At 38.7% G+C, this 72089-nt stretch overlaps 3 long non-coding RNA genes across 5 annotated transcripts; 2 read left to right on the top strand and 1 right to left on the bottom strand.

The window, feature by feature from the left end:
• Window positions 1–16876: 16876 nt before the first annotated feature.
• On the bottom strand, window positions 16877–22391 carry LOC107215289. The gene is made up of 3 exons (XR_001525143.3): window positions 21884–22391; window positions 20872–20973; window positions 16877–20673 (listed from the first exon to the last, which is right to left on the bottom strand). It is a non-coding gene; the product is annotated as an uncharacterized LOC107215289 (long non-coding RNA).
• A 14514-nt stretch (window positions 22392–36905) lies between these two features.
• LOC117243965 lies at window positions 36906–59388 on the top strand. 3 transcript variants are annotated; one of them, XR_004496155.1, is made up of 2 exons: window positions 36906–37454; window positions 58917–59388. It is a non-coding gene; the product is annotated as an uncharacterized LOC117243965 (long non-coding RNA). The 3 variants fall into 3 exon arrangements; XR_004496154.1 differs by lacking the exon at window positions 36906–37454 and adding an exon at window positions 44131–44173; XR_004496156.1 differs by lacking the exon at window positions 36906–37454 and adding an exon at window positions 53955–54704.
• LOC107200180 lies at window positions 46801–52377 on the top strand. The gene is made up of 3 exons (XR_001519539.3): window positions 46801–46971; window positions 51505–51618; window positions 52017–52377. It is a non-coding gene; the product is annotated as an uncharacterized LOC107200180 (long non-coding RNA).
• Window positions 59389–72089: the final 12701 nt, after the last annotated feature.

Genomic DNA, 72089 nt, shown 5'->3' with positions numbered 1-72089 from the left:
GGAGCCTGTTGGACCATAAAAAATTACTCTGCCTTACTCTGCCTGACACAAAACCATGGGGTGCCCATCAGTTAGCTAACTACAAGCAATAAAATGTGCAGTCATTCCATGCCACATCATAAGGCATAACTATGTTTTACCTGATGTAGAAATGTGCTTGGAAAAACAACGTGGCCTGTGTTCCTCTCTGTTGTTCTGCTTTTTGGGGATTTTGTTTTCTATTTAGGTGCTGGCTCCTCTAACTTGGAGCTGGCCAAGAAAAGGCTCACTCTTCCCTCTCACATACATAAGACTAAAAACAATGTAAATTTGTCCTCTTCCTCTTGAAAATGTAATCATCCAGGCCCAAACCCTTGCCATGGGGGCTAATGCATAGCCAAGTAACCAAACAGCTCACAAAAAAAAATTTTTTATTATTAAAAGTCCCATTGTTTGGTTCTAATTTCAAAGGCCAATGTAGTATCTGGGAGCATCCCTTACTGAATCGCAGGTGGCAAAGTTTATAAGCCATGCTTCATAAAAGCTTTTGTTCCTGTAAACTGCGTTCTGCCAACAGGCCTATATAGCCTCTTTCTCGCACGTACCGACCTTTGTCCTGACAAACCACTGCACCTCCCAGCCATTTCTCATCATTCCAAAACAAACACAGTTGGACTTGAGGATCTGAAAGGTCTCTTGCAACCTTGATGATTCTATGATTCTAAACCCTACAGCTGAACTGGCTCCTGCTCCCACCCGATTAGACACTGAATGTCCTCTCCCTCCCAATTATTCCAAGTAGTGGCTTGTTGAGCTTCCTTCTTTATACTCTCTGAGGAATGAGGAAAGGGAGAATATTGCTTTTGATGGCAGATTACCAGATAAATTAAAAATAAAGTTGGGCAGGTTTGCTAATGGTTGTGATTTCAAAGATATTTTGTATGCCCTGGGACCCAGTAGAGAGTGTCTTTGTTTGTAAAGTGCTCATGATGTGCATGACCCTCATCCTGATGCTCATAACCTTCACCCTGGAGCATGTGACTCTCACCATTTTAAGACCTCTGTTGTCTGGACTTAAGAAGAGACTCTGGGGAGTAATTTTTCACTGCCACTTAAACATATCCCTGCTCCTGGAAAGGAAGGAGTAAGTTATTGTTTGCATTCTTCCATTTCCCTAATAGAAAAAAAATTAAAGTTATCAGAGCTGGTTAGCAAAAGTAGAATGGGGGACTATAATAGGAAGGACAATGTGCTGCCATCAGAATAGAATAGACAGTACATTCCTGTTGAATGCTGAACCTTAGAAAAGGAACTGCAGAAAAGAGTTTGCAAATATGCTGGCCTCTGAATGCTGCAAGGCTAGTGTTAGTGTCAGCTTTAGTGCCCTGGCCACCTTCCAGTCTGGATAATTACATGCAGCTTATTCAAACAAGCCTACAGTTTCACTTGCACATGGCATTCCTCTCTTCCTATCCTGAAATGCAGTACAGAGCTGCTGTGAGTTCATTTATAATAGAACACTTCAAGAGTAGGCAATCCTTCATTCTGTCACACTGTTTGCAAATTTTCTTAGAGCAATGTAGGTGTATATAAAATGAACAGCCAGTCACAGTTAGACCCTGGCATTAGTGAACGACTTCAGTGCCAGTGGCTGTAAGCAAGGTTACTTTTGTTCTTTATACTCTTTAGAAAGTCACTAATTTTGCTTGCTTTGTTCTGAATTCTCATTTGTAATCCTGTTTAGGGGTAAACCAATAATAATCTTGTTCACATGTCTGTGGGATTTTGTGCTGTAGCTTTAGGAGTTTTGAATTTCCTCTGTTATGTGGAGAACTAGAGAACAAGGCTTTCAGTTAGAGACTAAAGCAGCTACACATTCCTGTTCACACAACCAGAAGGAAGTAAAACTACTGTTTTAGGTAAAAGGTAACACAGTGTTTCACACTAAAGATGAATTTCTTTTTTGCATGGTAAGGCAGCTATAGTTTTCTTCTGGTAATTATGTTCACAGACCCCATCTGTGGGGTCTGAAAAACTGCCTGAAAACTCTATCTGAAAGCAAGTTCAGGTTATTTATTGCTCCATATAGTCCTCCACATTGTTCACTGCTGAACCTGATCTCAGACTTCCTGTGCACATACAGATGTATTCCTGCACTTGTGGGTATGGTATTTAGAACAGCCCTATAATCTCCTCTGGTTCCATCTCAGAGGTCACCTACAAGCCAAGCCTATAAAGCAGTTGATGAGTACAGGACTGCAGGTTCAAGTGGCCACTGACAAGTCTCAGTGTCTCCCCTTTGCTCACAGAGAATTCTGTAAAGTTCTGCCACCTCTCTCAGTACCTGTGCACTGTTTTGGTTTGATATGCACAAGGAAGAAACAACAACAAAAAAAAAGTGTAGAAATTAGAAAGTAGACAGCTAATAGAGGAATAGCAGAAAATAGAAAGCAAATAGCGAAACAGTGGTGGTTATAATCATTATTCTAGTCACTACAAATAGGAACGAGGATGGCATGGGCAGAGTGTGGCTGCAGAGAAGACTTTTAAGCAAAAATCAAGCTTTTCTAAGATGAAATGGAAGGGGATCACCTGTCTGTTAGGGTCGCCCTTGCTGGCTGTGCTGAGTATGCCAGGACCTATGCCTGGGACTGTTCTGACACTGGAGGGCAGCAAGGAAGTGTCCTGTATGGCACAGCGAATCCTGTAACTCCCCATTCAATCTCAGTAATCATGCCACTGCCCTCAGTGCTGGCTTGTGGATTCAATGGTGACAAAACCTATATTTTTCCATCGGTCAGGGTTGACCCTTTATTTTTCCATTCCTCTGATGATTTCCACCAGCAAGGATAATTCCCTTCTCATGGACTGAAGGTCTACCATGAAAACCATCACATTTCTTGTTGTACAGAACTGCTGTGCCTCAAGCCTTTGTGATCAGTACCTTTCTGATGAAGTTCTGGTTTCTCTGGAGCCTAGCGGGGGAATGGGCAATGAACAAAAATATCCACATAAATCATGGCAACTGGAAAATCAACATTAACATCCTGGCCAGTTTTTTGAATGTGCAGGGTGCCCCAAGGGGCAGTGGTACCAGAAGGCTGCCTCTGTAACATATTTCCATCTTCAATTTCTGTGTTACTGGATACTTTTGGATGTACAAAACGTTCTCCAATGTCATTTCCTCTTTTGCACAGTGCAAAGACTAAAATCTCCTTGAATGAGTTAGAATAACTTAATTTCTTGGTGACAAAATGTAGTTTTCTTCCTATATTTCATAAGGATTTAACTTATTAATGGGTCTGGGGATAAATATCTGTATCAATATGGTTGCATTGCACCATTTCTGTTAAAATTCAGTTTTGCTACAGTTTATTTTCATGTTTATCCAAGCACAAACAAAGTTCCTCTTGAGAAAAACTTTGAGTTATAGAAACAATTTGTTGTGTTTATTCTCTGCCAGCATAGTGGAGGGAAGCCTAGGATGTTTTGGTTTGTGTTCATGAAGCTGTGGGGATAAACAAAAGTTAGCATCACTGAAAGGCAGTTAAAAAGACAACACAGTTTATCTGTCTATGTGATAAACTCAGAATTTGTTTTAATTCTTCCTAACAGTCTGGTCCTACAGGCTCCCAAATGAAGCAAATGAAAATTACATCAGAAAATTCAGTATCTGGCCTCCAAAGAGAAATTATGTGTGTCCCTGGACTATGCTCATCATGTGGTATGACTAGAGCTTTGGTTGTTTCCTTTTATCCTGGAAATTGTAAGCAAAGTAGAGAGACACGAATTCAAGTTCTAGATATGGTCAGTAAAATTACATTCTTTCAAAGCACTTGCCTATTTTTCCATGCCAGTCTGGACTCAGATCTGAATAGGCAGGCATAAAAGTCTGCATTTCAAGCCAATTTTCATTACAATGAGCAGGATTCTTCAGCAGAGATTCACAGATACTGCCTCTGGTTTGTAGAGAACTGTGCTAATCGAGATTCAAAATCCACCTCTTGCAGCTGAAACAGAGACTTCTGAATCCAGAGCATTGCAGGTTAGCTGGCTTATTGTACACCTTCCTATGAAGTGTGGCAGAAAATAGGCTGTTTGAAACTAGAGTTTCAAATGGAGTCACCCAAGCCATTCCATGGAATAGCTCTTTGCTCCTCTCTTGCTGACACATCTACAAGTTCACTATAAATTGCTTCTGAACTACTTTATCAATGGGTAGTGTGAGTGGAAGTTAGAGGGATATAAAGCTATCACTTGGCTTTGTACCACTGTGTTAGATTAATGCTTTTAAAAAACTTATGTGGCTCTCAGAAAAGAAGCAGGATCTCTGTACCATTAAAAATAACCAAGAGAAACACGAAGAGGACCTTTTACAGCAGATTCTAGGAGAAAAAACTCAGTTGTTTGCCTTTTCCTTCATCAGCGTGGCAATAAAAGGTATTTAAAGGCCAGGATTCAGTGCTGTCCTCTTCCCAGGACCTGTTTAACTTTGATGTCTAATGCTTTATGAAGTTATGCAACACAGAAAAAGATATATTTATTCTAATGTTTCTATATATATTCTTTCTTCCTCTTAATCTCCTGCAGCTAATACTCCTGTCTTCAGTTGATTAAAACCCTTAAAAGGGAGACTAATTTTTTTAAGTTAACTTGTTCCCTGAGACACTTTTTTTAGTCACTGCCTGTGATTCATGGATCTTATATCTGAGCACTGAAGCTAGAGTATGTTGAGCAACACATGCTCTGGGTATACACATCATCTTCCCACTCAAATTAAACTTCAGCAAAGTAGGAAATGTTAACTTCATTGCTTCATATTTGAGTAATAACCCTCTTGACCTGCAGAAGTATGAAATCACTGTTCGGGTCACATCTCTAACACAGCTTCACAGAGGCACTGAAGTGGACAAATGTCAGCCAAGCTGGTGTTCTCCCTCAGTCAGGCTGAGCTGACATGGTACCATGACTGACCCATCCTATCTCCCAGAACAAGTTGTGTCCCTGCTGAAAATATGTCCTGAGACCTGTAAAGGAGGCTGTCTACAGGTTTTTTAACAGAAAAAAAAGGGTGAAATCGTGGCCTCAGGAAGAAACTACAAGCATGTCTCTGCAGACTGCAATTTTAAAATAAGATTTAAAAAATTGCAAAATAAAGCTTTGCTGCTTAAAAACACAGGAAAAAAATATCTTACAACATTTTTTTGAATTTTTTTTTGCTGCCAATGGTGCCGTATTCCAGCAGCCAGGGCAATGCATGTATGTGAGTTATTTTGTTTATCTGAGGTATACATTTACCAGGGGAGGCTTCCTCTTTGCTTAGTCATTATGATCATGAAGTTTACATTTCTCAGGCTCCAATTTACACACATCCAGAATTGTGCAATGACGTGATTACAATAACCTCCTTGGCACTACGCCATGGTGGGGCTGCCTGCATCAGATAGACCAGGGACTGGGGACTGTCCATGACCTCTTTCATCCATCCAACCCAGGCTCCTCATCCCTTTCATTGCCCTACCCCAGACTCTGCTGGATTGCACAGAATTGATTTTGAACTGCCTCTACACGTACAGACTTGGACTTAATTATTAAACACCTGGATGTCACAGACCCTCAGAGTGAATATTCCATTGTAATTTCTTATGGAAGAAGTCTAAACACTGTGGCTAGGCAGATGCCAGCTTTCTGTCTGCAGTGGTAAAAGGTTAATCATTACAATTATTTCTGGAAATTTTCTGGAAATCCAGATAGTAAGGCTCAAATTCAAACCCCATTGAAACCATTGAGTACTTTCAGACCCTCTTAAGCATACTTCAGTTTTCACCCACATCTGCAATGTCTTCAGCCCTTGAAAAAAAGTAGGAGTGAACTTGAATACTGTGACCCTGCTCCTACATGTAGGAGAAACACTACTGCACTGACAAAATCCATATATTTTAATGTTTAAAATCATACTTGTGGTCTGTTTTTGGAATAGGCTATATAGTCTCATTTTTTTTTTTTTTTTAATTTCTGATAGCATTTCTGACAGCAGCAAAAGAAATACAAATGTATTCCCCTCTTTTTGGCTTGTTTATGGGAGTGCCCTGTGGATAGAAGCAGAAGTAGATCTGAGCCAACAACATAGATGAGGCAAGCCAAACCCTCACCACTTGATAGCTGTTTAGCCAGATATATCTTTTCTAAGCAGGAATTGGTCTTTATTCATGAGGAAATTTAAGCATGCCAGTCCTGTAATTTTGCTCAAAAATCTGTTGGCAGAACAAAGGACAAGAAAGAACTGTAAACAGGGGTGTGGGACTAAAGATCCAGTTATAGCAATATACAGACCAGAAGATAAAATTAGATTTAATTATGGAGACATCTTGAGAAGTAGATATGTTTGCTTGAATTTCTATTTCATTTGTTGCTGTGGTTCTTTTAACTACAATGTGGTCTATTTTGAATTCATGTTTATCCCTGTTTTTCAGGTAAATCCCTAAAAGAGGATTTACCTCCTTAAAAGACAGTTTTGATACTGATGCCTCTCATTACACCTAAAGCTGAATAAAGCTTTGTGTCTAAGGTGATACAGAAGAGAGATCCTCTTGAAGTTCCAGTAAAAGTTCCAGAGTAATGTTTGTCCGCATGATGTCAAAAATAAAGTTTTCTTAGCTATGCACCCCTACATCTTTCTGTAGCTCTCATCAGGCCATAAATTTTTGCCTAATCAATGCAAAATTTGTTGGAGGTTTTTGCGTAAGTGGTTCATAACATAATACTATGAATATAATAAATGTTTCATTACTACAATACATTTTTATTAAAGAGTATATTAGCATTTCAGTCATTCTGGTGCTGTAAAAGTCTTTGGGGTACTAAATGTAAAAGTATTCAGTTCTTTTTTCTAAGATTGGGATTGATGAGTAGAGAGAAGGTTTTTGTACTCGGACTTGGGATGCTTATTTTACTTTATTTATATTATATATTTACAGATAGTAAGTATTTCTATACACTAACCTAACAAGCTACAAATGGTGACTTTGGGCTTTCTCCACAAAGCTTTTTAAGCATAACCTATTTAATTATCAAATGCCAACTAATTTATTTTTACTTTTAACTTAAAAACCAAACACTCATGTTCTGCACTGCATAAGTTTATCTTTAATCACCCAATACTACCTAAAACTATAAAGAAGAAGGAAGAAAAGCAGAGACAAGCTAACACCTAAGAACTTCTATCTTGTCTCTTATTTGCTACTATATCTCAGTCTCTAAACTCTGTATTTTTCACTCAGTGACTAAACATAATTTTACCTAATTCACACATTCACATTCCTAGCTTCTCTACTCAGTTTTAGAAGCCTTCCTCATGGTCTTAAGTTAAACCCAGTGTCTTGAGTGTCTGAGCCTGTCAGCACAGATAATGGGACATTTTCTGTGCCTGGGACCCCAACATGGTGCAATAATGTTTAAATCAAATGATGCAACTGAAAAGGGAGTTGAAAAATCCATATATCTTTAATTTGGCTAAGGAAACTAATCTAGCTGAGAATGATAAACTTAAAAAAGTAGCTCTTACCCAGGGCAATTCCCCAAAGGTTAAAATATTAATACACAGACTTACCATTTTCAACCTATTTACAGCAATTTACCCTGTGTCTCACTGATGTAGTCTTTGCCTTTTAATTAACCTTCCCAAAGACTGCACAGAAGTGTAGGAGGTGATGGAGACTGGGATATATCAGCACAGGTCAGGGAATGAGCTGGATGACAAATGCAGATGTATTTCACTTAGTGTTTTAAAGTAACAAATAGTTTAATTAATGTCAATACTTGGATCTCAAATGCACTGTACTTTAATATTCTCTAAGTGAGAAGAAGAGATTTCAAACACACATCCAAGTCTCATATACATATATATATTAACTGTATATATGTGTGTGTATATATATATATATATATAATGAATTTCATGCCTACAGAAATGCAAAAAAGTATGAATTTAATCTGCATGAGCACTGACCGGAATCCTTTATGGACACAGTGTATTACCTGTGTATCAACAGGTAAAATCATATTAAATGTACTCAGTGTCTGGCAGCCACACACACTTTAGGTACATATTGCATATGCTTAACCTTGAAACTGAGTATCAGTCACAGCTATCTGTTTCCTAGAAAAAGTAAGCTGTGCCCAGCCTTAAATGAGGTACATACAAACTCCACCCTCAGTCCCCACCCTGCCCAAAAAAACAAATTAAAAGAAAACTAAAATAACCAAACCAAAACAACAAAAAATCCCAAAAAGAAAACCCATCCAAATATTCAGTGTTGTTTTAAATCTCATGCTGTGTCTCCATCCAGGTACTTAGCTAGGGAGTGAAGGCAGATTCCATCTGGCTCAGGCTCCCTGGTCAATGCAGGACTGGACACCCTTGTTGTGACATGACCACTTTGAAGGTGATGGCCAAACTCTAGTATCCCTTCTTCTTATTTAAAGACAAAATACAATGGGTGGAGTCCTGTAAAAATTATTGGTAATTTTCCTTTTGACCTAGGTGGTGTTAGAATTTCCCTTGGGCTCTCATAGTATCAGTGGGAAGCACAATCTGGATGTGTTGTTTGGCTCTTTGGCATGCACATCTATATGGGTGGGCAGTCTCCTTTGACAGTACACAGGATCACAAGAAAACCCAGGTGGGAAGGGAGGTCAGGAGGTTTCCAGCTCCTGTTTATGCAGGAGCAGTTCTGAGCTCAGACTGGGCTGCTCAAGCCTGTGACCTGTCAGGATTTGGGACTTTTCAAGGATGAAACTAGCACAACCTCTCAGGGCAACCCACAGCCCTGCTCAGCTGTCCCATGGGAAAAAGGGTCTCCTCAACCCCAGTCAGAACCTGTCTTCTTTCAACTTCTGCCCATAGTTTCATTTCCTCCCACCACACACTGCTGTGAAGAGCCTGACTCCAACTCCTTGGAATCTTCAAGTGTGGAGGGCTGCTGGTGTTGGTGAGCCTACATCCAAACCATCATCCAGGCTGAATAAGCCCAGCTCCTGCAGGCTCTCCTCAAAGCTCAAATGCTCCAACCCCAAATAGTTTGAGGATCACCTTCTCAACTTCCTTTCCTGTCTTGGAGTCCAGCATAAGTAAAAGATTACATTTCTGTCTGATCCATTATGTCAAAATAACCTCTTGAGTTTCAACTTTATCTCCACACAAATGTGTTGAATGTATCAGGCTGACAGCCTACACAGTTGTATCATAACAATCAATAATTGTATTCTTAAACAGTCAGCATTTTTCTGCATGACTACTGCATAACAGTAAATTCTATGAAAAAGTCATGGTAGACTTTGTCTATGTAAATATTGAACAGAGATTTATAAACAACATGTATATACTTTCTACTTTGAAGTCATAAACTTGCTGCACTGGGAAATCTTGAAAGTTTTCCACTACTGTGTTTTGCACTGTGACTGTAAATTAGTTTATTGTCAGCACAAGAAGCTACTTCTGCTTCTAACAAAAAGACTTTTCTGAGCATACTTCTGTCTAAATATCATAAAATACACCAATTTTGAACTAGTACCATTCACTGCGGGTACTGGTACACAATCTCAGTTTAATACACGTACAGTTTCAGCCTCACAAACTGTAACTGAGACAGGCAGAATTATTCAGTTTTAACAATGACAAAGATAAAAGGCATTATTTCACTGAATGTATGACCAGAATAGCTGCAACTAAATCTCTGAGTAAAACAAGATTCCATTATAGAAAGGGGATCTTGAAGATTTTTTTTTCAATTAAAAAACCTGAATTTGGAATGAGCAAATCCTGTCCTATTCCATACCCGCAAAAGCGATTGTCTTTTGCTTCCTGATATTTTATTTGGATTACTCTCCCACAGAGGAACTCCAATTCACAGTTTATAACATGAATATGTAGTGACAAACTAGTTAGATTTGATGAAGAAGTGTGAACACTTTGTTATGATCTGCCTACTCACACTCAGCATTGTTTGAAGATTTGTAAATCCTCTGTTGCTGGGTGCTGGGAATGCTCCTTTTGTCTGTTCATTGCACTATGTGTTTACCCTGCAAGGCAGAAAGAACAATCCCAGGAATGGCAAAGTTAAAATGCTTTTTTTTTTTTTTTTTTTTAACTTTTCAACTCTATTTCTCAGAATGACAAAGATGCTGATATATGGACAGCTAGAGATGGCCTTTTTTTTCATCTGTCCATTTTGGTATATTGCCACATCTGATATGGATTTGTCTGTGGTTTGGTTTTTATTCAGCGAAAGGACATACTGACAAGAATTAAGTTAAGAGATCAGGAGACAAAATTCCCTGCACAGAATATGAAAAGGGCAAGGGTAGTTGCTTCTTTTTGACTGTTGTTAAACATGAATTGGGAGAATGTTAGGTGGTAGTTCCTAACACCTTAGCACCTTTTGCTCTTTTTGCCCTTGAAGCTGCTGGGAGATTTCTCACTGGCTTTTAACTGTTACCAACTTCAGATCCATCAATCAGCACAGATGGTGAGCTGTCAAAAATCCCATATATTCAGGATTGAGTCACACTCGTAGAAATGGAAAACTGCTTCTATCCATCCTTTCCATGTTTTCTTAATCTCCAGATGCATATTGTCAGTAGATACACCAATAGCCCTCAGTGTTAGCCACCTTTGTAAATTAACCCCATCAGTGGTGCAGCAGAGATGTCTGTGAATCAAGGATGAAATCCACAGATTACTCTAAAGACAGCAGACACCAGCTTTTCACAGGCTCTAGTATTTGCAGGAACAAGACAAAAATAGATGAGAGGACTGGGAGAGACAAAAATATCACTAGAAAGGGTCTGCTCTGGTCACAGAGGAGAAATTACATTGGTAAGATCCCTTAAACACCTGTTGCTCATAGACCACAAAATTGTCTTAACTTCTTTTCATAAGCTTTTGACTTCCAGTTCAAACCCCTGAAGTACCAGTTGTATTGGGAAGAGGCAAGTGAGATCTTGGGCATGGTGAATAGGCCTAAAATCTGCATCACTTATATGTTACAAAAAGAAGCTTCACTTACTGTCCCCAAGAAGAAACATGGAGAAAAAAAGTTCTTGGTATGTTGATTTATGAACTTGTTTAATACTAGACATGTGGAAAATCATCACCAGTAAATCACATCCCCACTACTATCCCCACAGATCCAAAATAAATTATATTTTGGATGGTACTGCTTTTGTCTGACAATTCTGCACCACTCACCTCCAGGACCAGAAGATTTGAAACACATGTGATTCATTTAGGTATTATATGCCCATACAGTTATTTTACACCACTGAATTATTTGCAGGTCCTATAGGTTGCTTGTAAAACGAATCTATGATTTCTCAGCCATGTGGATTACCAGCATGAATCTAGATGTTGGAAAAATGGAATTTACAGCCTCTTAGAGAACTCTCTCTTCTCTCCAACACCTTCCCTTAGTTCTGATTTCCCCTTTTTTTTGTACCCCAGTTTGGAATGTTTAGGCTTATTTTCAAAAATATTTATTTTTTGTAAAGGTGAGTGGGTCTCCTAAGACACAGATAAGTATATCAAATATTATTAAATGTGACAGAACCCAGAAACTAACATGATGCATATTAAATTTAGTATTATTTTTCCATGAGAAGTAGTGAAATTTATAATCAGTCATTATTCAGACAAATGCAAAAAAACATAAATGAAGAAATTGTGCAGCAGCTCTGCATTCTCCTTTTTCAAGCTTATGATTTTTTTATTCCCACATCATATGATATGAGGCTCAGATTGTTGAAAAGTTCTTTCAAAGTTTTCAATGAAAACAAGGTGGCCAGATATGTGCACTCCTTTAACAAATTACCAGTTTGAATGTAGTATTTTTAAAACCCCCAGTACTACCAGGAGTTCATTTTCCAGTTCTCATCTGCACTGCTCCTTTAAGAGTTCAACCTTTCTTACAAAACTTTAAAAAATCCCCAAAAATACAGATGATACCTCTTGATTTGGAGACACTCTTTGTTCACTATAACAACTAATGGATGAGAATTTCTGTCACTATCTTTGGCAGTGCCTGGTCATGCAGAGATTTTTCTGATGGGAGACATGTAATTAAGCAAAATTTTAATTGGTGTAGTAGAAACACTTTTTTAGTAAGTTCATTAAGAAATATAAGAGGTACATATGAATGCTATTAAAAATCTCTGCCAAATTTTGATTACTTGAGAAAAGAATGTTCAAGGCCATGGAAAAACAATATGAATGTGAATTCAACTACTACTAAATTATCTTCTCATTTGTTGTATATAGCTTCCATATCAGTAATTGTTCAGCCTGTAATCCCTAAAAAAGCCATCTGTGTTTGGCTTTATCTTAGCCAACACTATGTTGACCCTCCTAATCAAGTCTTCATTTCCTCTCAGCTCTATTGTTTTAGCCTCACATTTGTTAATTAAATTAATTAATTTACTTAAGTTAAAAGCTATTCCAGCCTTCAGGCTGCAAGTGGTTTCCTTTGAATTAATACATTGCATAAAGCATGAGTATCAGCAGACTTCCAGATATCACTTCACTGAAAATGGATTTGTTCCAAATTCAGAACTGTTGCTCACCTCTTTATTTCCTGACAAACCCCTCCTATGTCCTCAGTCCTGAAATATATCAATTTCCTTTCATCCTCTGCTAGGGCAGTTTATCCTTTACAAAATGTTAAACCAACCTGAGGAACCACTGAATAGTTGACACTGCACAGCCATCACAAGTCTTTCCATCCTCACTCTTTATGCTGGCTGAGAACCAGCATTTTCTGTTTTTTAAAACTTTATAACTAAGATGTGACAGAAGCAACCTATCCACTCTGACAGGTTTCTATGCTTTCTTTGCTGGAGTAGAACCACAGAGACACAACAGGGTTTTTAGCAGCAAGCTAATGCTTTCATACTTATTCATTTCAGCATCTAGCTCAAGCTTGACAATTCCATGGAGATAATCTCCTCCCTCTTCAAATCTGCCCTTTTCAGTTGCCTAGCTCCTAACTGAAGTTGCTTCCCTAGCTCTAATAAGTGGATTTATTCTCACATTTTTCTCCCTCCAGAAAACCCTTAGCACCCAAATGGCTAAAAGCCTATTTTCGTATCTCTCAAAAAGCAGTGCTCTCCCTGGTCTATGACTGTCTCAGGAGCGTACACATGCTCTTGAACAAAACAGCATCCCACTCCCTGAGTCACAAAACTTCCCTGAACTCAGTCATTCTTTCTAAGAACTATTCTGTACCCTTCTGCCTTCTGACCCTACACACAGTCTTTATTTGCGTACAACAATTGTATTAAGGATATGTAGTTTTCCAAGTTCTATTTTTATGAAGGCTGCAATGATTCATGGTCCACAGACCATGAACAATTCACATTTTAGTCAGCACATACAGTGCTGTGTAGAAAACTGTCTGTTAGATTGCCTTGTCTCAAGTATTATTGCCTGGGTTTATGTTATTCTAAAACATATCAAAGAAAAGATATTAAAACTCCTCAAAAAAAAGTGCTTTTGTAGGGTTGTTATTTGTCCCATAGTACTTGAAACTGAAAAGGATGTAATCCACACTGAGGAAATTGAGAACTCCTGGTTTGTACAAAACTGGATTGGATGCATTATATATAGTTACCTCCAACAGCAGCTACTGAAAAAGCCTGTCAAACTCTGCCGCTGATAAGAAGGAATCTTGCAATTTATTTGAACAAAACCTTCCTGGTTTTTTGAAGCTGCAGGTAAAAGGACATGGTCCTTATGGTGTGGATGTGTAAACCGATAGGAGAGCAAGAACAGTTAATGCCCAGAAAGCTTTCCCAAGCTGCATCACCATGCAGTCTTGATGTAGGCATGGACTGAACAGCTTTACAGAGCCTGCTGGAGTACAGAGTACTGTTCCTTCCTCTGAAGCTCGTTACAAAAGAAGAACCACAGGAAACTTCTGCACTTGTAGCCTCCTACTTTTTTCCTTTGTGGTCTGGCAAATTCAGATATTCAAATTCAAATCACTCATAAATGTTAAATGAGCTTTCCTGAGCTATTGCACTTTTCTTTTTCCTCCCAGTCTGTTTTTCAGATAGAGCATTTTACCGCTCTACTTTTTTAATATTAAATGATAAACCTACAAAGAAATGTAGCAGAGTTAAACATGAAAATAATGTGTATTAACCTAGATAAATAGAGGCTGATTCTCAACTTATCAACCAGTGTTTGAGCCTGTTTGTCAAACATTTACTTTCCCTGACAAGAACATATTGATGTGAATAGTATGGGATGCTGATCTGAAAATGTGTTCTTGCACAAATTTGCTCTTCATCATGTTTACCATATACTTGAAACTCAAGGCATTTATAATTCATCCTCCTTATTTATTTGACTGTGAGAAATTAAGGACATATTTTGACAACCATAACAGTTTTTATTTCATTTCATGAATATTCATAATGAGTCACTGGAATTTTTTGCACAGTACAGTACTGAATGATAAATAATACATCTACTTCAGTCTGAACTTTCCCAGAATGAGCCCATGAAATTCAGTTTCCACAGCTTTTATTTTCTTAATAGATCACTTTTGTTGGAAAAACATAAGAAAGTGGTGGAAATTGGCAATAAAAATCCTACGGAATTAAAATGAACATTCATAACATCTTCTTTACTATATCTGTTCCACAGAAGATACACTTTTTTTTCCTTTTCTTTCATACTTTTTTTCTCCTTTTTTAACATCATATCATACTAAAAAGATGCAGATGTAGAATTTAATGCCATATGACACAAAGAGTCATAGCACCATTGTTAGAGAACCTGTGTTATTGTAACAGGTATATTCATATGGAGTCTGGGGGTAAGTGAAGTTGTAGTTGTAAATAGGTAACAAAATTTTCACATAGATTATGTGGTAGTAACAGAATGGAATCTTTTAATAGAACACAGAAAATAGAAGAAAATGTCTGAGAAAAATGTAAGAACAAAAATTAAAGTAATTAGTCTCCAATCATTGTACAAGCACTACCTTTATTTTACTTTGCTCTTCAAGTCTTTTCATTCTTAGGTATGTATATTTTTTTATTAGCCAACCCTAGAAACTTCACAGCTGCTACAAACCCATGTTGTCACAACAACAAATTCCTAGCAAGTAATACAGAAGAACTCCCAAATATTTTACTTACCCTCAAACACACAGTACATCACCACTGAAATGTAGCTGCTTAGGAACAAGGAACCTGGCAAATTTTCATTAAAATCCAATGATACACAACGGTTTAGGATGGGACATCGAAATTTTTTTCAGCAGGCAGACATGCTATGAAGAGTTTTATTTCCAAGGGTAAAGTTTCATTATTTTCTTTTAAAGATTATTCTTATGTAGAGAACAATGGGATTTTTAAGATCCTCAAGTTTTAAGAGCTTCATAGTAAGCAAATACTCATCATTAGTGCTGACTGAAGTGAGATGACACTTTGTGGTCAACTCCCACCACATCCTGGGAAGTCTTCCATTCAACTATTGCTTAGCTGGTGGAATCCAGCTTAGGGTATTGCATGAATTTTGAGCAATACAAGGAACTGAAATGTTGAATTAAATTTCCTGTTGTGGAAAGAATATTTTATCTGGAAAAAAAAATATGATTAATAATCTTCCATGGTTTAGGACACAAATTCCACTCTGCAGTCAGAAGAGATTTCTTCAAGATAACCTCATCCAAACTTAGTGTTGTTGAGAGCAAACCCCTCTAGTCCACAGAGTTCATTAACAGCAATGAGACAGCTTTGGTATATAGAAGTCACTGAAGCAATCAATATGTAAGGAAATAAATCAGAGGGAACTCTAGAAGACACCTCAATGGACACTTTTGTCTAAATCAGTGTGATTTATGAATCAGCTTTCAAACCCAGAAAAATATATAGATTTCCCACTACCAGTCAGTCATATCCTGTTTCTCAGTGAAAGCAAGAACATGTGCTTATTTTTATCCCCTGTAGGACAGAAAACTGGAGTGTTTGAGAATATTTTTTTGTCGTGGGCTTCAAGGGCAAAACATGTGGTTCAGAAAGAACCCACAAGTAGTGTCTATGATTTAGGAAATAAGCACATAGTGGGAGATTGAGGATATTCAGATAGTATAGCTTTTCAAAGAGAAGTACATTACTCTGGCTCATGACCACATTGACATTTCTTGAATATCTCCAGTGAAGGAGACTCTACAACCTCCCTGGGCAATGTGTTCCAGTGCACACTCACCCAGACAGTAAAGCCTCATATTCAGGTGGCATTTCCTGTATATCAGTTTCTGCTCATCACCTCTTGTCTTACTGCTTCATGCCACCAAGAAGAGCCTGGGAACATCCCCTTGACTCCCACCCTTCAGATACTTACAGACATGGATGAGGCTACCTCTCGATTGTCTCCTCTCAAGTTTAAACAGGCTCAACTCCCTAGGCTTTTCCTCATAAGAGAGATGCCCCAGTCCTCTCATCACCATTGTAGCCCTCTACTGGACCTGCTCCAGCAGCTCCATGTCTCTCTGGTACTGGGGAGCCCAGAACTGGACACAATGCCAGATGAGGAGTAAAGTAAAGATCACCAGATCTGAGTAAAGGGGCAGGATCACCTCGCTTGACCTGCTGGAACTGCTCTTCCTATTGCATCGCAGGATACCATTGTCCTTCTTGGCCACAAGAACACACTCCTGGCTCATGGACAGCTTGTTGTTCACCAGGACCCCCAGGTCCTTCTCCACAGAGCTGTTTTCCAGCAGGTCACTCCCAGCCTGTACTGGTGCCTGGGGTTGTTCCTCCCCAGGTGCAGCACCCTGCACTCACCTTTGTTGAATTTCAGATGGTTCTTCTCTGTCCATCTGTCCAGCCTGTCAAGGTCCTTCTGAAGGGCTGCACAGAACTCTGGAGTATCAACCCCTCCTCCCAGCTTTGTATCATCAGAGAACTTGCTGAGGAGGCCTCTGCCCCTTCATCCAAGCTATTGGTAAAAAGTTAAACAATATCGAGCCCAGTACTGAACCTTGGGGATCACCACCAGTGACAGGCCTCCAGCTAGACCTTGTGCCACTGATTACAACCCTCTGGGATCTGCTGTCCCAACCCTCTGGGATCTGAGCCAGTTCTCAAATCACCTCTTTGTCCACTCACCTACTCCACACTTCCAGCATTTGCCTGTGAGGATGTTGTGAGTGACAATGTCAGAAGTCTTGAAGTCAACGTAGACAATATCCACTGCTCTCCCCTCATCCATCCTGGTAGTTGCTCATCATAGAAGGCAATCAGGCTGGCCAAGTATGGTTTACTCTTAGTTAATCCATGCTGACTACTCCTGATCACACTTTTGTAATAGAAATTGCCTCCAGAAAGAGGCATTCCATCATGTTTCCAGGGGATAAAGAGAGGTGACTGATCCAGTAGTTCCCTGGATCTTCCTTCTTGCTCCTTTTGAAGCCTGGGCTAACATCTGCTTTATTCCTGCCCTCAGGTATCACTCTTGATTGACATGACTTTTCAAAGATGATTGTGAGAACCTCACTATGCCTGTCCACCAGCACTCATGAATGGATCCCATCAGGGGTCATGGACTTGTGTATTTCAGTTTTGTCTAGGTGCTCTCTAACCCAATCCTCTTTGACAAAGGTTTTTTCAACATCCCTTTGTCCTGATCTCTTGTGCCAGAGATCCTTAGTGTTGGTCTTGCCCATGAAGACCAATACAAAAAAGGCATTTAGTAACTCTGCGGTCTCTGCACTCTGTTACCAGGGCTCTCTCCTCCATTTAGTAATGGACCCACATTATCCTTACTTTTCCTTTTGCTATTGATATGTTTGAGAAAGCTCTCCTTGTTCTCCTGGATGTCCTTGGCCAGGTTAAATTCCAGATGGGCCTTGGCCTTCCTTGTCTCATTTCTACTTACTCTGACAACCTCTTTGTATTCATTCCAAGTTGCCTGACCTGCTTCCATCTCCTGTGTGTTTCCTGCTTACACCTGAATAACAACAGAAGATCTTTATTCATCCACACAGGTCTCTTTCCTCCTTTACCTGATTTCTTGCTCATTGGGATGCATCTTTTTTAAGCCTGGAAGTGGTCCTTAATAATCATCCAACTCTCTTGGATCCCTCTTCCCTGCATGGCCTGTTGTCATGGGATTTTTCCAAGAAGATCCCTGAAGAGAATAGAGTTATCTCACCTGAAGTCCATGGCTGCAATCTCTATGTGCCATCCTGCCTCCTCCCTGACTGATACTGAACTCCACAATGTTACAGCTGTTTCAGCCAAGGCTGCCCCACAACCTTCACATCTCCAGTGAGGCCTTTCCTGTTTGTTAGTATGAGGCTGAGCAGCAAACCATTCTTTCTGGGGTCCATGACTACCTATGACAAGAATCTGTCATCAGTTCTTTCCAGGAACCTCACAGACTATTTGTTTCACTCTGTTGCTTCTCCAGCAGATATCAGGGTACCTAAAGTCCCCACAAGAACCAGTTCCTGTGACTTTGAGTCTGCTTCAAGCTGCCTCCAGAAGGCCTCATCCACTTCCTGTTCAGACAACACCCACAACAGCATCACCATGACAACAACACATGGCACAGCAGGGTCAATGTGACCATTTGGGCAAATCATTAGTTATAGCGATCTTTTTATAGAAACAGTGACGCAGGTAGTCTGAACCTACATATTTTGAAAGAACTATTCTTAAATTTACCAAAGTCTCAAGATGCCAGAGATGCGGGCTGAAGAGTTAGATCAGTGTTTTTCCTCTCATGATACCAGAATTCACACAGTTTGAAAACAGTCACTTTTAAGTACAGTTATTCCTACTGCTCCCCTCCCCAGCAAAGGTGTGCTTACAAACATCACCTAAAAAACTAAGGGAGGGACAGCCTGAAAGCTGCATCTCTGGCACCTGTGATACATCAGGGACTGGAGGAGGGAATTTTGAGCAATGACTGCAAGGGCAAATCCAAAAGGGAAGGGAAAAGAAAAATAGAATCCTGTTTGGGTTTAGTTATCAAAATTTGCTTTGTAGATGTAAGGTAACAAAAGTAAACATATGCCTATGTATCTAGCCAGAGCTTTAGTTCATTCACAATCAGATCAGCAGCATTTTTCCTTATCAGAAATTTATTTTTTTCTAACAGTTTCAATAATATCAGTTGGGTGGAAAAATTTTGAATCAACATGTACCTCACCACCACATGTGCAACTATCTCAGGATGCCCCTTTTGAGCATTTGGGCTGCAATATGGGTGTTTCATGCAGTTGTTAGAAACTGTTTAAAGGAAATGCAAAATAATTTGGGATACAAGATTGCTGCAAACAAAATTAGGGTTAGTGTCTCAAATAATGGCTCACAGTAGATATGATTCACACAAGCTAGGCTTTGTGTAGTCTTTTTCTTCTCTGGGTAAGGATTTGGTGTGGGGTTTCTTGCATGTTGTTAGTGTAAAATTTTATTTCTGAAATGAAAGATAGATTTTCAGTAATCTCTCAGAATTTTTAAATTCTTTTCTCTTATTGATTCTTATTCTGCATCCTCAGTGGATTTAATATATGCGTTAAATTCATTCTGTTCTCTCTCTTAAACTCACATGCCTGTAATGCTATGGTATTATTTGTGAATGCTGCTGGCCCTGGACAGCTGCAGTTTCATTACAGGCTTATGAAAACTCTAAGAAAATGCATTGAAAAGTTAATTTTCTTAACAGCTCCTTTTCTAGCTCATTTTCTTTTTTTAAAAACAGCCTTTATTTAGGAAGCAGTAATAATCACAAACAGCTATTTTACCTCCACTCTCTATGTCAGATTGCTGAAAGGTGTGGAGTTGGCAAACATTGCATGACTCAGCCTGATATCTCAATCAGACTCCAGGATAACAATAGATTGACCTTAAGGAAGTGGCATTACAGAGAACAAAGAAAATCACACAGAAAAAATAGGAAGGAAAGAAGGAGATGAAAATAATAGAAAATCCTTTGAAATAGAGAGCACCTTCCCTGCCCCCCTTCCAGATTATTTTTTTTTGTCCAGAGGACTGTGTAAGTAGAGGTCTTCTAAGGGCTGCTTCTTTCCTGTGGGGGACCTTCTCCATGGTAGACAAACACAGGAATTTTTTCTTTAAAAAACACAATATTAGGGGATCTCTAAAAATTTAAATGAATCTCTAAAAATTAATAGTGTTTCAATTAATTAATTAATTAATACAAGGGCATTCAATTTGTCTAAATGCAGTTCAGATCAAACCTGGTTTTTGTTATAGTCAAACTTAAGTTTAGATAACTTCTCACTTGTTTTGGTGGTGGGGAGAGAAAGAACTGATACCGGTGAGCCCACAGAAACAAGACAACAAGACAATCTCTGAAAAAATTCTCATTTTCAAGCAAGGCCCTGTAAAAGACAGTTGGATTTACAGCTGTTTTCCCTTCAGCACTTGCCTTCTCAGTATTCCCTGGGACAATCTCAGGCTCCAAAAGAGCCTGTGAGACCTGCCCAGGAGATGGAGCCAATCCCACTGCTCAAACTTATACTCTTACAGGGTTTTCAAATAACATTTTACAGGGAGACTGAGAAGCTTCAATGTTTCTGATTAAACACTGAGTTGTGATGCCTTTGAGTATAGGGTCAAATAATGTGAACGCTGTGCAGTTCCTTCCCACGCATACCCCTGAAAGAGGAAGAGTAGAGAGATGCATTGGAGGGGCTAAAATACTGCATGTTTTATCCTATTAATCTCCTTTTTATTGTTATGTTATTACATTTAATTTTATTATTTTTTATTATTTATTATTTATACATTTTTATTTTTATGCACATAGCAATACATATTGTCCCTCTGTGGTCTGATATTTGGTTTTGATAATACCTTTTGCCTCACTGTGGCCTGAAGCTTGAACAGAACCTCCTGAGGTCTTCGGTCTCCAAAGTCCCCACTCTACTTAATTTCAGCCTTTCCAAATGGCACCTGCTGGATTTGAAACCCAAAAGTATTTAATTTTAGTCTCAAGGGTATTAAGGTAGATTATCACATTTACTATTTAAAATATCTAAGGAGATAATGCAGCTGATATTGAAGAATGATCTTTCACAAGGCTTTCATGTCTTTAAACGCGGGGTCTTACTGATATTTTGAAGAACATTGCACCTTCTGTTCATGAGAACAGCACTTAAAATTCACACATTTCAAGCTAAGAACCATTACATGGTTATGTAGCTTTTTTAAAGCTGGAAGAGACTTTTTGATATAATAATATTATAACACCATCCACAGCTTTTTACACAGCTGAGCTCAACTTCTACTTGATTAAAACTTTACTGGCTGGAAAGATCTTACTCTGAGGAAGAGGGTCTTACTCTCCCAGCTTTTTTAGAGGTAATCCTCTGCAATTTACATAGTCCTTTTAAAATGGGCACCAGGAAGCTTTCTAACCAAACTGCCAGGAGGAGTTAGGTGTGACAAAATGCAACCGAGCAAATGTAGTATAAATACATAGGAAGAAAATACAAGTATCAGAGCCACAACTGTTCCAATCAGCTATGCTGGGGCAATTATATAAAAAGGGAAACAAAACCCAACAAAATGTATTGGTCTTTCATAATTACTGGGGACAATTTATTAAAAATTATCTTATTTCTAAAGAACAGCTAAATATAATGTAGGTGCAAACCTTAAGGCCTGCTTAGTCATCTCAAAAGGTAACAAGGCTTTACTTCTCACAGAGTTAGAAGGAAAGGAAGCATCAGTTCAGCTCTACAAGCACTAGTGTACTACTTCTTTCATAATTTTATGTCCCCAGTCTGAGTAAAGCATGACTCCAAGAGTAAGAGATTTTAATTTTATGCAAGACTATACATGTTAGTGTGATTTTTTCACTTACCTTTTCCTTCTGTTTGCAGAGTGAGCGATAAGAATTAACTCAGCTTTTGCTTTGAAACAGATGACAAGGAAAGCAGAGAGAGCTTATGTTTGTGAGCTTGATAACTGACTTGCAAACTTGTAGGGATGTGGAAAATTCCAAGGGCTACTAATTACCATGTAGAATAATTAATTTAATTAATCCTAAGTTTCCTTTGTAAAACGTAGAAAGAGGATCTACCCTTCCCTTAATAGGAAGCAGCTGTTCATTAAACAAGCCCACAGAAAAACACCTTTTAAGTACTATTCCAGGAGCTGAATTAATTTCATTTTAGACTCCACCAAAGAATATGATATTTTTTTCCTTAGAGCTGGATGAGTTAGCACAGCCCAATGTTCGTGATCCAAGTACAAGCCTGTACACACACACATGCAGGGAGTCTATGGAGGCAGCTCAGGCAGTTGCAGGAAGCACCACAACTGAGGAACACTCTGGGTACAAACAGCCAGTCCTGATGCTGGACACAGAGGATCACCTGTAAAGAGAATAGAGGATAGACTGTACTTAGGTAGTACTTAGCCTTGCAGCCTTTAGTCAGTCTTATCACTCATATTCATATATTTCACATGAAATCCGTATGTCTGGCATGAATGAATGAGATCTTAGACTATGATCTGTGTGTGTACATTTCTTGCTTTCTTTACCAGTATCCACAACTCTGTTGATGATAATGGCTGTTTTCTGTTACAGAAGTGCTGACAGAAATCAAACACAATTGCTGCTTTCCTTAATCCCTATGTGATCTCCTCCTTTAGTGTCATAAACCAGTTAATTAAATTTCCTAATACTTCCATGAAAACTGGTGATAGTCTGATACATTTTATGACAAATTTTGTTTCAGAAGTACAATTAATTAGCAGCAAACTTTTAAAGGTCACAACAAAATTTTTGTAGAAACAAATTTCACTGTTGAGCATAGGACTGAAGAAACTTAAACCAGTTTGCTTAAATTTATCTTGGTGGGTCTCACAAGGCAACTTTAAGTAAAAAAATGAGGGGATAGAGTTCACTCACTTTTTTAATTGGAATTAATTGTTGCAGTTGAGCAGCATTAAATTTAACAGATCCAGGACTTAAATCTTTGGAATTCTACTTTCCATAAATCAGACTCTAGGAAGTTTCCATTTCTGCTTGTCAGCCATTCAGTAGATACACGGAAGACCACAAATAAGAAACTCTTTATAGCTCAGACTTTTACTTTTGAAATGTAAGATATGTCTATCATTCACTGATATTTATTCTCCTCAATAGTACAACAGACATGCAATTTTAGCTACAAAAGCAGCTCTACTGAGAGCAAGGGAGAAACACAGATACATAAAAATAGTATATGCATATGTGACTGGTATTCCTACCACCACAACTGAAGCCTTGGAAAAATATTTAATTTCAGGAAGATTATCATGGAGAAAGGCTTTCATTAGGTAGAGTTTCAAAACAGACATTCAGAATTATTACACTAATAAATCCAGGGAAAAAAAAAACCAACTTTTTGATGCTTTCCAAGTTCCAAATTTAAAACAAAAATGAAATGATCTTATGAAAATTATAACCTCAGATTTATATCAAATGGTGTGCTTGCATGTAAAAAGAGGTATGTATCAGTTTCTCCAGAACCTAAACAACAACACCATGTGCAAATATCTGTTAGAAGGCACTGGCAAGTGTGTCACCTATTCTTTGGAGACCTTAAATCAGACATTAGATGTGGGATGCATCTTGCTAAAAGTTTTGAATTCTTTTGGGTAGTTGATTCTGAAATATTTAAATACAGTTTCAAAGCTAATTACTAAAGCACATTAGCAGTAGTTACACAACAATATAGCTTCATTATGGCCTATAAAGTATTTTTCCAAACACCCATTAGGATGCAAATCCAGTCTTTGTGTGTTTGAGCCCATTGATGTGCAGGCATTTGGGGTCATTACACCTGTGGTCACTTATGGATCACTGAACTCTGTGACTGCCGAATATTCTATCAGTGAAATGTGATGAGAACACTAGGTTTTATGACAACACATAAACACAAGAAATTTGCATTAGAGGAAATAAAAAATTATCAGAAAGTAAAAACGTTTCTGTGAAAAAGTACAGACCAGAAAAATAGTGGTATTAGAAAATAGAAATAAAAAGAACACTTCAGGAGAGTTTCTATAACTTGCAGTCTCAAAAAAGATCTATCTTTTGATTTGGAAATTATTTGAAAACACGACTGTCAAAAGCAAAAGTGTCAATAGCAGCTACTGACATAATGGAGGGAGAAGAGAAGGCATTAAGGAAACACTCCATTGCTTACAGTGATTGTTTAAAGACACTGATAGGTTAGCTTAGCCAAATAAATTCAGTCTCCTTTTCACTTCAACATCATCTTCTTCTTGAGGCAGGCATGTCTGCATCCTTCTCCTCACTGTGAGAATTAAATGCAGCTCCCAAGCTGGTGTACAGGTTGCTAATTTGATCCTCAGCAGAGTATGCCCATGCCCCACAATGGATACATGGTGGAGAGCAGTGCTTCCAGGTAGCTAGTCCTAATTGTACTGTCTCTTATACACATCTGCCCCACAATGGATACATGGTGGAGAGCAGTGCTTCCAGGTAGCTAGTCCTAATTGTACTGATTTACAGTGACTCATTACATTAAATAAGCCTCCTAAGTAAGTGTCTCCCCTCCCACATTTACTTTTCACTTATCAGTGATTAAGTAAACAGAAATAATATCTGGGAATGGGACCATAGCTACCATTATGTCTATCATTTTATCAGAGTGTAGGATTGGGAGTAGCTATAATGATTGTACCAAAAATGTACTGATAGAAGGTAAATAACAGCATGAAATGGACAAGAAATTAATTTAGATATTAGACAACTTAGAACTATATGAAAACTAGTGGTACTAAAAGCACTAGATATTGTCTCCTTACAGTTTCTACCTGATCTTGTAAGGGGTGATCAATCTGAGTACAGTGGAAACTTTGAAATACTTGAAGTGATATGGACATTCATTCAAGATCTTCAAATTATTTCTTTAGTAGCACAATATTCCCTGGTTGACATCTAAGTAGATAATGAGGCAGTAGAGGGGATCAAGAGAAAGACTTACTTGATAGTCCAAGTGGGAGGGACAAAAACAGAAGAAAATCTGGTTAATAAGGAAGGGCCATAGGTAATGACCTAAAATTTGTGAGCAAGAAAGAATAAAATGTCTCAGAGAGCGATCTATCATAGCCAGATTTATGTTCAAAATTATGGACATTATAACAATTAATAAAAATATTAGGTAACATATGGGGGGTTTTTGTTCACTTAGATTTTTGGACTGGATGTTGACATTCAATGCAGCACTGGATAAGAATCATAGGAAGCAAAGTCAGATTAGACATTGTTGGTGGAGAGACAGCAGAGGAAATAACTTGGGACACAGTTATATAAATGGCTTATCAGGTAGCAATTTATAAAGAAACATGATTAAGTTTGGAGGCAACAGGATCTTTGTCATACTCCTTGTTGAACTTGCTGAAAACAAACACCATGTACATTAACTTGAGATTTAGAGAAACATCCAATTTTTTTTTCAGAAACCAATGAATCCTACACATTTTTGTGATTTCCTGGTGGACATTGTTAAAATGATATCTGATTTCAGCTTCCACTAAGGAAGTGACTTGTCTACCTTACTGATGCTATCAGCTCTCTGTGGGGGCTTTTGTTCCTCTCCATAATCCAGAGGCCTTCATGTCTGCTTCATCTTTGCTGCTCATTTTTTTGATGCTCACTCAAAACTGTGTTTCTCAGTGATGGCTGATGAACTGCTAGCATTTATTCCACTTGGTGCATCCACTTCCTTACAGTGTTGTGAATCAAGAACACCTTTTAAGAAACTGCAGTGTTTAATAACAGGTCTGTGGAGACATGGATGGTCACCTAGAAATATGCCAAAACAATTTCAGGCTGACATTTCATTTCAGAGACATTATTTGGTTTCATGTGCTTAGTTAAATATTTCTGTTACTCTCAGCCTCTAAATAGGTACCTGCATGAGATTAAACACAAATGATGGCATCATCAAGTATGTTTTAAATTGCTCTCCACTGACCACCAAAACTAGAAGCCATTTGTTGAGAGGGGAAAACAATGTTTCTAGTTCACTGAGGGCTTAAAAGAGCCCCTGATGGGGTCTCTTCCTTTGTCCAATATCCACCTGTGAAATTCTTAGCAGTATGACATTGTTGCACAAGTGAGTACTTCTTTTCATATCCTGATCTTATTTGCACCAATTATTCAGATGACACAACAAGAAGAGATGAGCAGGTAATCATGTCTGTAGGTGATGCTTCTGGCCAACTGCAGTTTTGAAAGAAACTGTGTTTCTTGCTTGTTCTTCCACTGATAAGGTCAAATCCAAATGTAGGTACAAAATTTTGTGTGGGACTTTTGCCATGGAATTTGCCAAGACAGACACCAACTCAGGGACTTTCAGAAAGTGGGTATTAAGAAGATTTCCCAATCACATATTAACTATCCATTGTTAATGTTAACATGGTGCCTCCTGGCGACTCTGGTTATTCTGGTTATTCTGTAAATGTGAGTCATCATCCCACACATAAAGAGCAAGAAGCACAATTCTATTTTCAAATAGACTTCCTGATCAAACACAAATTTCCCTAGGTTTCTGTGAAGCCTAGATATCTCTCTCTGCAGAAATTTGTTCTCATTCTTGACATTATTAGGTTGGATAAATTCAACTTTTGCTGTGAATCCTGCAACTCAGCAGAGCTGGATATTCATTCTCTACATAGACAACTGTAACCTCTTAGTTTTTTATCAACTCGGTGGACTTTTATTGCCATTTCTCCCTTTTTGGTCATCCCCCTTCTAAGTGTTAATTTCTATTTCAGGCTTGAAATAATCATACCTTGCTTTGTGAAATGCATACAGTTCAGGGGGGAATACACCAAAGATTATATATTAGAATAGGGTTTTCCATCGTACTGTCTGGAAATCCTTGAGATCTGTGGATTATTTCATAGGAAGCCTTTAAAAGGCAAGAAAATAAAATTCCTATATGCTGGGGCAGGTACGCAAATGTTTCTGGGATGAACACACCTTTATTAATCCATACCTGTGTCACAAATATGTAGGAGTTCAGAGATCAAAAGAATTTGGAAAAAGTCATAAGAGAAGCTGCTAAAATGTGGCTACTACTTGGATCCAATCAGTAGGTTTTCTTCCTCAGTAGAAAGCTCAGAGAGAAAATCGTTGTGTTCTCACAAAAAAACCTTGTTGGATGTAGTTGGTATCATGACCCATATATGTAAAAAATCACAAAATATCACACAAGGGCTTTGTAATTTCTGAAGACCTGTTTTATAATTTGTATTAAGGTGCATAAATTTTATCATTGTTTGCCATATTCTTATGATCACTTTTACCAGCAAGACTTCCTCCATCATTCTTGAACTATTGTTAGACATATACCATTCAATATTCAATAGGCATTTAATGTTCTACAGTTTAAGATTCACCATAAGTCTTTGGCAGATGTATGTAATGGTGAAAATGTATTCAGAATAGGGTAGGGAGCACTGAGTGTATTAATTTTTTTGGTAAAAGAATGAGAGAAGGGAAAAGAGAAATATAGATAATATTCTTCTGTGTCATCAGTGACATTCAAACAGGGACCACTTGTAACCTAACTTCAAAGTAGAAAAATTCCTCTAAGTGTGGCATTGTTGTCTTGTCACATACTTATTTTACATATTGTTTAAGCATCAATCAAACCAAGAAGCATTTTCTGAGCTATCATATTTTTAACTCATTTCCTCTTGAAAAACTGCTTTCAGGAATGAAATCTAGATTTAGGCATTGGAGGGATGTGAATAAAAAGGAATATATTTCTTTTAGTCTAGCTCTTATCATGACTGAAATAAACATGTCTTTCCTCAGAATACTTCAGTTAAAAAAACTAAATCTTAAGATATGCACAGTCTATAGCAAACAGTAAAGCTAGCCAAGAATCCAGTAGCTCAAAAAACAAAAGTGTAGGGAATAAAAGAAGAGACAGAAAGGTCAAGATAAGAGAAGACTATGCTGTTCTGTGGAAAGGATCCAGTGCCTCTGACACCCACATGTAAATACTTCCCACAAAGTAGAAAAGTTTCAGCTCTGTGTTCCCAGTGGCAGAATGACTTTGGTGGCTCATCAGCTCTTGGAGCCAAGACAGGACAATGGAACCTGTAAGGCCCAGGCATGGGTCAAACAGTCAGAGAAATAAAGCACGTGGGAAAGGAAGCAGGAGTCAGAGGAAGCAGGAACAGGCAGGGGGGCTCTGTTTACTCGGAATCCAAGTGACTCAAAAGACTCAGCACATGACACTAAGAATATTATTCTATTTTTTTAAGGGAATATTTGTTTAGGTGAAGATTAAACTAAGAAATTTCTGATCTATGGGAACAGGATCCCACAATGTATTATTACTCACTGTGCAGGGCTATTTCTCTGAAACAATACTGGAGGTCTAAAAATGTGACAGGAAGGACAGTTACATAAAACATTTTTAATGGAATTTAAAATTCCATGTAGTCATGTGCTTGCAATCCCTTATTCAAAAAATTTTGTTTCAGTAGCTCTAAATACTTTGTTTTCTGGTATTAAGATTCTCCTGTTGATTTTTCAAAGCTGAAAGAGTTTAAAGGGACATTTGTGAGCTTGACTGAGCTACTTGTGAAAGCACTCAGAAAGAAGTAACTCAAGCTTTTTCACTGCTTCCCACACACAGCTTCTCCTTACACAGAAAGAAAACCTACTTCTGTTAACTGCAGCAACCACTAATGGTATTCGATGAGGATCAAGGGAAAAATTTGTTCTTTCCCAGGGATTTTTACAATACTGATGGAAAAGGTCATCTTTTTGTGGCTTTTATTATGAACATACATTTTTAGAATAGCTACTTTCTGCCTTCCTCTGACCCACTGCACTGCTCAGACAGAAGTCTGATCACAAATTTCCACTGTCCTGGGCTGAGAGCATCAGAGAAACTCATCTCTGTCTTCTCTTGATTTTAGTCAGCAAATAAATAAATGTACATCAAGACAGGACATTTTTTGTTTACTTAGTTTGGAGCATGCTGATAAGTGAAAGTTTGTTATACTTTATCTGCTACAATGTATGGCAACAGTGTGAAATTATAAAAGGAATGTCCTTTAGGATAACTTCAGACTTTTCAATGGTAATTTGTGGGTTACTCTTTTTTTGTTTTTTTTATTTAACAATAAAGAAAGAAGGCAGGATGGAGAAATAGTTATAAAGGGAGAAAAAGAAGAGTAAGACAAATTTTCAAAAGCAATCCTTCATGCAAAAGGCTCACCTTGTGATCACCGATTATTGACTTTCACGTCCTGAATGGGAGAATCCCTAAATCACTAGCTTCTGCTTTTCTGGATACAATACCCCACTTTATCTCTGTTACCAAAGTCAAATTACACAGGAGAAGATCCCAGGGGAAACTCTAAATCTCTGGCCCTCCTGAGGTGTTCCAGGGTGTCAGCAGAATGTGCCCTGTTTGCCCTTGCAGCAGTCAGTGAGGAGAGCTGACAGGGTGAGGAGTGTGCAGATCAAGAGGCTGATGAGTTTAGGCATGTTGAGAGTTGTAGAGAATCTATCTGAACCCCCTTTTCATCCCATAGGCACAAAATTCTGGCTAAATACCCAGCCCCTGAACTCCCACAGCTTTCTGGGGGGTTTGATACTTCTGAACCTGGCACCACTTCTTTCTATGATTTAGCCAAAATACCTCAGAAAGGCTACTGCTGGCAGCATGGCATAGAGAAAGGAGTGACTCCTGTCCTGCCTGCTCTGCCTGAGAGAACATCTGCATTAAGCAGGGGGCTGGGGACCCTATTGGAAGCCTCCTCCAAGAGGTAAAAGTAGCTGCTTACCACTAGCAGTGAGCTGGGAAATAACAGTAAAACTCTTCAATATTAGCTGTGCTTTCACACACAAATTATTTATTTTGGCCTTTCTAGGATGAAGTACCCACACAATTTTGGCTGGTAACACCTGAAAGAAACATTCTGCCTGTGGACACCTTGGCATCTATGTCACATAATTTTCTTCTCTTTTTCTTTTATTGCTACAAGCAATTACCAAGGGAAGTGTTGCTTTTGAACAATTCATCTGTGCATGCTGTTTATATCTGAAATAGAAATCCTCAGCTTTTGACCAAGCTTGATGGGGATCATAATCCTTTTTTACTAACACAGATCCCTGGAGATCAGACTCTCACTCTGTTGTTGCTATTGCAGAAGCCAGTGAGGTCAGATGAGACTCCTACAGCAGGTGGAGAACAAGCAGTAGGAGCTGCTAATCTGTTAGAAATCAAACACTGCACCTTGTTATACATGATTATGGACCTGTGGTGTTTTATGCTGTATGTGCTATGCTACTGAACTTCTGAGGCAGTGAGCCCAGTTTATCATCACACTGAGCCTTATCTTGTACTCAAGGAATGCTGCTCTCTGGGCTGCTTTAAGCTCACATGTAGCTGTGACTGCCTGGGACCCCAGAGCATCAGGCTTTCTGCAAGGTTTGTCCATTTTAAACATTCTGCTCCTGTGCTAACCTTGAAGGCCCAGCAAGACTGTGCTGTCTAGGCTTTTAAGATTTAGCCCTGCTGAGCTGTACACACCTCACCTGTGAAAATATTTGACTCTGTGATTTTTGGACTGCACACTGCAGTTCTTCACACCACACAAACAGGAGTTCCTATAGGACTTAGTTTGAAGTGTGTGATAGAAGAACATACAGGTCCCCTCTGTATTCCTGTAGGAAAGTCATCTCAGTCCTGTCCCCTCACTTTCTGTGTTTGCCTCGTTGCTGTCTGTTCCTGCCAGGGAGCAGGTCATGGACCTGCTGGTGCACTGCTCTGATCTGTCACTGAACGCCTTAAAGAGCTTTTAGGGTGACATTTTTACTGCTTTTGACGAGATCTTAGATGCAGAAACAAGAGGTTCTTTGCTGTGCAAAACACCCTCTCTTAGCTCCCTTTCCATGGAGATTTTACCCTTTTGTTTTCCTCACTTTTTCTCTGATGTGCTCTGAAAAGAAATTGCTGCTTTGTAGTGTTTGGTAACAGACTACTGAAGAACAAATACAAGCAAAAGTGGATGGCACCTTTGATACTGTAAAGGCAGAAAAATTGCAAATTAAATACTGTAGTATTATATAACAGCTCAGCAAACCAGACTTGTTTGTTCATTATTTTAAAGATTAAGCTGTTTAAAAGAGAAATTCCTAAACTGTGAATGAGAAACACACATTTTTTAGTGTAAACTGTTAGTTCCCACAACAACATTAAATGGTGTGGTTCTGTCACTTCCCAGGATGTTTTATTATATGAAGTGCATACCATTAGTGGCAGATATATTAAATAAAATTTCCTTTCATCTTGTACATGCTCGTTGCCTGGTGGTTCTTCTTCAGGGATGTCCTTTGAGTCCTTTATCTGCTGTCTCTATTTGCATATGCATTGTTGCTAATCACACTCCCCAGTGACTGGCCTTTTTATTTTGCTGGAATACACTTTTTTCACTACAGGAGTGGCTGCTGCTGTTACCCTGTGATCTGCACAACCAGTGTGTGACCCCATAACCTGAGATGACTTTATAATTTGAGACTATAGGAAGAGGATTCTCCAGGAATGTCACGCTACCACTGAGCCTGAGGATTTTCACCAGGTTCCCCAGCAAAATATCGGTAATGAGAAGTTGCAGGAGAGAAAATCTGCAGCTGAGCTCACAGAGATGACTTAGAAAATGAGCTAAATCTAGTGCAAAAATATAGTTCTCAGTCATCATTTTTTCTGTAGCAATGTCAACTATGTTTTTGATAAATAAAAAAATTGCATGCTGTAAAAGAATTGAGTCCTGCAAAACAGTAAGCAACCTTGAAAACTTTCCTTTTATCTGTCATTTCTAAAGTTCTGAGATAGGCTGTTAAAGCTTCTAGAAATATAAAAGCTGAATCCCTGTAAAGTGTGTGAAATAGCTATTCATGGAGACAGAATATTGATTCAGGGAAAATTAATACCATCTTTGAAAAAAACAAGGTCAAAAGGCTTAAAAAATATTTTTTTCCTTACATTTAAACAGGCAAGGGCATGATTTAGCACAGATGCCTCATCTCATCCAAAACCTATTCTATTTCATGTTGAAACATAGAAAAAAAATAATGTGTCAGTTCTTAATTATATTTTTACTTGCTTCTGGCATTTTGGTTTGTTTGGTTTGGGTGTCTTTTAATTTCTAGGATTTAATTCCACGTCTACTACACGAAAGCACAACCTGTGTGAGGTCTCCACTTCCCCAAGATTAAGCTGTTGCCTCTGGGACAGAGAGAGGAACTATAAAGTGCTGTATCAGGGAGTTTCAGATCACCCTTTTTCACACAGAATATACTGGTACTACACAAGAAACAAAAGAGTGGTTCAGCTGGCAAAAACAACAATCTCAAGGCTTTTACTATGGGCTACCCACAGGAGGATCCAAGTCAAAAATCAAATTAAACCAATAGGACTTTTTCTTCAGCAAAGATTAGAGCAGGTATTTAGGTATCTTCTTAACCTTCTTTTTTTAGCAGAGGCTCAGTTTAGGGACAATCCTGGGTTTTCTCTGTGGGGCAGGGGCAGGACCACTTCAAAGTCAAAGTGCCTTCCCTCCAGTACCATCTGTCTGCAGCTCTCAGTGCTACACAAGAGTGGAAATGAGCCTGTACATTCTCATAGCATAACCAGGAGGCTGGGATAGCACACTGTAAAATTAAAATTGATTTCTGGTTATTTGGCTCAGCTACACTTACTCCTTTTGTGAAGTCACTAAAAGCCAAGTAGAAATGTGGAAATCATGACTCCAATAGCTTTTCTTTGCCTGACTGTAAGGACACCCTGGAATTTTTAAAGGATGTGTGACACCCTGCATGTTTCAGGTCATTTGTACTGCAGGGTCCCTAAGGAAATAGCAGTAATCAACTTAATGAGTGCTAACTTATTCTCTCTCAAGAGGGGCAGCTGCTCCAGAGATGTTGGCAGGAGAGTTTGTTCCCCTCTTACAGCATCCCACTGTTTGTTTCTGCTCTGCCTCTATATTTAAGTGTTCATGCCAAAGGTTATCCGTGGAGCTGAAATTAACTTCAAGTTCTCCCCTACATGATACCACATAATGTGGAGTGTTATAAAAGATAAAGAATGGGAAGGCTTCTGTCCTACTGGCCTATAAATAAAATATTTGTGTGTTAGGGCAGGATAGGCCTTTTGGCCTCAGTATGATAAAATTGTAGAGACTAGCCCCAGAAGACTGCATTATCACAGATGTACAGTAGCCCAGAAATAACTCATCAGAAGGAATGAGTGAGCTGCAGTGTTGCAAAAGAAAGGTAAAATTTCTGGAATAAGATGTTAAATATGCCTTTTATCTCTACAGCCCACACTAGATGCAGCATGTGAATACACATGGATGCATGTAAACATAACATCCTGAGGTTCAAAATATGTCACTCCTTCTAACCAAGTTATTAAGTTCACTATTTTAAATACCTCTGTAATTTCACTTTTGCCTGGCATTTTCAAAAACACTCATACTTTACCTTATTCCCTCACTGATATGAGAAAACTTGCAAATTTATGGCACTTTTGGTGTGTTTTCCCCTGAGCTGGCACACAAGCAAGGGTGGAGCTTTTGTTACTTTGCACTGAACTCTCTCACAGAGTGGAGAAGAAGGACACATCTCCATTTATGTATTATACATAACATATGATTTTTAACAATGCTTTCCATAAGCTCTAGTCCTCTACACCATGGTCTGCAACTGAAAACTATCTATCACATGAGCAACTACAATAATGCAGCTACAGGTATTGATGATCCTCTGTAATTACACAACATTCCATAAGACACAAATTCAAAACTAGTGAGCTGGAATTTCTACAAAAGGGATCTCCTCAGGGCACAAATTAGCTAAAGAATATCAGCTTTTTACCAACCAAGAACATTTTTTTAACAAATGGAATAATTTAGGTAATGGTAAAAGGTATGAGGAAATTGATTGCTGTTGAATTCGTTTCAATAAAATATTATTCAAATACTGGCCAAATTAACTGACCTGACCTTGACTGAAAGAAGGAATAAACCATAATACATGACCCAGTGCTCAGTGCTATTGACCCAGCAGAATGGATAATATACAGTTATCTAATGCAGCACATCCTGTGCTCAGAGCTATGAACTCATTCACACAGAATAATTTATTTGGTTATAGAAAAAGCTCTTAGAATTAACAAATGGCTTCTTATTTCTTTTTCCTCTCTTCAGTACTACCAGCACTGCCCTTTGTGCACAGTTAAGTGCTACTTGACTTGAAATGTAAAGAAATACCATCTCACAGCTGTCTCTACCCAGGCAATTTGCCATTAAGTGAAGCCTGCCAAAGCAAAGGTTTTGGCATAAGGCAGGAGTAACTTGTTGCAGTGGCCTGAGAAACATGTAGAAGCCTCACTGAATGCCAATATGTTCAGTGCTACCACTGCCACGAGGGAGCTCACTGTAGAACACACCACAGCTCCTGTGCTGTTAGCAAAAACATTGAATGGCTGACTTCAGAGAATTTGTTATGGGTTTAAACTGTGCAGCAATTACAGAGCCTTGAAGGAATGTTTGTAAAGTATACCTTCCCCTCTAGTTACCAGGATTTAATTATTAACCTCAAATTTCATTAACATAATGAGTCCCATCCCTTTCACTGTGCCTCTAAATTGCTCACAAAATTACTAAAAGAAATTTTGATATTGTAACAAAGACCTGGCCACAAACATTACAGAATGTAATGAAGTAAAAGAATGTAAAAGTAAAAGAATGATTCTTTCATGTTGGTAAAATTCATAAGATCTTAAAATTCACATTTTAAAGGAAGTAAGACTGAATCAGATTTTAATGATGGTGACATTAGTAACAAAAGGTGCATGCAATTTATGCAACCAAACCTTTACAACAATCTGCAACAAAACCTCTGTATCTGACTGCCCTTTTAACAATAAAGGGCAATGTCAATTCAATATTGACATTGGAACACCAATATTTCCCACAGAAACTACATTTTCTTAATATTTTTGTTTATAAATTCTAGGGTATCAGGTTAAGAGGATATCCTCTCTCTAAATAATGGACAGTCCAAATATTTGCCTGTCTCCAAAAGAAACACAATACCTATTAGCATAAAAGATTCATTTCTATTTAATACAATATGCTCTTTTCAAGCTTTGTAATGTCAAATCTTTTCCCAAAATATTGCAATTGTCCACAATGTTATATACACCACCATTTCTCTCACAAGTAAAACACTGAACTTATCTCACATGGCTCTTTCACCTGTAGGTTCATCAGCATAAGGAGGCTTTTTTAACACATGTTTGAGTGCGTACACTCAACATGTACAAAATATACACATTTTGTAGTCTATATCATGTAATGTAGAATATTATTTCAAGTAATGGTAATGTTTTCATCTCACAGCTTCATCAATGTTGTTGCAAAACTGAAAATGTATTCTCCCAGCAATACTCCATAAAATATTTTCTAGTACCTAAGATAGTTTTCAGCTCTGTAACACTTTGAAAGATTTGTGAAAATATTACTTTCTTGCTTAAAGCATAACATTAAAAGTTCTGTCATGCACTGACTGTGATGAATAATTACAGTCCTTAATATAATGTTATGCCTCATGTTAGGCACTAAAAGTTAGATATTTCCTGTTCAGCAAGTGTCACTGATCCCACTGTATGTGTTCTGAACAACAGTTCTATTTTACCATGGATCTAGATTATTTAATGTCTGTAAAAGCATCAAACTGTGTTGGTGTGTCAAGAAAGGAAATCCTAAATACTTGAAAATTAACATTAGGTAAAAGCATGACCATATGTTTATATTACTTGCGCTCATTATTAAGACAAAAAACCCTTATTAATTTTATTATTCATCTGATAAGAAAGTCAGACACATTGGTACAAGTGAGAGGGGTGTCACAAACATCAGTGCTCCTTTTTGCTCTTGTACCAAACCTGAGCTCCACAAACAATTGGAAGCTCCCCAGCAGCAATGAGCACATGAGCTTGTTAACAGCCATGGCTGTGAGGGAAGGTTCAGGGCAGCATGCCTGGTGCACTGATTGATGTGAAGGGTTTTTTACTGCCTGTATTTACCATATGGTCACAAAGTGTAGGTTGAAGGGAGTGTTTCCAGCAGGGAAGTGACCCTGCAAGGAGAGCTAGGTTCACAGCTCTTCTATTCCTTGTGAATTGTTTACCCCTCACCTTCTTTGTTGGTCCTGAGTGTAACTTTTCTGAGGCTGGCAATTCCCTGTCTCTGTGAAGTGCCTACTGTGATACAGCCTCACTCATCACCCGTGCTGCTGCTACTTCAGCAGCAATAACAGCAGCAACGTGGTACTGGATGTGTAGCATTAGCTGACACAGGATACATCCTGCACCCTGTACACTGAGGAAAATTCAGCATCAACCAGGTCTTTAATTCTGTTAAAGGAAGGGGTGTGTGCTCTACGTTGATTATTCTTCTCTGATATTCTGGACTGTAATCACTCATTAGCATTCAGGTCTGAGAAACAGCTGAATGAAATACGTATTTCTTCTTTTAACTCTTTTTGCTGCAAACGTGCAGAAATTAAGGTTCTCATGTACATATTTTGCGTGGCAGAAGAGATAAGAACCAGCAGATAAAGTTCAAAACGTCAGTAAACGACGTTCAACCTGTCCTCCATTTGAGTAAGGTACTTATCAAGAAGAGGGAGGAGTGAAGGGCACAGCTGGCTTTCCAGATAATGCTCATAACCTTATAGGACCTTTCAAAATATATTGCAAGCACACCAAAAATGATTACCTTCTCATGTTTACTTCATTTTTTTATTGTGACACAGAGGGGATAGTATCAATGACTGACATGCCCTTGTATTTTAGACTACTACAAAAATGAGGAGCTTAGAAAGGTCCAGCCACCACTGGCCTCTGTGTATCAGGAATTCTCCCCATAGCAAGCCAGCCTTAATGGTGTGTCCATATCTTTCTGACTGCAGAGACTGCTCCATTTCTTGTAACAATAATCTCCCGGAAAAAAGCAGGAAAAAACAAACCTTAAAGATGTGTTGCAGTCCTATCCCTTATCTTTTTCCCTTTGGTTGACTTATCCTCTCCAAAGAGCAAGGAGATTGCAACTGTGCTCCTGAGTAAAGGAGAAGGAAAGTCCTTGCCCGCATTAACTATGTTGGTTATTACCCAGACAGTCTGGCTGCAGGCACAGAACTTCACAAATACAATTTCAGATGTGAGGAAATGAGTTTTCTGTTGATATCGCAGTGGGAAATATTCCAAAGCAACTTTAGAGAACGTGTATGTGTGCATGTGTATCTTAGTGGCACCAATGCCGTATATAACAGTCAAACCAAAATCAACATCAGCATTTGTCTTTGTCAGAATCAGGTAAGAGTGGAATGCTGATGTCAGAACAACATTTTTTAGAATTTATTCTTTAATGGTTGATTTATCCTTTTGAAGTTATGGGGGACAGCTATTTTTGTAAAGATTGTATCGACATTCTGGCTGTATTTGAGGCAAGGATTACTCCTTGAAAAGGTAAATCTTTTCTTCACTTAGAAACTTAAGTATTTTAAGTCAACTGGCAGTGTGCTTATCAAAGGTGAGTGCACTGCTGTATTTCCACATCATAATAGTGCATATTATGACAGCAACTAAAAGACGAGAAGGTTTTTTCTGCATTCTAAACACCAGGGAAGTTTGCAACATGAAATTGTGTATATCTCAATAATTGTGTAGGAAGTTGCTCTAAAATATAGATGCTGCTGCAAAAGTTTGAATTATTCTCTTGAAATTGTCTATGTGCCCCCTGGGTGCCTCTTCCATATACCAACAAGCTACACAGGATTTAAAAAGAGAATCAACATTTTAGGCAAGGCTGGGAAAAAAACCTGTCACAGGTTTTTCCTTTTAGTGATTTCTGGATCTTTTTTTTTTTCAGTCAAGCTGACATTTCAATTTTAAATAGCACTTTGTTTGAAATCACCAAGGTATGAAACAGTCATCTTGCAAGAAACAAAAATAGCTTAGCACAAACCACTAACAGAGAAAGAGGAGTTTCTGTTATAAAATTTTCTCTTTTGTATTATTTGGATGTTGACCTCTTGTGTGATCTCAGACTTCTTACTGAACTAGATTCCCAGGAACTTATACTGACTCACTATTGGAAATAGCTAACACCTGTTACACCTTGAACCTGATATTTGACTTACATGGCAATTAATTCTGCCTTTATATCATCTGGGTGGTTAATGAAATTTCAGTGTTTCAGCTCTAGTGAAAATTGTGTTAAGTCTTGGGCTTGCCAGTACAAAAGAGAAATGGATAAACTGCAAACAGCACAGATCCACTAAGATTAAGTAACTGCAAAAAATGCATAAAGGAAGAAATTAGGAGACCTGGACTTGTTCAGTATGGAGAAATCTAAGGGGAGATGTAATTGTCTTTAAAGACTAGGGGAAGTTACCCAAAAGAAGGAACAGACTCCTCAGAGGTGCTCAGGGAAAGAAAGAGACATGGCAATTACTGGCTGCAGCAAGAGAAATTGTGGCTAAAAAAAAGAGAAAAAAAACAACTTTGGGTGTTGTGAAGCAACAATAGGAATAGGCTTGTGGAGAGGCTGTGGAACTTCCACTCTGGAAATTTCCAAGCCATGACTGGTCATGGACCTGAACAACACAGTCTGACTTCAGATTTAGTTCTGCTTTGAGCAGGAGGTTGCCTTAGATCTGTGATTCTAATAGATACATGGGGAAAACACTTGCTTCTTACACTGCCAGCTTCCTGCAAATCCTTCATGAAACTTTCAGTAACCTTCAAATCTTGTTTATAATGATAAGACATTAGGGCGGTGTATGGATGACTGCCCTTCTTTACTCCAGCCTAGCCCAAAAGCTTTCAAAAAACATTCAAAATGTCTACACAGCTGCAAATTCTCTTCCACCATACATATATCTGTTCATATATGAGGTACCCATGTAGAAATACACATAAAGAAATACAGTCTAAGAGTAGATTCTTGTGATGTCAAGCTTTACAGAATAGCTGGAAATGACAAGCAGAATTCCTTCTTTTACACCAAAATAATTCCTTTTTACCACATTCCTGGAAAATCACCTTTTCTGAAATTTCAGTGTCTATAAATACACATCATAGTCTTCTGGCAGTAAAAATTGACCTTAGCAGGAACTGTCTACTCATAACACAAGCCAAATGTGGGAATTTCTGATGCTGGTAGAACATGTAGACCTCTAGCCTGTGAATAATGTCCTGCATGTGAGTGAGTTTAATTACATCACTCTCCCTATGAAAAAGTGCAATTTAGCCCTATGGTGAACTCATTTCTGTTTCCCAACACTGACTGCTTTGGGCATTTTTTGCATTCTAAACAGTATGAATCCTAAGCCTCATTAATTTTGTTATTAGCCCTGCTGCTTTTATGCATTTAAAACCCCAGAGTGGGTGTGAAAAGATAGTTTTCAAGGAGGCTATGCAACTCTCCTCGCTTTTACAGCTAGAAGTGTGTCTGATCCACAAGGAATCCTGATGCCTTTCTTTTGACATGGTCTGTGGAGCATTCAAGACTCTTAAAAACTAAAATTATTTTTAGGAATCCCTTGGTTTCTGTATCTTGCCTGCTCTTTTCCTGGGAATAGAGAATGGGATCTCCAGGAAAAACATTTCTACCAAGGTTTTCCAAGTAATGTCTGATTTGTCACATTTTTCCTTGCACATACATTTTAAAACACTGGATTGTTTTATTTTTACTTGCATGTCTTAAGTTTGCAAAAGACATGTGCTTACATTTGCTGCATATTCAAAACCTCTTGTTAACATTAAAAAAAATTAAATTGTGATTATTGTTTTCTAGTGGCAGCCTGCAATGAAGTGTAGAGTAACAGTCACATCATATAAAGCACTCAGGTCCCCAGTACACGTTTATATTATGCTACTTTCAAGCTAATGCTCTGAAATATGAATGTGCCATCATAACGCTGTTTTTTGCTGGAATAGCATGAGGGCCAAGAAACAAAACTCACTCCTGAGCTGCAGGCACACAGAAGTGTCACACAGGATCCTGAGCCACCTCCATCCACCCAGTACAGGTGCACAGCCTGCAACTCACTGCTGAGAAAACCTTTCTCCTGCTTTCTGGCAACATTTTGCCTGCCAGACAGCACAGTCTGTTTCCAGTTGAACAGAGGAACTAATACTACACTCAGCCAGTATTCAGTGGGGAAAAAACCTTCTCTTTCAGCTCAGTCCAAGAACAGATGATCCTTGGTGGTCTGTGCAAAACAACTTTCTCTTTTGATTTATCCTTAGCCACTGGGCTGTTTCCCTGCTTGGTGGAATACCACTGTGCAGGATGGGAATGCTTTCTTTTAATATACTGCTATCTGTATCTCAAAGTGCATCTGTCAGCAACCGTGGTGAACTCTCCCCTACTTTCACAAACCTCATGTGTTTTCTGCCAAAGGCTAAGCAAAGCTGAAGTGGAGCAGAAAGGGAGACGCTGTCAAACTTTAAGGAGCAGTAGGTGTGATCTCTGCAGCGCTTAGCAAAAACTTCAATGAGGTTTGCACAAAGCTGATAGTGCTCCCACTGCAAGAACTCATCACTAGGTATGGCTGATGACTTCAGCACAGAACAGCTGCAGTGGAGGAAATTAAAGGAAGGGTTTCCTTTCATCTGGATCCAAGAATCTGTGATTATTGCTTGCCTGTGCACTGAGGGGAAAAAAATAATAAGAAGAAAAGGAAGATAGTAAACACTTGTATATTACTGAAATTCTAGAGTACTGCAGAATCAGGAAGAAAATTAAAATCTTCAGCTGAGTAACACACACGATTTATCATTAGCAAAAATGAAGTAGATGGTGAATTTCCAGATGGTTATAAAGTATGTGCATAAACTGATTACATGGAGTAGATAGCAGGTGCTGTTTCCTTTTTCCCCAAGACAGCTTTTGAGATCAAGAAGAGGCCAGAAGGAACTACAGGCTTTGTCCCAGCATGGGATGGAGAAGGTACCTGGGTGTTTGGATGAGCTTTCAGCAGTACCAGTTCAAGGGCACATAGTATTTGTTCAAGCTAGGAATTCTCTAAAGCTAATCAGCTGAAGCCCTCAGGGAATAGTTTCAGTGAAGCAGCTTGCTGTGAGTTCATCAGAAAACACAGATCTAGATGCTGGCAAGGTGATATTGTGACTGGATCCTGTTTTCTGGGTTCTTCTACTGTAACCAGTACACCAAGTGGTACAGTTCTGAGTATCACTAAGAAAGAAACATAAAAGGCTTTTCTTTGTTGCTTACTAGATTCCAGTAATGAAGTTAAGATGAAATTTGTTCACAGGGGTTCCACAAAAAATGAAACAAATTATTACTGAATAGAGTCAGATTATTGGATGGAACAAATACTGTCTGGAATAACAATCAAAGAAACCACTTTCCTTGGAAATATTCTCTGTTGTGATCATACCGTCATGAAAAAAGTTGTGCTATAGTACTGACAAGCAAAGAGTTGTTTTCATAAAGCTGCAATAGTAAATCCTGTTATTGTCAGATTGCTGAAGATGCCAATGAAATTATTCTTTTATAGCCATGAAACTGTTAATCACTCAGTGATGAAATACTTGAGACATCAGTTTCAGCTGAATTTGAGTTGTTTCTGAGTCTCTTTTCAGTCCTCAGTGTTCTAAGGGTTCAGTGAGCAAGGTACATTAATTGCACTCTAATTTTAATGTAGCCCAACCCATCAAAACACTGGCATTGCATTTATTCAGTCAGCAGGTCCTGACTCCTTGCAAACAGAGCGTATCACACGTAGCACTGCAATGCCATGGTTAACTCTTCATCTGCACAGCTGTAAGTAGATAGTGTACTAATAACCTGGTAGAGACCACTAACCTGTTCTACAGGTATGTGTATGTTTTTCTTCCTGGGTTGTCAATGACTCTTGCCCCTCCACAACTAAGTCAGCAAGAACATCTCAGTGATACAGGATTAACCCCAAATATTCACCAGGGCTGAAGAAAATTAGCTTTGAGATAACTTGTTTTGATTGGAGATTTTATCTTGCAGAGATGTAATATTATCTCCTAGTATTTTTAGCCTGGTTTCCTAGAAAGCATCTATAACTATTAGAACAGGGCTAGAATTCTTTTTGCATTAGAAACATGTCAGGTTCATGAAACAGGATTGTTATCTCTACAGAACTTTGAGGCACCTCCCAATGACTTGGACGAGCCTTCCAACACAGCCGGAGGAAATGAAGCTTTTTTTGTTGCTAGTTCTTTGTACTCAATGCCTTCATCTCAGTCTTCAAAGGCCTTCATTAATTCAATCTCCACTGCCTAAAGAACACCTCTCTCCTGTCTCTGTGAGGTTTATTTGTAACAGTTCTATTCTATAAAATGCCAAACCTACTGACTTTAAGCATATAACATGTGAAACTAGAAAACAAAATTTTCTCAGCTACCTCCTCACATCTCTTCAGCAGAGGACAATGGAAATGCCCACAAACCTGTCCACTCTGAGACTAAAATATCAACTACATTTTTGCAGTTATTTGTGTATGTAGCCACAAGAGAAAAAGAGGGGTAAATACATACAGGAAATGTTTGAGGGGAGGTAGGGAATAATAGACAGTGTTGACAGAAAGAGAGGACTGGAGGAAAAGGGACACAGCTGCTACAAAAGGTGAGCATTAGTCCCACATGTGCTTCTGAGTACTCCCTTGGCCAATATGAAAACCCAGCATGAGCAATGAACCTGACCCCACAGCTTCTTGCAGCTGTGAGATTTATTCAAAGAGCTGGCAGAGAGAATGAAAACTGTAATATAAGAAGAACAAAATGACAGCTTTTTTTGAGGTTGCATGAAAAATGGCTGTTTCACAGTACATTTATTTTTCTGATGGGAGTTGAATGGTTATTTCTTCTGCCTCCAAGCTCTTTCTACCATTTTAAATAGCTAAAAATAGAGCCAAATAACCCAAAGTTGATACCTATAGGTGTCAAATTCAGACACTGCACAAACTGAGAAACCAGGAAAGTACTTGCATGTGGAGTTTTGATGTTATAAATATTTATATGTCTCTCCTCACCCTGTGTTTACAAATACTGTAAAATGCAAGATTCTTTCATTTGTTGAAAATTTAATGAAATTAAATGAAACTCAAAGTTAATGTTTAAAAATCACTGAGCAAAAGAATGCAATGAGATATACTGGACACCTACACTTCATTTGAATTATGCATGAGTTGGTATCACAACATCTCTGCCTTAAGAGTACTATATGCACAGCTAATAAAATAAACCCATATAACTTGTATAATGTAAGTTTTCTACAGCTTTTCTAGAGGCATGGTAGTATGGATGATGCTGTAAATTATTTTATTTTCTTTTCCTTCTGTCTTCTTACAAATTTAGTATTTTTGACTTGTGTCTGCCTGTACAACCATCACTTTTGTCTGGTAAGTGTGTTAGTAATCTCTTCTGTCATCGGATAACATGCTAATGCCACTGTATTATCCATTTGAAATGTGAAACCAAGGGAAAACTGGTGAAAAAGATCCTACTTACAGGGGAACAAATACACTAAAAGCTTGCTAGCTAAAATAAGGCTGAATGGTAAGAAAAAACAGCAAAGTCACACAAATAGGTTAGTTTACAATAGCCAAAGACTCGTTCCCTTCCCACAGTGCTGCATGTATCTCATGACAATGCTGAGTAGCATCCTGGCCTGTATCAGGACTGGTGTGGCCAGCAGGAGCAGGGAGGTCATTCTCCCCCTGCACTGAACACTGGTGAGGCCACACCTGGAGCGCTGTGTCCAGTTCTGGGCCCTCAGTTTGGGAAGGATGTTGAGATGCTGGAGTGCATCCAGAGGACACAGGGAGGCTGATGAGGGGTTTGGAACACAAACCCTATGAGAAATGGCTGAGGGAGCTGGGGTTGTTCAGCCTGGAGAAAAGGAGTGACCTTATCACCCTCTACAACTTCCTGAAAGGTTATTGTGGTCAGGTGGGGGTTGGTCTCTTTCTCCAGGCTGCAGCTGACAGAGCAAGAGGACACAGTCTCAAGCTGTGCCAAGGGAAATACAGGTTGGATATTAGGGAATTTTTTTATGGAAGGGGGGATAAAGTACTGGAATTCTCTGCCCAGGGGGGTGGTGGAGTCACCATCCCTGGATGTGCTTAAAAAAAGACTGGATGTGGCACTTGGTGCCATGGTTTAGTTGAGGTATTAGGCATGGGTTGGACTTGATGATCTTAAAGGTCTCTTCCAATGTAGTGATTCTGTGATGTCCAAGGCACACTCACCTGCTTCTTTTTGCTTCTTGAATGACATCCTTACTCCCCTGTCACCAGCTATTTCTGTGCTCTAGAGGTTCTGCTTTGAAGTACAGCAGGTGAGTAAGTCTCCTTTTCCCAAGGGAATCAAGCCAGTTCAGGTACCATCCAGCCTCATCTGGATGAGTTACAGAAGCAGAGGCCGCAGTAAGGACCTCTTCCCACAGGGGGTATCAGCAAAGCCCACTGGACCAGGAAAGGTTCACATTGCTCCCCAGCCATAGCATGGGTCCTGCAGGTGATGTGTTCTTTCTTTTCTAACAAAGTTTCCAAGAGATATTGAACTAATATCCAGCTCTCCAGCTAATTGGAATGTGTCTTTCCACACCTACTCCCCAAGAAAAATCTGAGTGTGGACTGACTATTCTCTTCTTTGTATTTCCATCAATTTTTGTACATTTTTGAGCAGCCTTTCTGAAAACCACATTTCTGAGCTCTTGCTTTCCTTGTTACAAGGCATGCTAGGCCTTCTGCTTCAGGTAGAATAGGCTGATTTATTTCTTTCCTTCTTCTGTCTGAGAAGGAGACAGCAGCTTTGCTTTAACCCTCAAATCAAGACAATTTAATTTCATTTCTAAACACAGGGCAGAGCAAAGTAACTTATACAGAAACTGAGCTGGTTTTGTATTAAATTTGGTGCTTTCATCCGAAAAATTAACAAATAAGGCATTGAACAAAAGCTAGACCTTTGCAGAATGTTTTTCAGGCAAGAGCTGCATAATGCAATGCTTCAAAAAATCAATACCTATATTTTATACAGTTCTAAAAGTATCCTGTTTACTTTTACAGTGATAACATAATTTTGTCTGGAAAATAAACCTGATACCAAGCATTAAAGTTTAATAGAAAAGCCAACCCAGATTTTTCCCCTGCTTTGGCCTTTGCTGTTCTCCAAGTAATTAAAAGGCATCACACTGTATAGCTTAAAATGCACCTATTTCTTTTTATCATTTCATCTGAGCATTTCATCTGAGAGCTAAATCTAAAAGCTGCAGTGAATGTATTTAAGACAGAACAAAATATAAAGGATTTGCATGAAATAGATTGGCTGAAACTTTAACCCCACTGAATGCTGTGGCAAAATCCCCATTGACTTCATAGAGACAAGATTTTACCTTTCAATCACAGCATGAACACAGCTGATGCTGCACAGCTTTTAGAGGAGGACAAAAGATTGAAAACTCAATATTCAAGATAGAGTCAAGTTTAGATTCAGTTGAACTCTGAGCTGACATCCAGCACATAGTTTATTCAGAGGAAAATTATAGATGTGAGAGAATTTTAAGTGTGGTGTGAAGAACAGTCAAATGTAGTCTCTTTTTAAATCAAAATGCCAGTCTTTAATTTGGTGCACAAAAAAGACTTCTCTATCATTTTTTCAGGCTATAATAGTTTAAGGGTGACCTTCTAGTCTGGTCAGCTGTAATATTCTGAAATACTTACCATGCCATAAGGATAGCAACAATGGGAATGGGAGAAAAGTGACAGAATAGGGCAATAACAATATGCATGTTCAGGCAAAAAGCAGCAAGGAAGACCAGAGTTCATTTTGAACAGTCCTAGAGAATCCTAATGTGTTTTCTTCCATAATGCTACAGTTCTTAATGTTACAGTTTTTAATATGACAGAAACAACAGAAAAAATAGATGTTTTACATGCTTTTTACAACAGCAGATTATAAAAGAAAGTAAATTCTTTTGATGAAAAGTGGTCTGGGCAAAATATGGGAATAGAGAAGGATGCAAATCCTTAAGAGCAGCAAATACTTTACAGTTCCAGCTGATATAAATGACAAAAGTCTGTTGACTTCGGTACAGTGGTCTGCACTCTTGAATAAGTATTTAATTTTCTTCTGAAGGAGATCTGATGGCATCTGGAATAGCAGCCCCCCACTTTCTTCTCTGGACAATAATGAATTTTTTGAGCATTTTGGTAATTAAAAGGAGAAAGCTGTCTAGATATCAATAAACATTATGTAGAAAATTGTTTTCTTAAATTAAAAATGGCTTCTCACTGGAGAGAAGTTTTGTGCAGAAATGAGGCTTTGGTTAAGGTATTTTTCATTTATACCCTTAATTTCATGGCACAATTTCTACTACTTACAATTTCTACTCCAGGAGAACACTGAGCCTTAAAATAAAACATTTAAAAATTATTCTGTGAGAGAAGCTGATAGCTTTCCATAGATATATCAGAAAAAAAGTAGTGAAAGTTGATTTATTTGGAACTGAGTAGAATAAAAATAATACTGTGGTTTCAAAACAATTTTCAGTTCCCAGTAAGTGCAACATCACAGGCCAGTGAGGGCATGTTCAATGAGGCCTGATCCTCGTGACTTAATAATACACCTATTAACTGCAAGCACATAACAAATTTCACTGCAATCTCAGTTAAAATCAAAGCTGTGCCTCGCTGCTTGGTGTGGAAGAGCCTGAGGCAAACTGGATCATCAGCACGGTTTTTGAAATGTTCTTGGAGGAGCCACTGGAGTCAGCACCGGTGAGGAGCAGAGGAGGCGGCAGCTCGGCTCACAACCGAGGAGCCTCAAGGTCAGACAAGGTCTTTGAGCAGGAAGGAAGATGCTGGCTCAATTCCAGCACAAAGGGGAGAAGGAAAACCGTGCCCACAGCACTCACCTGAGAGCAAGGGACTGGGCGCAGGGAGAGGGAATTAGGTGGATTTGTACGTGACGCAGGAGCAAGAAACTGCAAAGAGATTTCTTCAGAGTGCTGGAATTAACCTTCAGGATTTATGTTTCTGGATTTTGAAATCACCCTGAGTTTGGTGTGCTTAAGGAAACAGTTACCCTAAGAAAATAGAGGTTTGCCATAAGAAATAATATTTTCTTAGTATTTTCTGTAAAATTGACAGCACTGTTTTAAAGCACTTAATAAATACTAGTAAGCACCAATGTAAATCTATTTTACCTGGGGAGTTAAATATTAGTTTTATGCTGTAGAGAAAGTTTCTTATCCTTCAGGATTTAGAAAAAGGAAAAAAAAAATGTACATATCAACACAATTGCTAAATATTTATTTGCATACCTAAAGATAATAATGGGTAGGAAGGCTTGTGGTGTTGGGCACTTAACATATTCTAACAGAAAAACTAGGTTGAGGGGAGGTTCAGATCTAATTCTGTGAGGGTGGTGAGCATTTCATAGCATGTTTCCAAGACTGACTTTTGAAGCAATTTCCAGAAGTCAACCCTTTTGTTCCTCTATATTTTTCTTAAATTAAATGGGCTACCCTTCTCTTTCAACACTCTAATTATCATTAGCCTCAGAAATCACTTTCCAATTCATGGAAGTCTGAAGTCTTCATGTTGACTAAGCAAACCGTTAATAAAAACAAACACTTATTGCAAACTCATTCCATGGTAATTAATAGCCCAATTATATCTGTTTAATATCTGACATGCATCTGTAACAGGCAAGGTTCTGTTCTCACTGCTATCTTCCTCTTGCTCAAACTTGTGCGTTGGAAACTCAACAGTCGGCATGTGTCTACAGTAAATTAAAAGCAATCTGCAGAAACTATTTTACATCCTTTTGTCTGGAGCAGCCAAAAGCAACAGACATGGTCTTTCTTTAGATTTTGGACAGATAGAAAGCTCACTAGGTTTCTCAGACCATTTACATTTCTGAAGATCAAACCGTTAATGCAGAAGAGGAGGAGTATCTTCCTGCCAGAACACAGCTCAGAGAGTTTGCCTGCAGCAGCAGAAAAATATTCAGTAGGTATTTTCATGAATGGTCATGAAAAGGGAGGGACAATTATCCTATAGTTTCCCCTGAGTAACTGAATAATCCTCCAGGGATGCCATGTCTCAGTAATCCTGCAGTGCATGAGTCAGCATCACTGTGTGGGAGAGTTGTTTTCTTTTTTACAGCTCACAAAAGAATTAGAATATTTGGAAATTTGCAACATTTTCAGATTTACAAATGTAAACTTCTGTAGGATATTTTTTGTTTTCCATCACTGCTGATGGACCCTTTTGCAGTGGTTAGAGGCTTTAAAGGATATACATACTGTAAATATGAACATGGCATTATAACTTCTGCTGTGCATTGGGAATGGAAAGGGGGAATATAATTTACTTCATCTGTTCTGTGCTGGGAGGGCAGAAAAAATTAATTTGAAGACTGCAATGCAGTTTACTTAGCTTCTACAGCTTTCCTCAAATGTATGGTGTAAACACAGTCCCTGAAAGCATTCCCAGGGTAAAGTAGCATGCGTGTAACTGAGCTTCCAGCATCTTGGCTGTTCTCTGGTGCTCTGAGCATCCACAGAGTCATGAATCATTGTGCCTAGGGGACACAAGAGCATGTTTTACCCACAGCAATACTGTCCTAAGTTTGTATGGGAAGAAAATGGAACATAAAATAGCTATCTGAATTATCCTCCATATACCAGCTAATCTGTGGCAGATATGGACATTAAACTTTGACCTTCTGAATCCTCATCCTCTGCTTATCAACCAAGGCAGTTTCCATCTAACCTGTCCTCTGGTGCATAGTATCTGCTAACTGCTCACCTGCACCAGAGCAGCTAGAGGAAACACTTCTGGGACCATGACAGAGCAATACATTTGTTTCTTAGTATGTGCTGTCTGATTATTTATCCTGATGTCTCTTTACATTTCCAGGAGGATTTGTATCTTCAGCTCCTTATGTTTGTATCCTCAGCCATATTACATTGGGGTGTAATGGAATTGCTGCATTAAGGCATTCTGTGCATCACTGAATTATGTATCCAGTCAGCAGCTGTTCTGATAAATATACACAGATATGGGCTGAATTACTATGGAAAGATGTCTCTGTATATATATAGTTAGGGATGACTTTATTACTTTTGTGCACACTGGAAAAGAAAGGACTTTCAGAAAGAAGCTGATTTTTTTTTTTTTTGAAAATGGAATTATATGAAGTCAGAATGAGTGTTGTGAAAAGCCATGAGAAATTATCTAGAAAGCTATTCCACTCTCTGTTTATCACTTCACCTCTGATCTATCTTTAATAGGACTCCAACATGTGAACCACTTGAGACTTACAAATAGTATATCCTCCCATTAAGCAGATTATCTCAGACTCTTCCCAGCTCTTTAAAAATTTATTTTAATGCATCTTGCAAAACTTTCTTCTCTGTAAAAGCAGTATTTTGGATTTTGAAGACATGTCCATCCACGTGCTAGTGTCAGATCAAGAATTCTATAAAGCAATAGCTGGCAAAGCTTGATGTTTCAGTAGTGTCAGAGCCAAATAAGAGCTATCCATATGTTTTTCTTAGTAGGTCTACACAACCTTTCCTGTATTCTGTACTGTTTGCCTCTCTCATGAAATATGCCACAGGAATACAGCATACTCAGGCCAAGTATTAAATTAAAACCATATACTATACCAGTGTCACTGAGAATGACATTTTGAAAATAAACTAAATCTGTTAATTTCTAAGTATGTTTATGCTGTTTAGGCAGCAGCATGGCAGTGCATTTCCTGGATGGTTAAAGTTTTTGACTAAAATTTTGGAAAATTTGTTTCTGCTGAAAATGAAAAATGTCCTGTGGGAATAATGTTTTTAACAGCAATAATAAGGTTGCTATAGGCAATTCTAAGCTTTGATCTTTAAACCTTCCCCCTTTCTCCTTGCCACCTTTGGTTTTTCAATGCAACAGTGGAATTCTAAGATAATATATTGAAAACAAGTGAAAGGCAGATTTCTTACTGAGAAATGAATGTAGCAAATATTACTGTATTTCAAAGTTTCCCCATTAGTTGATCAGAACTGAAAGAAATGCAGCCTATCAAAAACATCCCATGGGCACAACCTGAGACTTCTACAAGCTGTATTCTCTCTTTGGGCTACAGAGTGATCTGTCTGAGGCTAGGCATGAGTCAACTGCTCAGCATATCAGCAGCAGATCAGCTGCTGAACTAGGTCAGATCATCAGGTACAGACCTCAGAAGTTTCACTGAAGATAATGTTGTTTACTAGAATTTCTTAAAGCTCAGTGTTCTGTGTGTGGAAAATCATGTTTAATATACTCAGGATTCATAACATTTTTATTCACATGAGTCATCTTTTCTCTTTTCTTTAGCAGTTGAGGAATCAGGACTTTGCATAAAACACTATTTCAATATAAATCACAAAATAAAATGGGTTTCCATAAATCATTGTATCTATCAAATATTGCATGTGGCTACTGTCATGTAGGCTAAAGCTTTAACAACACAACTCAGTATCTTTTCAATGGGTTTGTTCCTCATTCCAGAACACTCAACTCTTCCTGATTTGAGCCTGAGATCAAAACATGATCCATTTCATATTTTGGGTTTCAGTCTGCAATCCATGCTTGCATTTCTACCTCCCTGTTTGCCCGTGTATGATGAGTGCTGTCATCCACACACAGACACAGGAGGCCACCTGGATATAGACAAATGTCTTTCTGGCACAAACACTGAATTCTAGTTTGTGGACTAGATTTAATATTTCTTTCTCCCTTCTTCTGCTGAGATTGGTTTGGAGCAGGAGTGGTAAGAGCAGTGCAGGCCAGTCAGGGAACAACATGCAAAGAACCAAATTCTCATTAACAGAACAGCTTTTAAACCTTTCACTTTTTTCATTAAATGATCTGTTCATTCACATCCTGGGTCATGTTTATTACAAGTATTTTCTTTTTTTTTTTTTTTTTTTTAATTAATTTTAATCTGTGAAAGTAAAGAGTGAGATACCACTCAGGTCCATGTGTTACACCAGGCTGCCACAGAGGACAGACCATTTTTCACACAACAGCAAAGTATTTTTGGGCCTTCCTAAGCTTTATTTTCAATTCTGTTGTTTCATTTCTCTAACAACAAGGCTATATTGTGGTGAGGAATGCCACAGGGGTATACCAAGGAGATTTTTATTAAATCATAGTGATGTCTATGCGCAAAACAAAATTCTGCCAGAAGGTAAATCCCATTTCTAAAGCCTACAGTACATTATTAGACTTGCTGTACATATGAACTAGGGAAAATCTACCAAACCATGTTAAAATATCTTGCAGAACAGATGATTAAAAACCATTCTTTCTACTTTCAGGAAGAAATTTAAATGGTTGACTTTTAACTGAAGAATGGGCTTGATTTTAAAATACATCACATTCATCTGTTAGCAGTCAGGGGCCTCATGAACCCTAGAGCCTGGCTCTTAACAGTAAGTAAAAATATAATAGGATTTCTGTGTACTATACTTTTAATTGCCATGGGCTCCTCCTATTTCTTGATAGTCATTATTTATTGAGTTGAAAGGTAAATGGTTATGAGGCATAAAACACACTTGACATGGGGGGGCTTTAATAAGATTTTATTTATTTTGTTCTCTCTCTTTCTCTTTGTTTCTGCCAGAAAATATGGGTAATTCAGGCAATTTTCAGACTACACACTTTCATTCTTCTTCTTGATTATCTAGCTTTTCTAGATTAACAGAGATTTTCTAACTTTGTAACTAAAAAAACCAAAAGAAACCAAAGCAAAACACTTTTGCATAAGAATAGAATTTTATTTTATTATTTTAATTCTTGGATTTATTTTCCCTTTTCTGTATCCTGCAAGTGAGAAAAATGGGAGGCTAAAGAAGATGCAACAAGTTCTATAAAATATTGAAACTGAAGTACTGGAGCTACAGATTCCCTCCAACTGAAACCACAGTGGATATACATTCATGATGACTAATTCTGTACTACTGCAGAGTCTGGATGCAGAAATGGGTTTTTCCTGAAGTCTGAAATCTCTGAGTTAGTGAAGATCTAAATTTATTTTTTTGTTTTCTTTAAGAATTTTCCATTTGTGAAGATGCCTAATGATCTCCTGTGGGACTATATATTAGAACAATTTTCTTAAAATTACTCAAAGTAAGAGGACAGAAGATGATGCCTCTGGAATAAATGAATAAACTTCCTTTATAAATAAATAAGTTGGAAGAATCTGAGTATTTATTCAGCCTTAAATAAAAGTTTTGCAACAATAAGAGTTACCCCATAATATTTATAACACTTTATGCTGAGTAATTTCTAGCACAGTGCGAACTTACATTCTTAAGAGAGAAGAGCAGGTCTGTTCTGGAAAGAAAGATTAAGCACATGGGCATCCCTGCATATTTACAGTAGTTTCTATTTTTCCTTTGACTACAAAGTTAAATTATTAACACTGTCATTTACAGGTTAATCAATGAAATGATACAACTAGTACCAAGATGTTATTCAGAGAAAGGCAAGATTTAAGTTACAGGATACCAAAAAAAAACCAAAAACAAAACACTCACAATGTAGCCAAGTAGGCAAATTTTACTCTGGGTTGCATTCACATAGGAGCTGACAAAGATGTGGGAGGTAATTATTCCTTCTACTTGATCCCAGTGAGATGAAAAACATTTTTCTACCTTCCGTTGCTATAAAGTGGTATTGTAAAGAAGATGATGATAAGTAATTCTTCTGGCCCAATGGAGTGAGAGCAAACATAAATTTTCTTAAATTATACCAAAATTAGCTGACTGGGTACAAAAGAAAACTTCCTTTTGGCTGTTAAAGCACTGAAATTATGCTCCTATGGAAGTTGTGTAGTATCCTTCATCAGAGGTTTTTAGGATGGATTAGACAAAAAGCTCTCAGAATTTTCTTAGTACAGACCATTGACCAGCTTCATTCCAAAGGACTGGAGCACATGGTTTGCCAAGGTTCTGTATTTCTGCTCTTCTATGAATCTGACTGAGTTTACCACCCGCTGGATCTCTTCTTGTTGCACCTCCCATTGCATAAATTTCTTCCTTGCTGTACAAATTTCATGTTTGTAACACTGTGAGTGTATAGGGATTCAGTGAACTTCCTGTTATTTGAGTAATCTTCTCACTGTTGCATTTCTGGGGACAAATTTTCAGAGTCCCTCTCTAATTGCATGCAACAAGTCTGAAAAGTTAAAGCCAAAGTAAGCAGCAACCTAGAGCCCTAATGTCCAGTGCAACTTCTGACTCTTTCCTGTGTCATGACTGTGCTCCTATTGACAAAACCATCAGCTTTCTGCTGCCAGATATCCCATCTCTTCCTTTGGCAGCAGGATCAAAAAAAGCTGTGCTATTTTCAGAATATAATCATGACAGAGTATGAAACTGCTAGTTATACTCCTCAAGTCATGTGGGGAAAGGTTCTTGGAAGAGTCAGTGTTTCTTTAGATGTTACTGGGCTGCAGTGGCTCCTCCTGGCACTGTTTGCCAGGTCAGAGGGGTGTCTGCAGGGCCTCCTGCCACGCTGCCTCACACAGCAAGGGAGGGACAGCCCCACACATCTGCCCTATCTCATAACATGTGCCTTACTCTGGAGGGGCAGGCATTGGCAGCTCAGAGCAACCTGTGGGAGTTCCAGGGAGAGGTGACACCAGGGATGCTCTGCCTTGCACACAATCCCTGGCATGTCACAGCAATGCTGAGTATAAGAAAGCTTAAGGACTTCGGACCCTCAGTCTGAAAAGCACAAAGAAATTAACTGTGACTTTGGCTTTAGCAGTCTTTGCTACTTAAGTATTCAAAATGTAACACTTCGCTTTGCCTTATTTTAGAGTTGTCCAAGTCCACAGTCACTTATGTTCTCATTAGCAAATTATCTAAAATTTTAAGTATGTTGGAAATGCCTCAGTTTTATCAATATTCCATTCTAAGGAGCCAGATGATGCTCATGCAGGCTTTGCAGGTGAGGTTCTTTCTATCTCTCTTTCTCAACTCAGAAGCAGTTTAGACCACATCTATTAGAAAAGGGACAGCACAAAATATAGAGGCTGCTGGTAATTGCAGTAACTCAGACCTATGACCTAATAAGTATTCACAGAATACATATACAGACCAGAATATGAGGCCCACAATACATTTTCTAAGAGAGTACCTGATAGTAGGCTGGAGGGGAATTCTCTCAACTTCCACTTTCCAGGGAATAGTTAAGTATTTATTAGGTCAGAGGAAGGAAAGAAGAGTAATATGAGAACACTAAGGGGCTAAGCCATAGGCTTCTTGTGGAAGAGAGTACTTCTTTTCAAATATTTAAATTTTGAATTGGAAGAAAGTGCAGAAAGTGATATTTTTCTCTTTTCCCAGACGAGAATCATAAGAAAACAGTAAACTACAGTGACATGTTCATTCATGTCTTTTTTTCTAGGGCATGGTGAATATTTAATACATCTGCAAGGATGGATATAATTTCCACAACAGTGACTGAAAAGAATCTTTTCCATCTGAGTACCATTGACAAAGTAATTTGGGTGTGTAAAACAGATTCAACCTCCTACAGCACAGGAATTAATCTATTCTAATTGTACTTTTTTGCATAAATACCCAGCTAAGCCCACCATTGGAACAGAGCCACTGTTGAGGCCATACTTGTTGAGAAGATCTGACAGATCAGACTCACAGCTAGGTGAAATCAGGTGGTTTGAAACCAATACCGGAGTAGGGAGCTCCACACAGGCTAGAGATGTGATCTAAATCTCACCAGTTTCTGTCTGCTAACATGTGCAACCTGCCCAGCTTGCTAGATTCAGGGATATCTTATGTCTAGAGCCTAATTTTTTCCATGTATTGCATGTGAAGCAATGCATGGAGTTAGCTATGCAACTTAGGGCTGAGGTATCCTGACAAATGGGTCTTTTAATAGTGAGTGAAAACTCCCTTGTAAATCTAGATCTGGATTTTGCATTTTCAGTCTGCACTGAAAATGACTGTATTTCAGAAAGGAAAGACAGAATAATCATTGTTATTTTATACTGTTGCTAAGAAGTCAAGGTTTCTGGACATCTTCCAGAGGTGAGTGTTAGCTCAGTGGGCCAGTTGCCAAGAAAACTCTGCTTCTTGCACATACAGGTTTTACTCTTGTGATTCAGGGTGTCGCTGTTTCAATGGATGTAGCTGTCTCGAGAGATTACAGCCAGGCTTGCACTGCCCTTCAGGTAACATGAATCCAGGGGGCCTGCAATCTTCAGTGGGAGCTGGTGTTTAAAATCCAGTAAAATAAGAGTTAGGCACCAGTGAAGTTCCAGGTGAGCCCTCTCAGTGGATGTTACATGCAATTGAATGGTTAACCATTCAAGGTGGTGACTTCAGGGTTATATATAGAAGAATTTTCTCAACAGTTGCAAAATGGTGTGGCCACAAATGGACCACAAGTCCACACTGGAGGTGAGCGTCTGCAATCATGTACATGAAATGAGCTCTTTCTTCACTGTGAGTCTTTGAGTATTTAGACAAATAGCTAGCTAGACTATTCCATGGTTTGTTCAGCTTGTCAGGAGAAGAGAGAAACAGGTCCTTGTAAAAACTGAGGGAAAAGAAATTGAAAGAAAATAATTTATTTTTTAAGGCATTTAGAAAATGAGCTTGAACAAAACATTTTGTCTCTTCACACCCGAGTGATTCAGTTCCACATGAAGATATTGTATCAAAGAGAAGAATATTATCTTTAACTTCTCCTCCACCATGCCATTTCTGACTCCTTTCCCGAGTCTGAGAAACAGCCGGCATCAGCAGGGTGAATCATCCGTGCTGCACACAGCCCTGCTTGGCAAACTGCAAGCAGCCATCTCCTGGGACTCTGCTCCAGTTCGCACATTTATCCCCACTGGAGGCCCTAGCTAAAATAAGGAACACCACATCTGCAATGTGCATTTATGCTGCTTCCTGACAAAATACGTGTAGCTGGACATAAAATAATCTGGGTGAGGTGGAAGGCAGGATGTTTGGGGAATGGGGACATCTGAAAAATCTTTAAAACTTTCTGAAGTCTGGTAAAGAGGTAAAAGTGTGGTCAACAGAGGAGTTTATTTGGAGACTTATTGGACTCTGCAGGAAACACAAAAGGGTTTATATATTTGGAGTCAAAGGTTATATTAAAGTTGAACCCACTCTAGCAGTGTTTATTCCTCACTTCTAACTTGGGTAGTTTACTCATTTCTCATGTATGTCAAACAAGAAAGTTTATCCACACTTCATTTTTTATTATTCAGTTGTTTGCAGGGTCACTAACTTTCCATTGCATCTTTCTAAAGAATATAGAATTTATCCTAGGACTAGAAGATTACATTCTAGGAGTTTTATAGTATAAAATACGCCAGCTACTGAGTGAGGTAACTGTAGTGGAAGATATGTTTTATAAGAGGCTGTGGAGCAATGTGTGAATAAATCTGGCAAAGAAGTGAATGCTTGCATTTTCCATTGATGTCAGCTCTCAGGACATCTTCTTATAAATGGGAATCTGACTGAAGAATTATTGCAGTCTGACAGTGAGTGGGTAGATTTAAAATAGATTAAGAAATTAGTGACATAAGGAAACACATAGCCTGAAAGGATGATGTTTTTAATGCATCTTGACACTTTGCTGTGTATTCAGAGCTACTCTAGTAAGTGTATTGGGTGTTTTTGCAAGATTTATAACAAAAAAACCCTGCTTCATCAATCCTATGACCCAGAATTATTTTAATTGTGCTGTTAGGCAGGTAATTTTGAGGGGCTTTTTCCCTTTAACAGTCCTAACGAAATGGATAATCAATGTAAGCCCATCTCTAATCACTCTTCTGTGACTATCTGAGATTATTGGCCTTCCTGTACCTAAAGGGTATGTAGTGATAGGAAAGAGGGGGATGATTTCAAACTGAAAGAGGGTAGGTTTAGATTAGATATTAGGAAGAAATTCCTTACTGTGGAGTGGTGAGGCACTGGAACAGTGTGCTCAGAGAAGCCGTGGGATCCCCCTCCCTGGAAGTGTTCAACACCATGTTGGATGGGGTCCTGAGTAACCTGGTCCAGAGGAGGGTGTCTGTGCCCATGACAGAAGAGCTGGAACTGGATGATTTTAAGGTCTCTTCCAACCCAAACTATTCTATGATTCTATGATTCTCTGATCTAGAGATGGAATTGTATTAATTCTGTTGCTTACAAGGGTGTTTTACTGAATCACTCTGTTCTTTTCTTGACATGTTGCTTTCTATACCACTTATAATTGAAGACGCTGCACTTTGAGCTGCCAACTCTGTCTAAAATCACGATATTTTTGCTGTTATGTGGAATCAGTTCATTCACTAAGCAAAGTCACCTTGAAATGCTCTGAATGTCCTTGATTCCCTTAAAAGTACATTTGATTCCCTAGTTCAGTGATTATTGCTTGTAATAACATCAAGGGAAGTACACAAGAAGACAAAAAGTGTTAATGATGGCTCACAAGCGGAGGTTTCCAGCAGCAGTTTGATCAAAAGGATCCAAGTCAGATCCCATTTAAGATCAGGAATAAATTGTGGAGCTCTTTTTAGCTATTCCATCTTGTGACTCACTGTGCAAAGCAGTGCTGCTTCTAAGATATCTTTCTGTTTCACCCAGCAATAGAACTAGCTCAGGAAGTAAAGAGCAGCAGGATGCAGGGAATTAACAGCTATGTAAAATCTCTCAATTTATTAAACTTTTTTAAATAATAAACTGAAGCACTTAAAATGCAAAGGTTTTACATTTTTCAATTTTTTTTTTTGGAGAGGCTTCTGGTTTTCTTTAATTTCTTATCCAAATTAAATTCACTGCAGAAAATAAAGCCATTTTTCAGTTTCTTGTAGTTTTGCAAAAATGTGCTTACTTACTACTTTGCCTTAGTGCTCCTTTTCTTTCATTCTGTAGAGAGCTCAGACATTTCATTCCCCACAGGAAGGATTCTGGATCAGCTGGGACGAGATGTTCTCATGGAAATATTCAAATATGCAATTATTGTCTGAAATGTCCTCACATGTTCTTAGGGCTCACTAAGTCATATGATATTCTGTTCTCCTGTGGAAAACCAGCCTACAATCTTCCCTTTCCCTATTTCATGGGGGATTCTAAGAAATGGTCTGGGTGTTGCTCAGCTGATTAGAGCAGAGTAATAACACCAGAGTTGTGGGTCTGACCCCCATATGGGCCCTTCACTTAATGGTTGGATTCAGTGATACTTGAGTAACCCTTCCAACTCAGATTATTCCATGAAATCTGTGTGGGTAAGGTGGATGGCTGTGCTTGAGAAGAGGCATTGTTGCTGTTTCTGAAAGCCCCATGACTTTCTGTAAGCAGGAGCTTGAGGTTTTTTTCATCATTACTGCTGACTTTTTAAACCACCTCCTAAGGGCATGGGAACAGGAAATTCACAAATGTCAGAAATCAAGCAGGAGAGGCAGAACAGGAATAAGGCAAAAGAAGAAAGGTGTATGCCCAGTGGAGATGGGAAGAATACAGAGATGTTGCTTGCCACTGCAGGGAGAAAATTCATGTGGCCAGAGCTCAGCTGGAGATAAAACTGGTTAGAAATGTCGGGGACAATAAAAGTAATTTTTTCAAATATATTAATGATGAAAGGCAGTATGAAAACAACCCCAGCCCATTACAGGGTGAGAATGGTCACTTCAAAAACAGGAACATAGACAAAGCAGAGGTATTTAACTCATTCTTTATCTCTGTCTTTAACACAGATGACAAAACAAGGGGGTCTCAGTGCCCTGACCTGGAGGACCATGACTGCAAGAGTGATCAACTCCCTGTTGACCCTGAGGCTGCTGCTCCCTACAGCTGCTGCTGATCCAGCTAGATCCCTACATGTTGTGAGGTGCCTCAGGGAGGCAAAGATTTAGTTTCAGATAAGCATTGTTAAAGTGAGACCCATGGCTGTAAGCCCGGCTAGTGTGAATTTTGACCTCCTGCTTTGGGGATAGGCCATGTGAGGCCTGGATGAAGTTGTCCCACCCCAGATCTCGTGGGGGGTGACCCAGGAGTTCTGATTGGGTTTGAGCCCCTGGGGTTTCTCCCTTGTTGTGTTTCCAGTGGTCCCTGACCCTGAACCCCACCTTAGTTCTGTCCCTCAAAACCCCTCACCCTGCCTTTGGCTCTCTGAGTCTCTGGATCTGAGTTTGTTCCCATGCTGAATAAATGGTTTCATGAACAGAATCCCATCTTCTTCCTGTCCCATGCTGGTTCCCAGTAACTGTAGCTTCTCTGGACATGATCCTGCTCTTGCAGAACTCGACACCTACAAATGCATGTGGCCTGATGGCATTCATCTGAGAATCCTCAAAAAGCTGGCTGATGTCATTACAAAACCTCTCTTGATGATTTTTGAGTGGTTTTGGGAATCCAGAGAGGTCCCAGCTGACTGGAATCTTGCCCAAGTTTTAAAGTAGAGAAAGGAGGACCCTGGACACTCCAGGCCTGTCAGTCTGCCTCCAGTGACTGGTAAAGTTATGGAGAAGATTATTCTGGGAGGTATTGAAATACTCTTGAAAGAGAATGCAGTCACTGACCACAACCAGCACAGCTTCATGTAAGGAAAGTGCTTGTCAAGCTTTATTTCCTTTTATGACAAGGTAACCCACCTGGTTGATCAAGGGAAGCCAGTTGATCTTTTTGAATTTCAGTTAAGCTTTCAGTGCTGTCTCATAGAATCCTTCTGGATAAAAAATGTCCAGCTCACAGCTGGATAAACACATCATGTGATGGATGAACAGCTGGCTCATGGGTCAGGCACAAAGGCTGACAGGGAATGGGGTGACATCAGACTGGGGACCTGTCACCAGTGGGGTTCCACAGTGATCCATCTTAGGCCCTGTGATCTTTAACAGCTTCATAAACCATTGGGATGCAGGACTGGAAGGGACATTGAACAAGTCTGCAGATACAAAACTGGGAGGAGCTGTTGACTCCCTCAAAGGCAGGGAGGCCCTGCAGAGAGACCTTGACAAATCAGAGGGCTGGGCAATCACCAGCCATAGGAAGTTGAACAAGGGAAAGCACCAGATTCTGCACCTGAGATGGGGCAGCCCTGGATGTACAGACATCCTGGGGAATGAGATACTGGAAAGCAATGCTGGGGAAAGGGCCCTGGGGGTCCAGGTTGATGGAAAGTTGAAGGTGGGTCAGCAGTGCCCTGGCAGCCAGGAGGGCCAGCCCTGTCCTGGGTACATCAGGCACAGCAACTGGTCAGGCCCTCAAAAGGAACAAGTTTTCAGAATCCCTGAAACCTTTTGTCTTTATGTGAGAGCAGAAGAGAGAAGAAGATCCTAGAGGTCAGCTGCATGTTTATGTGTGCATCCCTCTTCTCTACTGTAAAAAGCATGCACAAGAGCTTCCTATTCCCTGAAATGCATGGATTGAACAATTTTTTGGCCCCTTTAGCAGAAAAATCAGAAAAAAATTCTGCCTCTTGTGTGTTACTAACAGGAATCCCTCACATCTTTCTTCCCCAAATTTCAAACTTTAGGAATATTCTGTCAGTGTAATTGCTTTCTTTATGTCTTTGTGCTGTAAAAGTGAAAGTATAATGGCCAAGACAGAAAGTCTGGGCATGTCTTTCTCAATTCCTGAATGAAGAGGGGAAGTCAGACTTGCAACCATGCTTTACCATTGGTATATTTTATTCTTTGTTCCATTTCGCTTTTTAAAAAATGGGCACAAATATATTTTTTTTCAAAATACATAATTCAAAGTCAAGACCGTATAAACTGAAGATATATTAAGATTTAGGTGGCCTAATCTAAACATTAGTTCTAGAAATATTCCATGCTTTTGTCTCTGATTTGAGTCTTCTGGTTTATACAATAGATAACACAAAATGCAGCTGTTCACCTTGATTATCACTAGACTCTTAAACCCAAGAGGATTTCTGCCACAGGACTGATGACCAAGAAATTTCAACAAGAAAAATTTTCCAAGCGAATGTTATACAGATATCTCATGAAGGACTATCAATCCAAAAGGACACTCCCATGTTGTCAACAAACTTTGAGCCAGGAATTATTATCCAGACTGCACAAGAGAACACATTAACTAGGAAAACTAATTTTGATGGGTTTGCACCATTAGTTCCTGATGGTTGCATGATAACAGAACTCTTTATAAACTCTCTTATTAACTATTTCATTAAGTTAGTTATAGTATTACAGTATATATTTATCCTATTTCACAACACCTGTCTTCTAAGATTTTTTTTTTTAAGATGGGAAAAAAACCACGCAAGAACTCAGAGAAATGTGTTTGAAAAGCAGTTTCTAATCTTGCTTCTTAAGTGCACTTGTAAGTCCCACTGAATGCAGACAGATATTAGGAGGGTATCTTTGTTTGTTTGTAAAGTGTCCATAGAGATATGCGCAGTGAATGTAACACGACAGCAAGGCCACAGTGGTGTTATTCTGCTGAAAAATTGACTTGGAGTTTAAAGTGGCTCTCAGGGAAAAATCTGATTAAAAGTACTTGTAAAAGTCTCTTTTACAATGGAAATATTTTTCAGTTTCTACTGCAGAAGAAATATCTCCAATGCTTTTCAATGCTTGTTGAAAAGCTGTTACCATTAATTTGCACAGGCCTAGAAGCAAATAAAAGTCTCTGTGGCTTGGCTTACAGTGCCATGCAAGGCAAAAGAATGCACAAGGCACACTTTTACCCTCTGTATTGCCTGTGTCTCTACGAGTTGACAGCCCAAGGTGAAAGAGGCTTCTTAGGAGCTGTGTTCAAAAGGAGCAAGAATACTGTTGACCCTTGACTGCAATCATCCCTAATCACCCTATGGCCAAGCTGAAGTGGCTATTATACACTGGTAAAAGCTGGCCTGGCAAAAAACTCACCTCAGATAGCTCAGTAATACTGGGATTTGGTAAACTCTTGTCTGTAATCATGTCCATAATTTACATGATGCTCCCAGAGATGAGTTCAGTGGGCTCAGGAATTACAGATTTGGAAGGGGCTGTGCAAGTGATAGAGGAGGGGCCTGGTACTGGGGCAGCAGCTCAGCAGGGAAGAGCAAAGACAGATCTGCACTGAGAGGTTGGAGAGTAAATGTGCACCAGTGGGGATATTCCTACTCTACACCTGATGTTCTTCCTGTTGGAAAGTCCACCAACTTCCAACGGGTTAGACATGACCTACAGATTGGTTTACTACTCCACTTTGAAGGTGAACTTTCTGGTCATTAAAAACATGTTTTTAGTAGAGTGTAAGACCAGATAGAGTGAGGAAGTTCATCTGTGTTAGACAGTGTGCCTTGAGGTTGTTCACACAATCAGAGAGCACTCAAAGGAGATATGCCACATGAGAATTCACCTTCTCCATTCATTCCCAGTGACCTATCTCTGTATTAGAGGTGTTCCTCAATGAAATCGATTACCAAAGTGGATTTCTGAAAGAGAAAAAGCTTATTTGGTCTTTTTCTGAAATATAAACTTGGCTTTGTCTTGGAAATTAATTAATTGCTATCCTAAATCCTAATCCTAATTGCTATTAATTGCTTATCCTAAACATATGTGCCTTTCTCAGGGACATCCATCCCCTTCCCCAAATCAGACTGTGAACTTTCTTTAACCTAGTCCTTTCCATTCACTAAAATGTCTCTTTGACCTGACCTATAAAGTAGTTGACCTTCCCACCTCCACCTCCCTCATTCATATGCACTTCTTCCAAGATATCTACATGACACAGGCCATCTTTATGACCGAATTTAAACAGCAGTCAGACTTAAGTACCTAAAACCAATGCCTATGTTTTAAAAGCCCTCAACATCTGAAAAGTATCATTATAGCTTGTGTAATATATGACATTGTAGAGCACCTCTGACTCTCCAAATGAGGAGGCTTACAGGGAACTGGGAGAGCCATTCTCATCTCTGGATAGGTGAAAATTTTGCAGTGAAGAAATGTGCAGAATTGAGACAAATATTCCTCCTAAAGAAGCTAACTTAAAAAAACAGAAAGTAGGCAAAACATCGTCTGTACTTGTATTATGAAAGCCTTGTCCCTTGGTACAATAAAGAAACCCAAGAGACTAGAATTACATTTATTTTCCTCACAGTGTCTCCAGATGGAGAGGTATGGACACATTGCAAACCTGTCTTCTGAGCAGGAGGCACATCATGTAGTTCTATGTCATGACAAGCTTAATGGATCTTTAATACTCCCTGCTGCTTTTGGAAAGACTTTTGGAAAGACTTTTGGAAAGTGATTTATTCCTTCACTGTCATATAACCCTTGGACAAACACTTACTACTTCTAAAAAACCATCTGTAAATGTCTGTTTTGTGATTGAAATACACTTGCTTTGCACAGATGTAAATAGCAGCAAATATACAATAGGAGAGAAGACACTACTTAAATACATTTTATTTTGAACAATAGCAAATTTGTTGCTACCAGCCACCATAAAATATGCATGTTTCCTATGTCTTACACAGAAAAAACTATGGCATGAAATAGGCCAGCAAATAGCATTAGTTCTTCTTTTGGCATCTGAAATTTGGTGCCACCATATGTTGATCCTGCATGTTGAGATTTTTTTCCTTCATCTAATATTACCATTTTTCCCCATAGCTGGTTTTGTAGAAGATGAGAGATCTTAATGCAGTGGCTGCTTGCATTTGTCCTGCCAGGCTCTGCTTGCTGCAATGGAATCATTATATATCTCATTAAATAGTCAAGGTCAAACCAGCAGCTAAGATCTCTTGTATGTGGTTCTCTGTGGGTGGCTAAATAAATGAAGATTTCAATAAATATTTGATGTCTTCTGAGACATGAGAAGTAGCTTTCTTTGTTCTTACAGAAGGTCCTTGGCTAGTACCGATTTTTAAGGGAACAGCCAGACTGTAATGTATGTTGAAAGGCAATTCTCTTGGATCCTGAAGCTAAAATATTGGCAGACCTTCATGTAAGGATAATGCCTTTGCTCATAAGATTTATAGTGCCTGATGCATGAATTCAGCTGGCATGTCTGAGCATCAGTTCCTGTTAGAGCTTGTATCTAAGTATCATAGATATCCTGTTAGAGCTTGTATCTGAGTAATACCTGCAAAAAGCAGCAGACCTCTCTCCAGTTAAAATCCTGCAAAGACACGTTCATGGTTATGACATTCCTTTTCTATCCTTTAGGGTCCCAAGAGGACCAATCAATTATTTGTGAAATCCCTTGAGGGAATTCTCAGATAGCAGAGACATAGCAAGCTCATCTCTCTGCGCCCAGTGACACATTTTTCTCTGAGTAGGAGCCACTGTGGCCATGCTTGAGGAGTGATTTTGCCTGGAGTCTTGTCATATATTAAGGTTTCTTGTTGTTATACTTCCCAGAAGGATTAATTGTTTGGTAACAAAAGCCAGGAGCTATTTGGGACTGTCTGGATGTAGTTGTTGAATCAACCATGGGTAAAGGAAGTGAACTGTCAGAAAGAGAGTGACCTGGATTTTTTTTTAGGGGAATCTTCATTCTTCCCCAAAATGCTTTGTCAAGTCTCACAGAGTCTCACTGACCTCAGAGATCAGCACGTTTTGGCCATGTCAAAGCATGGCCCTGGTCCAGGATCTGGATCAGAGATTAGTTTAGTTTATATTGTGTGATCAATTGTGCAACAAAGCTGTCAGACATCTGCTTCTTCTGCCTGTAGCCAGTGGAAAGCTATGGCTCATACTTTGCATATCAGAGGCTCAGGTAGAATAAGCCTCTGGTAAATAAATAACTTCTCTTTCACCCTTCTCAACCCCCAGAGACAATGGCTGTAGAGAATCTGTTCACTGGCAGATTAGCTCAGGATAGCTGTCTTTAGGATGTAAATGTTCTGCATTTCAAAACAGGACAAAAGAACTTAATTTGATTGCTAGGTTGAACTTTGTAGAGACTGCCTGGAGGAGATAACAGCGTCCTGAGATCAATAAAAAGATTTAACACTCAGGACTGGGATCCTGAAAGCATAACCCACAATCTAATACACATGAAAAAATTTCGAAATATCCAAGGCATATTTATATGAATGCTCATTACATCAGGATGCTAAAAAACAAATGTAATGAACAATACTAGAAAAACTTGTACTTATTTCATACCCTTTCTCTTTGTTCAAGCTGAAACCTGTAGGCTGTTTCTTTCCCTGATTATTCCATTTCTAGAAGTAGAACATTAGAATTTTGTGCTGATTTACATAAGATTTACAATTATATGGTGAGCAATTGTAGACAGGATGGGCATGTACATCTTTTATGTGCTAAGTCAAAGAAGAAAAGTTGCATTGACAGTATCACGAAATGTAGGTATGCAGTAATTGTCAGTTTTGGTAAAAGAATAGAATACTATGAGTGTTATTCTCTTGAAAATTGCAATAGCAGTTGTGTTTCATTCTGAAGCTGAATACAATCCCTGTCATTAAAACACCACAGCTCTCTCTCCCTCCTGTCACTAGCAGGAGTTTTTTACTCCAACAAACCATGGAGTCAGTGTCTCAGTCCCCACTCTGGCATATGCCATATTAGCTTCTGAAAATACTGCATGCCTGTACCTCCATCTGGCAAAACCAGAATGAAATATTAGCACAATCAAACAACTAGGTACTTCTAGAATGTTACGGATAAATGTATACCAGTAAATTTACAGTGATTCGTCAACTGATACTTTTGTTTATAACCAGATCAAAACAGCTCCAAGTGTTTTATATTCATTCATTTTGCTCAAAATAAGACAATCTTCTTTGTTTGAAGCATCCAGAGAACATATTTTTTTCTTGTTCTTAAAAAAGGTGAAAGCATTATGATCATAACAGATCTGATTGCCTGGGCTGATAAAATGTCCCACAAATTTAGCCCTTGTGTAATGGCTTCTGGTTTGAAATTTTACTTGCAAAAATGTTGACAGAGAAAAAGAAGCTTATAAATGAAGTTTCATTTACTACTACATATTGCTACTGTGAGTAAAGTTGCTGTACCTTAAGATAGCTAGGTCTCATCCTCATGGTTGTGGTTTCTAGAGTTACTAGTCCAAACAATCATTTTCATCAGTACTGCATGTGAAAGATAAATAGAGAATAATACAGGCAAATTCAGGCTTGTTGACTTTGTATTACTTGGTTTTGGGTTTTTGGTTCTTTTCTGTAGCAAAATGAAGCAAATCCTTGGTGATATACCTGAGATTTTCTTATGATTTCTGCAGTAATACATTCCTGAAAATTGCCACTAGACTCCATATCTCAGAGACTGAGTGAATTGAAGTTGTTTCACCGCCTCCCTGCTGTGTAGGTTGGAAGAAAACCTGTCTGCAAAAAGGAGGCTGAATCACAAGTAGTACCAGGCAGCCTGCAACAGACCTTTAGAAACGAGACGTCTTTTACCATTTGCCAAACAGTGGGGAAAGCGTGAAGATGACTGAGATGATTCAAGCCCTTTTAAAAGCCCTCACATGCCTCATCATGTTCAATTTTACAGAGTAATTTACTCCCACCACAACATTTTGCTACATTCAAATGAAAACCTGGAAACTGGTGTTAAGTTAGTGTAGTACTAGTGGAAGGTACTAGACCTCATCTCAGAGAGCTTCGCTCTCTGTGGGGTCTGAACTGGATTCTGGGGGGAAGGGGTAGTGTAAGAAATTGATTTTATGTTCATTGCAAGAAATCAGGAGCTAAACCTCTCCCCATGTTCATGCAGGGCGAGCACATAAGAGCTGATGTACCCTAATGAATTCCTGATTGGAATATCAGGCCACTCCCACCCCAGGAATTGCCACCATAGACCTGAATTAATGTTGAACGCTGTTAGAGATACTGGTCTACAGTGATAATAAAGAGACTGCAAGACAGTAGCATGAGAAGAAAAAAAAAAGGAGTTTACTGTCTGTTTGGGCATCAAAGAATATTTTTTCTCACCTTAGTTTTTTTTTATATTTTTGTTGGTTTTAAGTTAGGAAATTTCAGCACAGACTATAAGACTCTAGACCAAACTCCAGGGCAGCAGTTACTCCAGCTCATGCATTTTCTAAAAGATAAGACCAAGAACCACAGAAAAAAGAAGCTACTTTCAATACTGAATTTCCAATTTTGTTATCAGCTCAACACAATGGGCAATGTGCTGCTATGTGGATTTAGAGGAGATTTCTTACTTGAGTCTTTGGTTACCACGTAAAAATTGATAGCATATTAACGTGATTTGTATCTTCATTTTTGATTTTGGAGCTAAAGACCTTCAATTAGTGGGAAACTGTTGAAATTCAGTGTCCTGATAATGTTTTATCTTTATGGCCAAAAAGAATAATCTCGGTGTAGAAAGTTTCCTGTCAGTTATCATGAGAAAGTAATGCTGTTACTGACATCTCTTTTTCTCTAGTTTGCTCCTCTGTACATGGTTTGCTGTATTCAAGAGCTTTCATGGTATAACTAACATATTTAGACATTTCTATTTGTCTCTCTCTAATGTATGCTGCTTTTTTATTGCTTTCTATGTGGTGATGATGAAGTCATGGCCTAGCACATAATAAATCCAGGTGAGGAACATTAAACTGAAAAGAAAAAAGACGTAAGATATGCATATAATTAAAATTTAATTTTTTAAAATTTATGAATGCCAAGCTTTCTTCAATATGTGTTTAAAGATGAACATTTAAAATATTTTTGGCGTAAGAAATTGATTGACACTCTAATAGAGTCCCAATTAGAACAACCCATTCAGTTTGAACAGATAAAATATGAATGACTGAGTTTCCATTGGGTGTTGCAAATCTGTTGAAAAAAGCTTGAGTTTTATCCAAACAGAGGGATAAAGAACATGACCTGAAACATTTCATTTCCGTGAAATGAAACAAAGAGCACATAAACAGTGACAGAAGACCTGCTAGAGCACACTTACAGCTGCTGGTGTCCATAGTGTGCAGCACTTACCAGAGACCCTTCAATTGCAGGGTCTATCTTTACTTGCTATAAGCAATCACAAAGTCAACCATCAGCTTCTTGCATAGCACCTGATTACGTGCCATACAACAAAAGAAGAGATTCTTGTGCTTACACCCTCTGGGTGATGTTTGTCCCATAGGTAGTTTGCCATCAGTGAACTTTCCACAGATATTGTCTATCCAGAACAACTAAGAGAAAAATCTCATGTAAATATACTCCTACCTGCCATCTCCTTGGGAAACAGGTTTGAGCTGCCTGCAAAATAGATATTTTCCCCCCCCCTTTTTTTTTCTTGATGCTTTGGTTGTAGGAGGAGATTTAACTAAGTTGTCTGGATGTAAGACTCACAGATGACCAACAAAAACAGGTGGAAAAAATCACAGTAAAAAATATTGTCAGACACTGTTGACAGCACAGCTTCTATAAGAACACCAGAAAGATTCAGAGTAGTCACAGAGTCACAGCCATAAAATGGATTTGAAGGTGTATGAGTTTCCAGGACCTCATTTCAAAGCTCAAACTCGCAGAAGGCCAATAATGGCTCTCTGTGAAGAAACTCTGTAGCACTGGTTTAGTTTATGGTCATGAGAAAAAGCCTAGCTTTTGTGTGTAATAAACCCCTAGCAGAACTGGGGGAAGGGCTAAATAAAGGACCTTTGATTGAGACATGGGAACAGAGGTAGACAGGTTCTAATTTGGTCGTAGCATTTTTATCTAGTGAAATTCCATTGCTACAAAATCTCGTGGTATGCCAGTTTTTGCTGTTAAATCTATTTTTATTAACATGGAAAATGAAATAATCTCAGGGCTCTGGAGTAATCTGTCCAGTGTCTCACACACATGTGCAATATTTTCAGTTTTTCTGGAAGAAAAATAGTATGTGCTTATCTGGAACGCTTTCTTGCCTAGCTCTGTCCTACAGTGATTAATTACAGTTGTGTTTCAGTCCCTTGGAACAGAGGATTTATAACAGAAGTTCTGCACGGTACATCACTCTTTTCAGCTCTGCATATCCAGACTGGGCTTGTTGCAGCAGGTTTTGCGTACATCTCAAAATGCCTTGCAAGAGCTGAAGCTGTTGAGGATATTTTCAACCTTATAAGTCTGCGGAGATCTTGCGTCACAGCCTTCATGAGGCTGGTGGTATGTACAGCAGCCTGCAGGAGGAAAGCTCTGCGGTGCAAAGCTGTTTGAGCACAGGCTGCATGACTGGTGGTGCCACTGTCTAACCCAGATTCCCCTGACTGCTTCAAAGGGCTGAGAGCCCTCATTCTCTCAAGCACATCTCTATTGCTCTTCCAATCAGTGGCTCATTTCTTACTGCTGGGAAGTAAAAATAGTCTCGTTAGTTAATGTATGAGCCTTGGGCTTTTTTCTGATTGTACAGAGGATGACTTTTAATTCTGTGTTTGCTTTTATTTTCTCCATTGTAAAATACAAGCAATAGTTCCAAATGCTTTGCTTTAGCCATACTGCTGTCCAAAGCACTAAAGAAATTCAGTTGGACACAAAACCAGAAAACCACAAGAGAATCTTAATCTGCTAACCACAAGAAAGGAGCCAGTTGCCATAACTCAGCCACTCAATAGGTTATCACTATATTATTTTGGTAGCAACGTTTTTCTTGTCAGAGTGTGACTCCTGTGTCACAGTATCCTGGTTATCCCAATTTTTAAGACATGGAACATGAAATGGGAATCTACACTCAAAGTGGTAGTCTAGACCACTGTAGTGTGTGTGTGGTCTGAGCTAGGGAACGAGGTGAGTGATGGAGGCTGTGGGAGTTGAGAAAGTGAGGGTTGTAAGGTGCAGGGAGGCAATCACCAGTGGTACTTGCTGAATGAATTCTCCACATACATTTCAGTGACTGAAGGACCAAGGCATTCAGAAAGGCCTGAAAAGCATGGTCATTAACTGTCTCCTGAACATTCCCTGCTGGAACCTGGGCATACATGGTCAGCTTTAGATATGCCTCAGCAAGTTTTCCCTGCTAAAGCAAAAGGAATATGCAGAAAGGTTTTCAGACTGATACATTGATGGTGTCACTGCAGGTTGTGCTTACCATTATCATTTTCCCTTTGTGACATTTTGCAGTGCTGCCAACATTCACAAATCATTTATTTTTGAAAAATAATACATCTAAGAACCACCTCTTAAAAGTAAATTGTCATTCTTCCCTACATTAAAGAAAATATTATTAGGATTAAAAAGTCCTAATCTTCTTTTTATATTTGATCAGTTTTCTTCGTATTTACTTTTATGTTTTCAGCACTCAGAACAATATAGGTCAAAATCGTCTTACTGACCTCTGTGAATACACACTAATAATACTGGGGCTCCATGGAGGCATAAATATCTGTCTGTCTACACTGCACTGCAGAAATAACAGGTTTAGTCAGTTTTCCTTTTTTTTTGCATTATTTTATAGCTTCTGCTTCTGCTTTCATGGTAGCATAAGTTTTAACAAAATGCTAGATCTTAGCTGGCAGAATAAACAGACAACAAATTATGAAACTGGATGGAAGAAGTGTAATAACTTTTTTAGAAACCCATAATTAGCTAGGTCACAAGATAAGCATAGAGCATGTACCTAATTCTGTCAACACCCTGCTACCATAAAGTTAGGCTCTTAACGTTATTCCTGAATCATTCATTAAATGCAGATTAGACTTGCTGTCTTACCTAATCAAGCTTGAAGGCACTGAATTTCCTAAGAGTCTGGCATGATTAGCTCTTCAGTCACTGGGAATGCAATGACTAGGAGTGATGGCTGCCTATGTCAGACCTACTTTTTTCTTATCTCTCTATCCTTCTTGGGCAATTAGTTTCATTTGAGTCCTTGAAACATCTTTTAATAAAGCTTTTTTTTTTTTCAATCCTAGTGGGAATCTCTAGTTTCTTTAAGCAACCATAAGCAAATCTGTGGTGTCTGAAATACACAATATGTTTTACTAGAACAGACATATGACCCAGTTTTTTGCTATTATGAGTAGTGAACACTTCAAAAGGTACAGTTTTGATCAAAGTGTAAAGGGTTGAAATCAAAGACAAATTGACTACTTCCTAAGTACAAAATATTTGATTGGCTTGATGAGGATTATTTGTTCTGGGTGATAATTGGTATATTGATTTTCATATTCATTCCAAGAAAAATGGTCTCTGAATGACAAAAATAAACACTTTTTCAAAAGTTTATATTACTGAGAAGATAGCATGCTGAAGGAGGGCAGAATTTCCTTCTTATTCATTAGGACTGACATTTATCATGCAGTCAGATACATTGCAGTAGTTAGATATGAGGCCTAAGGTCTAAAAAACCATTATTCGTATACTTTGTTATTATCATATAAGTTTATTAAACATAGAATGACATAGATTAATGACAAACCAGGTCAATTGCTCTGATATTATTCCTCAAAATAAAAATTATCTCAATATTCCATTAGTTTAGATTTTTTTTCCTGATTGCTATTTTTTTTTCTGAAAGGCAAAGATACTTTCACAGTCCCCTCTCCTTAACCTAGATAGCTGCTCAATTGAGAAATAGTAACAGATTTTCATAGGGGAATGATCTGACACTTCCATTTACCTGGAGAATATACAAGGATTAGATAACTAGACTGGAATAGAATTTTACTCAACAGAAATTTGGAGCTGGGTCCTGCAAGTCACTTATGAGCATGCTCAAATTTCTTCACATGAACAGTCCCAACAGCCTAGCTCACCCCCATTCCTCCTCCTATCCCCTTTCCACTATTCCTCAGGATACATCCCTAAACTGAAACTGAAAGAAACAGGACACCTGACCTTTCAAGTATGCAGCCTCCTAACTCTACTGCTCATGGAAGGAGAATGACCCTTCCTGTGCAATGGGTGCGGGAAACCAATTAAACTTCGATTAATGGATAGGATTACTCATGTAAGTGATTATTCACATCAGAGTTTTCATGATCAGGCCTTAACTTCTGGT

Source organism: Parus major, chromosome 2 (genome assembly GCF_001522545.3).
Source record: "Parus major isolate Abel chromosome 2, Parus_major1.1, whole genome shotgun sequence".
NCBI classification, from domain to species: Eukaryota; Metazoa; Chordata; class Aves; order Passeriformes; family Paridae; genus Parus; species Parus major.
This window is presented reverse-complemented; position numbering and strand designations above follow the sequence as displayed.